Source organism: Erigeron canadensis, chromosome 1 (genome assembly GCF_010389155.1).
Source record: "Erigeron canadensis isolate Cc75 chromosome 1, C_canadensis_v1, whole genome shotgun sequence".
NCBI lineage: Eukaryota > Viridiplantae > Streptophyta > Magnoliopsida > Asterales > Asteraceae > Erigeron > Erigeron canadensis.
The window spans coordinates 32,286,667-32,358,031 of record NC_057761.1 but is presented as its reverse complement, the minus strand read 5'-3'; the positions used below and the strand labels follow the sequence as shown (position 1 = coordinate 32,358,031).

Genomic DNA, 71,365 nt, shown 5'->3' with positions numbered 1-71,365 from the left:
TATGTTCATGATTCTACACTGCTTTGACATCTGCACTACAATGGATATATAGCTGATACTATTTCTCACACTTCCAATAAATCGTGGGAAAACCTTTGTCAAGTCCTCATTTTTATATTAACTTGAACAAGATATATGTTTACATTTAGAAAGGGGTAAATAAAAAAAAATTATAAAAAAAAAAAAATAGAAGAAGAAGAAATCCAACAACTTTTCTCTACTGTTGTTGCAGAAATGTAATGTTGTAATCCAAACAAGCTAGCATTAAATTTTTTACATGACTATAAGAGTAGGGTAGATTTCCCGTTAAAAAAAAGTATTACCTCATATAATCGGTTCAAGTTGAATACTCATTTCACATATAGAGTCGGTTCAAATGTATCCACATTGAAATTGTTTCTCTTCATCTGGTCTTCAAGACAATTATCTTGCTTGTCTTAGATAGAGGATGATCTTTCACTTTGTAGTTACAATTTGAATATGGTGTAATTAGTTATAGTTGGCTTGAATTGATGATTCCGCATGATCAAAACAGATTATCATATAGTATGTAACGATCTAAACAAGATGGAGGCTATTGAAAGATAAACCACCTAATATTAGTTTATTGGTTATTAAGAAATATTAAAACGTACAAATATTGAAGCTGGGGAGTGGTTAAAAATAGTTGGTTATTGAAGCCATTTATACTAAAACTAGGAAGCTCAATAAAACTGATTACTTGTAACTTAGTAGCAATCTAAATCATTCGATATAGTTTAATGGTTCGGCTTCTGTTTCCATGTAGTGTGATTCTACAGAAAAAGATGCTTGTGATAGTGGATGCCGTGGTGGCCTTATGACAAATGCGTACAATTATCTTATCAAATCCGGAGGCATACAATCAGAAGAATCATATCCATACACCGGAAAATCTGGCAAATGCAAGTTTGATCCTAAAAAGATAGCCGCGACGGTTGTGAACTTCACCAATATCCCTGCTGATGAAGATCAAATGGCTGCCCATTTGGTCAAGCATGGCCCTCTTGCTGGTAAGCATTACTAATGTATACATTTTTATATTATCTCATCAATCAGACAACAACATTAAGGGGGCGTTTGGTTCCCAGAAGTTATGGAGATATGGTGGAATGAAATTTGCATTTTCTTTCCTTGTTATATTAGTTTAACATAGAAAGTTTTGAATTTGGTTTGTTTCAGTTGGGTTAAATGCGGCGTTCATGCAAACTTACATTGGTGGGGTGTCATGTCCGTTGATTTGTTCCAAGAAACATGTGAACCATGGGGTGCTCATCGTGGGGTATGCTTCAAAAGGGTTTTCGATACTGAGGCTGGGTTATAAGCCTTATTGGATCATCAAGAACTCGTGGGGAAAACGTTGGGGAGATAAGGGATACTATAAGCTTTGCAAAGGGTCCGGCATGTGCGGCATGAATACAATGGTTTCAGGTGTTAGGACTCGATAATGATAGAACCTTTCAGCTTGATTTTTGGCATACCTGTTATGCTGCTTTAATTAGTTCTAAAAAATCATAGCACTAATTAATAAATGTGTGAACATTTGAAGTTAAACTTGATAGGTTGTGGTTATAGCAATATGTGGTTTAAGAACTTTTTAGTATGTTTGTTTTCATTGATCTAAGAAATGTAGTTTAGTACTTTATGATTTATTTTTTTCAAGTATGATCCATATATAGCAGCCCTGATGAAATTTGTACCATGAACACGATGAGCATGTCATCGTACCATGAAGTCTACCATCAACGCCTTGAGCCGTCATGAGATTTCTTCACATTGATCGATGTAGTTATAAATGAGGAAGAGTTGGCTGTATTAAGAGACCTTGGTTCTTTCTTATTCTATAAATGATGATGATCTGAATCACATTAATGGAAAATAACAAATCAAATCATCTCATTTACTCGATATTATCTTCACAAGTCAAATGTAGCTGTCATTAAGTTTTAATTACTAAAACACTTTTCTTTGTATCATAATATCTCTGAATGATTTAGTTGGAGAGAAATTATTCTCGAATTTCATTTTCATCTTTCTCTGTCTATGATCATCTTTCTCAGTCTATGATTGAGTGGAGAAAAATTATCCCTTCTAACTTTTTAAGTTAAATATTAGTTATGAAAATGTATAAATTGATGATGAAAAATAAAATGTGCGAATTAATAATGAAAAACAAAAGAAAAAAAATTTTAAATTAATGAGATTTTTCTTTATAAATATTAATCATGTAATTCACATTTTAGAATATTAGTCAAAATATGTCCTTTTGTATTAAATATTAGTTATGAAAGAAAAAAAATGTAAATGGAAACAAAAGTTATAAATTAATAAGAATTTTTTTTATATAAATATTATATAATTAATAATTATAATTCTTTGATTGTATTTATTTTTAAATAACATAATTTATTCACGTGTTTAATAACTTAACTTTGAGAAATCAAGAACTGTGAGTGGTCAATTGAGTTTATGTCAGTTGTGTTTTAGTATATACTAGATTTACGTCTGTATTAAATACACAAGTTGTTTATTATAAAATGAATTATTAAATTAAATGTAAAAAGGTATTGTATTATATCTTTTGTAATATTTTTTCTAGACAATAGTTGTTTATATTATTTTAATCTAACATTTGTTGTTTATCATCAACATATGATATTATTCGATTTAACTCAAAATATCACAATGTAAATTATCCATACTTAAAACTCGATGTTGTAATTACAAACCATCTTTTGATAAAAAAAAAATATTAAAAAGTTTATAACAATTACATGAGCACTATACCCTATATTATTTTTATTCAAACAATGTATTAATTTGCTGGAAAGAAAAGAATAAACTCAAAATTTGAGAAATTAATATATCGATTAAAAAATAATATTTATGATTTATGAACAACTCAAAGACAGAGTTTGAAATACAAATAAATAAAAATCGATATTAATTAATGAATTATCAATTAAAATAATTTAAAAAATAAAATTATTAACTTAAAAAATATAGAATTATGTATAAATCGTCACGGGTAGACAAAAAACGTTATAAATATTAATATTTTGTAATAATTGGATGAACTAGATGAATTTTATTACATGTTAAATGATTATGCATTAAAATATCATATATTTAAATGGTTGTAACCTTTGTAATTTTATTATTTATTTAACTCATTTAGTTAACTTTTAATGTTGTGTGTATATGTGGTAGATGAAAGATAATGTATTAAAATGTTTAAAAATAATTGTAAACTTTTTGAGTTAATATATAGTTTTAATACTAGATTTTAGACCCATGTCCAACACTGAACACGGGGTTTACGATATTATCAATATTAATTCATGAAATCTTATAAATTCATGAAATCTTATAAATTTGAAGATATACGGTCCTAAGTGTTATACTTTGCAAGTTGTAGTTAGTACTACAATAATCACAGGTTTTCTAAGTGTTATAATTTGCCAGTTGTAGTACAATAATAACAGGTTCATTACTATTATTATTAACTGAGATATATTGATGGAATCATTTGTCGTAGTCATTACACAAGGCACACGCTACAATAATTTTCATATTATATAAATTTTCGAAACCAATTGTACTCATAATGTAATATTTTAATGAAAGATAATTAAGAATTAAAATATAAACATAATTGTGATCATGTACTTGATATTCAATTATATGTATTTGGTCATGATACGGACCCATTAACGAATAGGTTTATTTTCAATCACCTATCATATGATAATTATATAACAATTAGGACTGTTTTCATTTTATGGCTAAGTTTTTACGGTCAATTGTAACTAAGCCGTAACTTTACGGCCAGAACAAAATAAAAATCCCAATTTTTTGGTCGAGTCGAGTCGAGCCCTTTTAAGACTTGAAAGGACCGGGATCGACTCGACCATTTTTTTTTGTTGATTTTGTTTGACCACTTTCATACTTGTAAAAATTTTAGACTAAAATAATGTGAAAAACTCAAAACGCTCTAATTCATAATCTAACGAATTAGAACACCTTAATATGTTATATTAGACATATCCTATAAGTTTCCGACCTTGAAAAAGTTAGATTGAAGCTCGGAAAAATTCTGTTTCAGAAAAGAAGAACTGCACCCGCGAGCACGGTCGGCTGTGATCTGCAGCCTTACTCCCAGAAAGCTGAACACCAAGACGTAAATACCGCAGATGCTGAGCACGGTCATTATTTGATAACAATTAGGACTCTTGACTTGTGTGACAGTTCTATCTTTAAAAAATTAAATATAAATACTTTTTGTAACTTCTTTAAAAAATTTAAAAAAGAAAACTACTCAAGTTGATGGTTAAAAATAAATATAAATTAAGTATTCAAGGTCAAAAAGCGTAAATTATTGATGGAAAATAAAAAAGTATAAATTAATGAGACTTTTCCTAAAGATTAATATAGATACTAATATAATAATATTTTGGATAATGATTATTAGGATTTTTAATTTGTTGTAAATTTAAATGATGACATAAGCGAGAACCAATTTAATAAAACTGAGTAATTTGATTGGTTAATAATTTATTAGTTCAACTATTTTATAGTATATATAAGATTTTATGAAAGAAAAATATTATCAATAATATATCAAAAGTTTTGTAATTAACTAGATGACAGAAATCAAAAACTTTTCTCAAGTTGGTACAAATTGTAATAACTATAAAGTAAGTATTTACTGAGATTATAAAAATATAAATTATAGATGTCAAACAAAAAATCTATACTAGTGAACTTCTTCTACAAATACTACGTACGATAATCATATATATTTTGATAATCATTATTAAAATTTCATGATCATTCATTAGAGATGTCATTCAATATACTTTCGACGAATTTTTAAATCCGAGGTCGGAGCTAGCCGGCTAAGACATTTGGCTATGAAACTCTATGATATTTCACCTCCTATGACCTATCATACTCTATGACCTATCACCCTCACTATCTCACCGTAGAAACGTGCGGGTACTTGTTGTTCTTCCTGAACTTTTACCGCCAGGATCATGTTCATCAACTCATCATAATACTAATAATCAGAGTTACAAGTATGACGTATTTTTAAGTTTTAGAGGTGCCGACAATCGTAATACTTTCACCGGTCACCTCTACAACGCCCTTTTGGATGCCCGGATCACCACATTTTATGATGATGACGAAATTGAAACCGGACAACACCTGAAACCAGAACTGGAGAGTGCCATTAAGACGTCCAGGGCTGCTATTATCGTTCTGTCTAAAAATTATGCTACTTTCACCTGGTGTCTAAATGAACTTGCATTAATTCTTGAGCAGCAGGAGAAGTTTAACCAGATTGTTATCCCTATATTCTATCATGTGGAGCCCGGCCACCGATGTGTGGTACCAAAAAAACAGCTTCGGGGAGGCAATGGCAAAACATAAATGGAAGATGGATGATGAAACAGATGCACAGAAAAAAAGTCAATGGGGTCAGAAAATAGAGTTATATATGGAAGATGGCTCTCACACAAGTGGCTAATTTGAAAGGGGGAGATGCTAAGGACAGGTAACGTACAATTTTTTTTTTTTTAAAGTTTAGTACAAATCTAGCATAAACTAAGGGGGTGTTTGTTATTTGCGATTACTAAACAAATTTCGCATACAAAATAGATTACGTGTTTTCAAAACGAGGAGATGTTGGCTTAAAAATTAATCAGGGATCGAATCTCAATTCCCCATGGTTTCGGGCATTTACCTCTTCAGACTTGTGCGGGCCGTGTTATCGCACTCTTGGTCTCTAGAGGTGCCTTTGGGTTCCAACCTCTAGCATACTGCCCGCTTGGATGTCACTGTTAGGTTTCAAACCACTAACCAACTAACACGCTGTTCTAAAAAAATGCGTTTTGAAATAGCATGTATGTACATGATTCTTCAAAACTGCGTTTTCATAGCAGATAATCACTTTTTTTAGATTATTTGTGTTTTACGAACGTAATAATGAAATAATCACTTCAAAAGTAATCCAAAACACCCTCTAATATGGTTGGAATTGTAGGTTGTTCTAGCTAACTGATTGAAATCAATTTCCAGGAACGAGCCGGAGTTTATTGAACAAGTTGTTGCAAACATCCACCGTAGATTAGGTGTACCGTTGATTAGTAATACCCTGCCAAGTCTGATTGGGGTGGAATGTGAAATTGAATTCATTAGTTCATGGTTAACAGATGGATTATGTTGTCATACTGCCGACATTCTCACTGTTGCAGACATCAGTGGGATTGGGAAGACCTCTTTGGTTAGATTTGTTTTCGGCTTACACTCTAGTAAGTTCCAAAAAAGTTGCTTTATTGAAGGTATTGATGCAAGATGCAATGAACGATTAAACGGACTCCTTAAATTACAAAAGCAACTTCACGGAGGCATTTCAAAAAAAATGAAGATACGAGTTCATGATGTCAACGAGTACAGCTCTAAGATTCAGGATGTGCTAGCCTGTAAAAAGGTGTTTATAGTGCTTGATGATATTGGTAGTATCAACCAGTTGGATGCTTTACTTGGAAACAAAGGTTTGCATCCAGGAAGCAAAGTCATAGTTACAACCAAGGATGCATCTTTAACAGAACGATGTGCATTATTCAACCCCCAATTTCAACCCAAGCATACCAAGGTCTCACATAACAGCTTGTGCAACACTGATTCGCTAGAGCTTCTATGCGTTCAGGCATTCAAGTGTCGTCGTCCTGAACAAGGATATGAAGAGGTTTCAAAAACTCTTGTCAAGTATTGTCACGGACATCCATTGGCTATTGAAGTTTTGGGCAAGTTTCTGCATAAGCAAGATTTAGCATATTGGCAAGAGTTCATAGAAGTGCTACAGAAAGAACATCATCCTGATATCAAAAAGGCATTGAAGACAAGCTTTGATGCATTGCTATTCCAAAATGATAAGGAGTTGTTTAAGCATATTGCTTGTTTTTTTGTGGGAGTAGATAGAGATTTGATAGAAACAATATTGGTTGCATGTGGTATTAAAACAAAAATCGGGATCAAGAATCTCGTTGAGAAAGGCCTCCTCAGTATTGAATCGGATTACAAACTGGTGATGCATACATTGATTCAAGAGATCGGAAGAGACTTGGTATTTCAAGAATCGCCAATGAAGCCATGGAAGCGTAGTCGGCTATGGTGTTCGGAGGAGTCGTTCAAAGTGCTGAAACAAAAAAAAGTAAGCGGTCACTATGTAATTTCAGTAGTTATGCATGTTCTTAATTAGTATTTTTTGTTATCTGCATTGTAATTTTTTTGGCATTTACATATTCTTAACAGGGTAAGGAATGTATTCTAGGCCTTGCCCTTGACACCAGAATGCTTGATAAAAAGAAGTCATGTGATGAGTTGAAAACAAAGTCATTCAGTCAGATGGATAATCTAATGCTGCTCCAACTCAATTATGTGCAACTAAATGGGTGTTTCAAGAAATTTCCAGAAGAATTAAGATGGTTGTGTATGCATGGATCCCCTTTGAAGTCTATACCTTTAGACTTCCCAATGGATAATTTGGTTGCCCTAGACATGTCCTATAGCCACATTGAATCTTTTGACATGTCTTTTAGTAACCCACAACCACCTGCGAAGAGGCAAAAGGTAAGATTTGAACTCACTTTCGTATTTCATCCGCAGTTAGACTTAGGGAACTAACCAAAGGCACAAAACCAAACTTACAAATTTGTTTTTTCTTTGAATCCTATAAGACCCAAAAGTCCACTTTATAGAAAGTAAATCAAGTTAGATGGATAAATCGTTGATTTAGGCAGTTGATTCAGTTGGTGAAAAAAGTGTGTCTAGTTTTGAATTGGTATTGAGCAATAAAAAACAGGTACAATGATTTTGCTAAACACCTAAATTATTAACAAGAATACTAACACAAAAACTTGATTACAATCCCTAATCCTTGACTCGATTATTTTATCTAACCTAGACATGCTAGACTACAATCAGGATCGCTAAATAACTAATTTTAATTATTAATATATGAATGCATGATAATGACCTCTTAACAGTTTAAACTTAATCACATTTAAATAGCTCATAAGTATCCAGTCATTATTATCACCAACCTCAAATAGCTAATAACGAAATTCTCCAACAAAGTGTTGGCAACGTTCATATATCGTGTACAAAATTAGATTAATTAACTTTTATGAGCTATTAGTGACACTAAAATCACCAACACAAACAAAAAATAGTCTAAATCTACTTGAATTCACTTTTTGTTGAGCTTATATATATATCGAGTTAATAAAATTCAGTTTCACTAAACACACATATGAGCTTATCTCCACTTCAGGGGTTAATTGCATCAAGCTCAAAAGACAAGTGTTTGTTAGGATCATTGAAGATTCTGGATCTGAGCTTCTGTGAACGGCTTCATATTATTGGTGGTTTTTTTGAACTCCCTGCATTGGAGAGGTTAATTGTCAAAAACTGCATAAGTTTGATTGAGGTGTGTGAATTAGTTGAGCAATGTGATGAACTTGTCCATATTGATCTGACTAACTGCTACAAACTTAGAAAGCTTCCAAATTTCATGGGAAAGTTAAAGAAGGTCAAAACACTATTGTTAGATGGTTGTAATTCCCGTGATGTTCAAATCGAGATGGGGAATGTGAAAGCTATACCAAGTGATTTGAAGTTCATTATGATATCTTTACTGAGCTCGATAAGAACTTTATCACTTGCAAATAACAATTTGTCTAATGAATCGTTTCCCCCGGACTTTAGTTGCCTGTCAATGTTAGAGGCCTTATGTTTAGATTTTAATCCGATTGTTTCAATGCCTGATTGTGTAAGAACCCTTCCTAGGCTTAAGGAACTTTTTATGGATGACTGTGAAATGCTGATATCAATCGAGAATCCTCCATGCACGCTAAGAATATTAACAGTCGATTATACTCATTTGGATAACGAATGTGTACTCAAGAAACTTAAATTTGATCATGAAATGTCTCCAATCAGCATAAGGGGAGTTCTTAATAATCTATCACCGTCAGATTTTGAAATTGATCGGATGGTGAAAATCCAAAGTATGGCAAGTGTTGAGGAAGAGATCTTACGTAGTTTGGGCTGGAGAAATTTAGACTTTATAAAAGAAAGGCGCATTCAAATTAATGACATGTTGAGAACTAGTTATCAAACACAGGTATATATCCTTTAGTGAATTGTGTCAAGTTGTATATGTGAATATATATTATGAATCTGCATTAATTTGTTTGGCAGATGTATTATGAATTTGGAATATTCAGCACGTTTTATGAGGGGAAAGAAATGCCAGACTGGATTAGTTTTAGAAGCAAGGAGTCACCAATATCATTTGTCATCCCATCATCTCCTAAGAAGCTTTGGGGATTGAATTTCTGCTGCGTGGAGGCGTATGCAAATATGACCCCTTATGAAATGTCATTGATCAAAATTTGTAATGCTACGAAAAAACACACCTGGATTTACAGGCATTGTGTTAAAGTGGTGGAGTTTGGTGTAAATGAAGATGGTGGAGAGAACTACATATGTTTGTTAAGCCATTTGATGTTTGGGCCGAATGAGATGGAAGCCGGTGACCAATTTACTATAACTCTAGGACATAAAGCATTCTCACAAAAAAAAAAGAAATCTAATGAGGTAGATTTCAACACCTCTAACCACATGATTACAAAATATGTGTTCATCAAATTTGTTTGTGGCAGGATGTACAGGTTCCATATGATGGTGGAAGACTGGCACTTACTAATGCTTCTTCAACAGAGCCAAGGATTGTAAGCCCTTTTCATCCCTAAATGAAACAGTTTTGATATTCTCGTTATGTGAATTTTAGTTATATATTGTAGATGCTGGAAGCTGAGTCAGAAGCTGGAACGGTACTGGAGATGGACACAACAGAGGTTATTCCCTTACTTGAATCACCAGAAGTACTAAAGGCAAAGGTTGCAGAGGCGACGAGTGTCTCTCAGCAGCAGGGTAGACCAGATCATCCACTTGCGTCACTGTTATGTTTGTAAGTGGGATGTGTAAAAACATAGAAAGAACATCAAATTACAAGTCACCATTAGGTGGTTCAAGTCTCAATTTAATCGGATATTCAAGAATCGAGTATGGAATATCTGATGGATTTTTGAACCAAAGTGTTATGACTAAGATCAATTCGCATTTGCAGAGGAAAGCCATGAAAAAACTGCATTTGGCGGTTATTTGTGAATTCAAAATTATCCCTCAATTTTGATTAAATTCTGCCAATTGACCTGGATTTTCACATGTAAAATTCTAGAAAAACTAAATACTAATGAATTTTTGATACAACAATATTAGTCAAAATTAGCAAGGGACTTTGCTCCTTAGACCCTGCTTCGAAGGGTGCTGCCCCGGACCACTACCAAAGCGGCGTTCCTCCCTTGAAACTCCCAATGAGGGTATTAATTGTAATAAACATGAACAAGCGTGTATGATCCGCACCTCCTTACTTGTTTGATGTGTATTACAGTTTACTTTGGTCATCCAAGTTTATCAAATTACACTAAATATCTGATGGTCATCAAGTGATCTTGAAATAATCGGTAGTTGCAATAAATACTAATCCAGTTTTGAAAACACATAGACGGTACAAAGTTATAAGTTAGGTGTTGTTTTTTCTTCATATAATGGATGCAATACTAATTAATTACTTTATTTATTGATGTCTAATTTTTTTTTTTTAACCTTCTTTTTTTCTCTTCAACAGGAAAGAGAGTAAAGTGAGCTTCAGAGCATTTCAACACCCAAACCCTTCTTCAACCACATGATTAAAACCCACACATTACACAATATGTGTTCAACGAAATCAATTACTACCTTGGCCGGCCACCACCATGACCACTTGTGTTGATGGTTGCAGCTCCCAACAGCTTCACAAAATACATGTTTCATTACATCGTGAAGAATCACCTTTTGATAAAGGTGTCAATGTTAAGTTACGGTGTTTTATTTCGAACGGGTTTAAATGACTCAAGATTAAATTGCCATAAACAAAACCTGTCCCAAATCAATTCCTAAACACCTATAACGACAGATTTTCGAAACATAGTCGGACCCTAAAATCGATTCGGTTTGATAAGCTACATGTCAAACCAACACTTAAAAGTTAAAAGATATAAATGATTTATACATGAAATTTGTTTGAAATAAATAATTAGTTTATGATGTTTGTACTCAATCTAACCACCACTAAGATGATCTAGGATAAATGATATCACAAAAATGCTTGATAATATGTTTATATTAAAGTCAACAAGATTTGCCATTGTCAATTATCTCGAATAAAAATATATTTCATAGCTTGTTTAGCATCTATCATTAATATTTTAAAACCTCTTTCAATTTAAAGCCATTTTTAAAAATTGACACATAAGCTTTTATCAATTGTGTCATTTTTATAAATTTTTATAATAATTATCTTATTTAAACATATTTAATGAATTCCAAAAATTTTATATATGGCAAAAATATTTTAATAAATTCTCATCAAATATAAATAATAATAAACTATTTTGGGGTTTATGGAATTTGTTATGGTCATCGTTTGATTTTGACAAAAAAAAAAATTATTTAGATCTTTTCATGTATAGTCAACTTAACCAGGTTCAATAAAATTATTAACATGTAAGTTTGTTTGTTACTCACGCATATAAATTATACTCGGTAATTTATAAATAAATTTTTTATCATTAAACCAATTCTTTTTATTATCCGTGTCAAAATTATTTTCAAAAAATAAATTTAATAACCGCACATCGTGCGGGTAAAACTCCTACTATATATATATAACTAAAAGAAAAGGTTGGAGGTACATAAGCTCTTTTTAGGCATAAAACTCTCTCCTAATTATTATAAAACTCTTTTCTTTTTTCTAGATTTTTATTTTGCTTATTAAATAGATAATTATATTTAAAACTTTATTATAAATTTTTTTCTATCAAAACAAGTTTTTAAAAATTTTAAAGATATATAATATTATTAAACTCTTTCAATAAATTATTATATATATAATTACCATTCAATTACCTTTTTTTAAATTATTACATATACAAGCTAAGTTTTATAAATCATTCTTATTTATATTATTCACTCTTACCTATTTTTAATAAACAAAATCAAGTTTAGTAAATTTTAAAAAAAAAAAAAAACATAAGGTTTTTTATATCACTTTAATTTTATTTTAAGTATTGTTAGTGTTTATATATTATTTGATATTTAATTGATATGTTGTTGTTATTGTTCATCTCTTTTAATTTAGTTTGTTGTCAATTATAGTTTGATAGTTTATTCTTTTAAATTTGTCTTTTTTTCATTTTTTGTATTTTCACATGTTTTGTTATTTATTATTTTGATATATATATTTTAACTAGTGTTCAGGCCCGTCCTAGTCTAAAATTATATTAATCAAAGTTAAAAAATTGGAATTCAAATATATTAAATAGATATACCGGAATCAACTTGGAAATTTGCTAGCTGAATAGTCACTCAATCGGTCAAAATACACCTAACATTTCTAAATAACAAATTTAAAAATGGTACAAACTACATAAGTGAAAGACACAACTGAAATGATATATGCCCCCATGCTAAATAAAATAATGACAAAAACATACTAGCTCAAATTCATAATATATTCAGTTCACTCCATACCGAAACTCAAATAATTCTCCAAACTTAAAACACTAAAACTTCCTATAATTAAGAGTGTATATATATATATATATGATGTATGAGTTGGTCCCCCCCACCCATATCATTTTTACCCATTTTTACCCCATACTTCAACATTAAATCATCTTAAACACCACCATCTTTAAGATACTCTCGGTTTATAATAAAACTTATCAAATATCCATCTTCACTTTTGTGCAATATACTTGGAATCCTTTGAGTAAACACTTGATAAATTGGTAAAAACAAGAACACCAAGTTTTTATATATTTATTAATGAGTATTTTATCTTGAAACTTTATTTTATCACCCAAAAATAAGAATGACTGTAAAAGAAAAAGTCTTTGTTTATTATTATTGTTGTAGTGAAAACGTCTAAAATTTGTGTCATTGATTTCATATCTATATGGTTATTGAAAAGCTTTTCAAAAGTTCTTTTTATAGATGGTTGGTATGATAGTGCATATGGATATTTTAATGAAACTAGTATCATATCGTGACAAAAGTTTTACAAGATGTAGTAATCAACTTTATTGTTTTTGATCATGTGCATGTACTTGTGAGATCACACTACATATTTTAATTGGGACTACTATAAAGGGGGATTGGGTGGAACAGTGGGTCATATCTTAACTAGCACACTTCAACCCAATTTTATAAAGAAAAGTCTCGACATGCATGTACGAATAAGAGAAAGGTCGGCAGGTTTGGGATGTGTATATACAAAAAGCAACTCAGAGTACATAAGGATAACCCAACACCTGCTATCAAAAATCCCTAACTAATAGGGGTCGATATGCAACCGTCAGGGCCTAAGTACACGAGTGTATTTTATACATGACATACCTACACAGTGGTGTCGAGGTATCGATACCCATGTATGGTCTCGTGGATATAAATACTAGTATATGCATATAAATGATTTTTTTTCAAAATATATATTGTATTGTTTAAAAACTTATACAAACACAAATTTATATAATCTAGTTTCATACAAAAGTTGACAGGATAAATTTTAACAAAAAGAAAATATACATTTACAAAGAATTGGGAAGCGTTTTGGAACCGTTGAGATTTCCAACTTGTACAAATGCAAAACTCATTTTTACTACACCAAATATAATATATGTTTCCTTTTATATAAATATGTTATTATATATTGTAATATAAATTTAACAAAAGTCTTTATCATATATTTAAAACATAATAAAATACATATATTTTTTTATATCAACATTTCGGTTAGTTACAACAAATGGAGGTGTCGAATTGTATTTTTATTTTTATTAGGGCGATAATAATTTTTCAAACTAATAACTTTTACTAATACACATTATTAAAACAAAGTATATATTTATTTGTGCATTAGGTTAACGTCACGCTTCAGGTATTTTTGCATTCTATCACATTCACTACTCTCCACGGTGAATTTTCATAGCCCCATTTTATTTCATTTATTTTTTGGGTGAAATGCATGCTCTTTACTTTTACGATGAACGCAAATACTTTAAAAACCGTATACATAGATTGTACTAAGTTGCATTGTTCACTTAAAGGCCTCACCATCATGAAACGATTAGTTATGGACTTAAACGTAAATATATTGAATAGTACTATTTGGGATTGACACTCCCCATCCGGGTTGGTAGCTCCAACTTGACCTGCACGGTCGAACGGATGTATATATTTGGAAAACTTGAGTACTCTGAACAAGTACTTACTTGAGGCACACTACTGTCGAGTTTCGTTTTGTGAGCTTAGTCCAATGTATACGTACTTTTCTTTAGCATTGTAATTAGACAATTCTTGTGGTTCATGATACTTACTTTTATGGGATTATGGCACCGGAGTGTAACCAACTATGACTCAATGGTTATGTAGTGTAGTGACCTTTTAAACTGGCTATTTGATATAAGTACCTTCAATTTTTGTTCTTTTAATGTATCCTACCAGGTAACACTCTCTTTGTAACCGGTAATGCCACGTTGGAGGTAAAAAAAGAATGGGGATTTTTGCACCGGAGTGTAACCAACTATGAGCAAATGGTTATGTAATATAGTGAACTACAAAAGTGTTAAATTGATGTAAGAACCTCCCTGTTTTGTTCACTTGATGTATACGAAAGTGTTAAAGATAATAACAACCATTTTTCCATCTTTGACTTTTTGATTGTAACAAACCCTAATCCCCAAATCGGATTTTGTTATGATTACCCCATCATCGTTAACCATAAAGATCCGACCATCTATCTCATTCCCACCACCACCACCATCTATCAACGTTGGTTTACAATAGGGGTAAAAGGGGGTGATTTTGAAAGGGGGTGATTTTGACAGAGGATGACGATGGTGGTTGTCTGGGTGGAGGCTGACATTTGTTTATCTTATTTGTGGCAGTCAGCGGTGGTACGTGTCCGGATGTGGAGATGATGGAGAGATGGTCGCACCTCTTGAAGGGAAAAAAAATTGAGACCGAGACCACCCACTACAACCTCGTCGGAGTTCACAACCCACAAGCGTAACCATGACCATACAACAGGTCAACCAATACATGAAAAGAACAAAAATGAGAGGTTCTTACATCAGATAGCTAGTTTTAAAGATCACTACATAACATAACCATTCAGTCATAGTTGGTTACACTCCAGTGCCATAATCTCAAAGTAAAATTAACATTGTTACCGGCTACCGGTAAAACAGGTCAACCAGTACATTAAAAGAACAAAAATGAAAGGTACTTACATCAGATAGCCAATTGAAAGATTACTACATTACATAACCATTGAGTCATAGTTGGTTACATTCTCCTGCCATAATCCCTACTTTTATATAAAAACCTATGGAACTCACCAACTTTATGTTGACACTCTTTAGCATGTATTTCAGGTAATTAGACGAATTGCTATGACTTGGAAAGCTTTCTATTGCATGCACTATGGGAAGCTTGCCCCATATTTCAGACCTTAGGAATTGACTTATCAATTTGCTAAAGTCTCTATCTTATTATATTGTTTAATAATAATCTGATGTTTTCAATAACGAATTTCGTTTCAAGTATTGTATTATCAACTTTGTTAAAACAATGTTATTTCTAAATGTATTTCAAAAACGACACGTTTTGTGGTCGTTCACTATATCTTGTGTTTTGATCTCATGAACGTCACGCCCCCGGATTTAGGGGTGTGACATCTCTTGTTGTGTTAAATCCTAAACATAACGTGGTTCAAAGGGTTTTATCTAAGGGGGTAACAAGTATGCTGCTAGAAGCACCATACTTCCATGATTTTGTGAGAAGGGGGGGGGGGAGGGGGGAGATTTTGTATTTATATATGTGATTTTCATTTGGGGTGGGGGGGGGGGGGGGGGTTGAGGGGGAAACATGTTTCTTCCATACTGCTAGAAGCATATTGGTTTTTCCCTTTATCTAAAGGTATTATTTAAAATTGATATCATGTTTTTCATAAAATCCAAAGTATATCTGTCACACACAAACTAAAATGATGAATTATTCTACCATGCTAAATAATCATACTAAAACATTTAACAACATTTCAATATGTAGCATTTTTCCCTGATAGAATAACAATGGCTAAAAAATTATACCATTAATGAGATAGTTTCAAAACATATTCAAAATAATCATAGTCGATATTTTAAAGTAATCATAATCTTACTCATAGAAAAATTCGACTTTTTATCTAAAAGCTTATAGAAATATATAATCGTAAATCTTAAGTATACACCGTTAATGAGCTACTTTCAAAATGATATCAAAATAATCAAAGTCAATATATTAAAGTAATCAGAACCCTACTCATAGCAAATTTAGACTTTAATGTACCTTTGATATATATATATATATATATACTTTAATAGAGGATTGCTATAATGACAAATACTTTTACAAACTTATTTTCACTAACTAACGTGGAGGATTATTTGGCATATCCACATAAGTTTTCCTAAGCCGTGGTTAATTATTTTCTCTCGGTCAACTTTCTTTGTACTGATTATACTAACTCAACCTTAATTTCTTATTATTTTATCTCCTAAAATATAACTTATATCCATTCCCAAATTCACAGCCCTCATGTTCTCCCCAAATACACAAAGAAGATGAAAGCTACAAATAGAGATGTTGGATCGTTGTAGGTTTTGGGTATTAATTTTTCTAGATTGGCTCATTATGTTTTCTTGATTTTTTCTCATTGGGACTCTTCATATGAGTAGCGGGTTTTATCGATCGATTTTGGTGTCTCTTTCTTCATTCTTCGGGCAAATTATTATCCTTATCCTAAGAGGATTCAATTCTTATATTCACTCTTTTTTTTTTGAAGTTTTGTTGATGGATTGAAGAATTGTATATAAGTTATAGATTATACATCAATTGTTTGAGGAAATTCCACAATGATTCACTTGAATGATTATGATTTGTTTATGTATTTATATGATTTATCTGTTGAAGATATCAAGAAAAGCTCGTAATGTGATAATAGATTTGTTGGATTAGACTAAGCATGGATCCTACATGAAGTTGTAATAATAGCTCTTGATCAAAATGTCGTAATAAGTCATCATGTATTTGTAGAGAAGAAAATGGTGTTACAGGAAGAAGTTAGAATTAAAAAGACGTTATTTTACGTAATATTCTAGACTGGAAGAGGGGGTATTAATTACTAGAGTTTTTAACTAAGGTTAATAAGTGATCTCAGTTAATTAACCTCATTTGGTGATTTGAAATGACGTGGATGAGCCAGATAATCTTACACGTAAGTTTGTAAAGAAAAGTAGGTAAAAATGTTTGTCATTATAGCAATCCTCATTTTAATAATATCCGTATAAGGAGGCTGAAAACTAGTTTTCTACGAGTAATAGATATTCAATCTAGATTTGTTACCAAAACTCAAATTTATTTTCTTTCAGGAAAAAAACGTGCCAACAAAAAAATGAAAACAAAACAAAAGGCCGAGTCATTTTCCAAAGGAAGGTGCAAGGCTGTTGTCATGTCTTAAATTGTCCAAAGTAACCTCATCTACCAAATTCTCAAACCTTAATCCCGAGGGCATATTCGTTATTTAGGTCAATAAAATACAATTAAGCTTGCTATATCCAGACAGGATCCACGTAAGGGGCCCCGAATATGACCATTAGTCGAAAAAGACGTACACAGCAAGAAAATTGACAGAAGGCAATAAATATTAATTTATTAAATTAAATCAAAAATGACAAAAAAAATAAAGTCTATATAAAGCCCCTTGTGTCTATTGGAAACTTTTTCTCTCTTTTTGCAATCTTTGCATTTCCTGAACAAGGTACACACACCTACTCTCTTTCTTTCTCTCTCTCTTTTATTTATTTTTTAGTTTTTATTTATTATTTATTTTAGTTTTTATTTATTATATTTATATTTATTTTACTATTATTTTATGGTTTTATTTGTTAGTTATGCTTAGCTTGTTATGAAACATAGACATAATATTTATGCAATGTATATATATTTTTTTATAAGACAAATTGGTATTAATTTTGTGTAGCTCTGCATATAATTAGTTAGATTAGAAGCATGAAATAGCCTATATAATACTATATATGTATATATATATAGATATATATATATATATATACACACACACTTACATGAAAAGTAGATAATACTATAGTTTGAGATTTATGATAATGGAGTTCAAGGTTATAAAAATTGTAAAAATTTGGATCTTGATAGGTTTAGGTATTTTAGATATACATAGTCAACAGTGTACAAATGTGTAAGGCATGAAGCCGTCGTCTTCGCGTATGGCTAATTTTTATGTGTACATATCAATTTCTTATAGCTAATATCAAACGTGTATGGTCTAACTCCGTGTGTACTTAAAACGGTGATAGATTTTGTGGAATAGATGTTTAGGGATGAATGTTTGCCCTTCGCGAGTAGGGAAGTAAATTATGTCGCGTTTTTGCCTTATATTGAAGCATTAGTAGGTCTCCTATGTATGTTGTAATTAGAAGTAAAGATTTGATTACAGTTCTCTTTTGGTTGATGTAAGAAGAAGTAAAGATTTGATTTTGTTTTTTTTATTTGGATGGTTACTTGCTGATAATGGAAATAGGCGGCCCTGTTTCTTGGATTTCGGGTTATGTGATGTTGCTTACATTGTACATGTTCCTTGTGCAGATTTATGGGTGTGTGTGAAGAAAGCCTTGCATAGCTATATAATGCAGTATTGACTAGTAATTGAATTACACAAATTGTTTCAGAAAACGTGCCTGTCTGGGTGAATAATATAATCTTTAACTGTAAACATGATGCAAGTTGAAACTTCAAGTTCACGGACCAACAATATAATGAGGATGGAAGTTGACGCTACTAGTTCACGGGCCAACAATCTTTTGATGATGGACGTCAATCCTGGAAGTTCCCGATTACATGAGAAGAGGCCCTTAGAAATTTCAGAGCCTGAAAATGAAGCAAGGAAGCATCCAGAAAACAATGGCAGTAACACGACGACTTTTATAAACCATGGTAAGAGTTCTACTATATGCTTGATAACATCAATGCACTGATGTGGGCCAGTTATAGTATTACTCGAGGTGGCAAGGTGGACGGCTTGGGTAAGGTCAAAATGGGTTTGGGTCATGAAGTATTAACAGATTTGTGAAATTTGGTCATCACTATAGCTTGGTGGTTATTGTTGTTATTGCGGGTGATGTGTACAAATATGTTGATCTATATACATTGATGTCATGGTTTTGTAGGAATGATTGCTTGGAATGAGGGCAGAAGAAAATGGGTCGGAGATAAATCTCCGAGATCACGAAGAGCAAGAACTCCCGAAGATCCAGTCATAAGGTTTTGTTGTAATTATAACAAAATGAATTGAGATTATATTATGAAGCTGAATGTTACTATGCAATTTATGTTGTCGTTCTAAAGAAACTATCTCATTTCTAGAGTTGAATGCTTGTTCACTTGATCTCAGAAGTTAAAATGTTTGCTCTAGATATTCAAACACTGATTTGCTCACTAAACGTTATTGTTGAATTTGTATTGTAGCTGGTCAACAACTTACGAGGATCTGCTTTCAAACAATGACCGTTTTCCTGAGCCAATCCCTTTACCGGTAAATATTATTTGACCCTTGGTGTTTGCTATCTTTTGACCTGATTGACTCCTTCAAGCCCATTTTCATCTGAATCAACTTTTTAACCAATTAAATCGAAGTATCAATGGATCGAAATTGACTTTCAAAGGTCAACGTTTTTGTTAACCAGGCGATCTAATTAAACATTTAATGATTGTTGCAGGAAATGGTAGACTTCTTGGTGGATATATGGCTTGATGAGGGCCTGTATGATTAGATCATCAGTCAGAACGCATTGTTCCAGTAGAAGAATTGTACTCATCAGAATGTGTATAGCATTGCAGCTCACAAATTTAGTCGATGTTCAGTTTTATAACCCAATGAGCTGATTATTGATTGAATAAACTTAAATGAGTGTCAGTTTCTTTGATCTTTTGATGATTTTTATATCTTGGTAAATTGTAAGTTTTTAGCTAGCATAAATATGGGTTTTCTAGTTTCTAGAGCTTACAAAGAACCAACAAGTAGGTTTGTAACACGGTTACACGTCTTTATAGTAAACTTTTGCTGATCTTTTGTTTACTTATGTGCTTTCTGGTGTGTTCTCTGTGTTATATTGTACGCTTTGCTTATCTGTGACAACTATCTTATTACTCTGTATATTAACAAATCGGTAAATCACAAAAAGATATGATTCACTTAGTTGGATTGTTCAAGTTACCGACTATTCTAACCACTAGGAATTAACCTTAATTCAGTAAGAATGTCACGTTTCTATGGACTCCAATGAATTTATGCAAGGTAACACATTAGTATTCTGATCTATTTAAGATCCGTACATGTGAATCTTAATACAGGTAGAAATGGATACACAAACCCTTAAGCAAAAAGAAAAGGACAGAATCATTACGTGGGATCAAGTGCAAACGGGGTACATAATCAATCCATTAAGCAAAAAAGACATAAAAGCAAAAAAGCAAAAAGTATGGAATCAAAAGATAAACAGAAGCTTAATCAAGATCCCAATGTTCCTTGACCATAATCTGATCGAGACCTAAAGCAGGGGCTTGCAAACAAATTCTAGGTGTGCCTTTTTGAGCTGAAGCTCGGAAAGCGATGCAGCTTGGTTGTGTTCAACCCACTTGGTTGTTTTAGCAATGGTGTTCTCGATTAGCTTCAGGGTGTCGGTGTTGATCACCTTCTTCTTCTTGATCTTAGTATTACTATTATTTTTTATCTTATTCTTCATATTGTACAAGCAGTCCTCCAAATCATTATATGCATCCACTTTCTTCTTGAATTGTTGGTCCTCAAACTTGTACCTCTGAGCATCATTTACCATCTTCTCGATTTGATCCTTAGAGAGACGTCCATTCTGGTCCGTTATGGTGAGTTTCTCCATCTTACCGGTAGATATTATACCGGCAGTAACTGTAAGTATACCATTAGCATCTATTTCAAAGCATACCAAAACTTTCTCGACACCTTTGGGGGCAGGTGGTATTCCAGAAAATGTGATACCTCCTAAGAAATAGTTATCGGTACATCTGGCTCTTTCACCTTGATATACCATGACAGATATAACAGATTGGTTATCCTCAGATGTATGGTAAGTTCTGGAATTACTTGTAGGTATTGAAGTGTTACGTGGAATCACAACATTCATTATGCCTCCCTTTACATCGACACCCAGTGACAAAGGAGTAACATCTGAGAGTACCAAGTTTTGAACGGCATTACCACTTAAGTTTGCAGCCATAAGGGCTGCACCATATGCAACAGCTTCATCAGGGTTCACGCTCTTGCATAACTCTTTGCCATCAAAATACTCCTGCAACATATGTTGGACCTTCGGTATCCTTGTTGAGCCACCAACAAGAATCACCTTGTTTACACGTGATTTCTCCATCTTAGCGTCACTTAAACATGTCTCCACAGTCTCAATGCACTTAGTGAAAGAATCAATGTTGAGCTCTTCAAATTTAGCTCGACTGAATTTCATACAAAAATCAATCCCATCATGCAAGCAATCTACTTCGATTGAGGTCTGAGTATTGGATGAAAGGATCCTTTTGGCTTTCTCACAAGCACGTCTCAACCTCCCCAATGCTTTTTGGTTCTTAGTCAAGTCCTTATTCCATTTCCTATTAAATTCCGAAACACAATGTTCCACCATACGGTTGTCAAAATCTTGACCTCCCAAATGAGTGTCACCCGCAACAGCTTTCACCTCAAAAGCACCCTTTTCAGCAACATTCATTATAGAGACATCAAAGGTTCCACCACCCAGATCAAAGATGAGCAAATTCATGTTGCCGATTATATCAGACTTATTGTCTAGACCATACGCAATTGCAGCTGCTGTAGGCTCGCTTATTATGCGAATGACATTTAATCCTGCAATTGCACCAGCATCCTTTGTTGCTTGAAGTTGTAACTCATTAAAGTAAGCTGGGGCTGTTACCACGGCATTTTTCACGGCTTTCCCAAGATATGCCTCAGCAGATTCTTTCATCTTGCCAAGAATCATAGATGAAATTTCTTCTGCCAAAAATTCCTTCTCTTGACCTCTGTAGGTGACAACAATCTTTGGTTTGTCCGCAGAGCCGCCTTTTATGACCCTAAAAGGCCACAGCTTCATGTCTTCTTGAACTTGAGGATCACTGAATTTTCTTCCAATCAGCCTTTTAGTATCTGTAAATCCAATTTTAGTTAAAGCAACAGCTAGACAGGAAAATAAACAATACGTCCATATGAAAACAAAATTACTGCATTAAACTACCCTCAAAGAAATTGTTAACCACCAAACGGAAACTAGCTAATTGAGTCCTTGAAATGAGTTTTTCTAAACACATATACACCAACTTACTATTTTTGGTGAGTCAACTTGGGATAATAGGTTAACCCGGTAACCCAAACTATTCTATTCTACCTGAAACATCCTAACCCGATTTTCCAGGTTGGATTGTGGGTCGAAACATAATAATAAAGAATATTCAACTAGAAGAATACCCACACGATGTGGCGGTGTGATGGCGGCGGCGATGGTGGAGGAATGAAGGTGACAGGTAGCGGTAATGGTAGCGTGCGGTGGTGGCGAAGCCAGTGTTTTGAGTTAGGGAGGGCCAATTTTATTTTATTTTTACTTTACCAAACTACTTAAAACAACAATATAAGAAAAACAACAACATAAAAAACTACCGATAAATCATAATAAGAAAGGCATACAACAAAACATGAAAATTGTTGCTAAATAACAACAAAAAACATACATAAAACAACTTTTTATTCAATTAATAGAAAATAGTAGCAAGTATTTATTGAATAACCAATCTTTAGATATAAACTTTTTTTTTCCAAACATTTAATTCTTGATTATAAATTACAAAAGTCTTTTATAATTGCCCTTAAAAATTAAAGAATTAATTAATGTAAGTCCATAATAATTTAAATAAGAACAACAGGAAAAAAATAAATGCATGTAAAAAAAGGGAAAAACATTCGAACATGGAGTATGTATAACTATCAGTGTCAAACACTCTAAGACTCAAACTTAACTAAAATAAATATGGCATTATTGGTCTTTTACTCTTTTTATAACTTTTTTCAATATTCAAGACTACTGAACGCAATTGCCCGTTAAAGTTATGAAATTTCAAAAGTAGGATGGGCCATATGAGGTTTGTAGGGTGAGCCTTGGCCTTCCTGCAGGTATAGTGTGGCTAAGCCACCGTGGTGGCAGTGACAAGTGGGTGCTGGTGGGGGTGGTTGTGGCGGCGATTGGTGATGGTGACAACAGTAGTGTAAATTATTGATGTAATATGGTTTGATGAACTGTTAAAAGTTAAAAACTTACTGCTCGAGAATACACCCCTTGTTTTCCATTTCATTTTCTATTAAAACATGAAAAAACAGAAAACGCATTCAAATCTTAGTTTTCCAAAAATGTTTTCCAAGAAAACAACAAACATTGTTTTCCAAAAAAAAAGCAAACATTGTTTTCCACTATAGAAAACTTGAAAACACTTTTTTATTGTTTTCGCTTTTCATTTTATAAATTTAAAAAACCTCATATTATATTAATAATCCCCCTACATCCCCTGCCCGACACCCCCACCCCCTCTCCATCTTCAACCTCCCACTTAACCAAGTATATTATAATATGTATTTTTATATGGAAAATGAAGATAACATTTTCTAGTTTTGAACACGTTTTTAAAATCTTCATTTATTTTTTATTTGTTTTTTAGAAAAAGATAACTCATTCCATTTTCTAGGAAATTAGAAATCGAAAACTAAAAACATTTTCCACATTTAAACGCGCTGTAAAAAAATAAATTTGTTTTATAATATATCCATCCATCTTCAACTGATTACGATAAATACAAATACCAACATTCACAATAAACTATAAAATGTATATATTATAAAAATTGTAAGAGGAGAAACATCTAACTACATAAGCAAATTTAGTTATCCGTTATTATAATCGTACTAACCAAAAATAGTGTTACAAGGGTTGGTCGCAAGTTTATTCTTGGCGCCATCACCAATGAGACGTTCCGAGTCATGAAAAGCAACACAAGACGGTGTGGTTCGGTTGCCTTGATCGTTGGGTACGATTTCAACACGACCATTCTTCCAAACAGCAACACACGAATATGTTGTTCCTAGGTCAATGCCGATCGCTACCTCCCCCTCCTTTTGTTTTCCGTCCTCCATTACTTTCAAGATGGAGTAATTAGTTGTGAGTTTTATTATTAGATTTTTTATATATAATGCAAACTTTGATTAACCTTGACATTAAAAGATTGATAAATACAGATATAACTTAACTCTAAGAGATATATATGTAATATTTGACGTACATTAATAAAACTCTAGATTTTATATATGAATATAGATATAGATATATCTTTATTGTTGTAATTAATATACTTATACTTATGTCAACTAATAAACCATATAATATTTGATCTTCCTAAATATTTACTATATATGATTTTCTTCCTAAATTGTAGCTATATTAAAAGTTAGATCAATTTTAATCACAATGAATCGGATTACGATTGGTACGCAAATCTTAATCTTCTATAATAAAGTAATAGGGATCGATCGGTTAAAGGTTTCCAAGTACGAAAGTATGAATCTTAACATTTAGTTAGGATTACTATTGATACCTACATTCTTATCAGTACGTATATAGCAATTAAATTTTGTTTTTTTTATATCTATAATACTTTTTCATTATATTAATTTTTCAGTTTTACATTATTGCATGTATATACTTGAATTTAGTTCTTTCATAATTTTAATTACATTCTTTATATTTGAATTCACTGGTTTCTTTATTTACATTTTTCTTAGAAGTACATATATTTAGTTTTATCTTTAGTTGTCGACCATAAATAATTCGTGTATTTGACACGGGTCTAAATCTAGTACCTTTCAAATCATAACTATGAATTAGTGTTCAAACATTAAAAAATCATATATAATAGTTAGATAATTAGATTAAATAATAATTATCATAATCATTACTAATTATTATGATTATAAAATAAGAATTATTTTAGAACTTGAAGACAATAAAGGATTTCATGAACATGTATACTAATCATGAATTACAAAGGATGCAAATTTTAGACTTGATCTGGTACAACAAAATTTATATACATACATAAATAAAAATTGATAATAAGATATATAAAAATAATCCGTAGATAATAATACTAGTATAAAAACAAGTATACTCCTCTTATTAATGTAGAATGAATGACGAATAACAACTCACCTGCATGGCACGAAGTTAAAACCCTGCAACGCACAATATCAAAGCTAATGTGTTTCCGTCCTTAAATATAAATGAAACGAACCTATTAATGATATATTGATTTTTACTTAGACATTTAAAGGTTCAAATTCAAATACACTAAATAACGCAAGTATTTCAATATGACAATTGAAACCCCGTAACACGACACCTGCATTTTACTAGTAAGTATGATAAACATTCATTAATTATAGCTAACCGAGAGCTCGTAAGTTTCCACACAAGTCAAACTTCAAACTTGAACTATATATCTGAAGTTTTTTAAGCAATAGAAACATTCGTGGTCAATATGCAATTTCAAGAAACATTCGTGGTCAATATGCAATTTCAAGAAACTTCCGTGGCAAATTTTTAATCCTGGGTTTCACTTTAGGGTTAAGTTTTTCTGCAAATTCAGCCTCAAATTTTCAGCAATCTTCTACGCCTATATTCAATTCAATTCAATTCAATTCAAGTAAGAAGATATAACACATTTCAATTCTTTTATTATTCAATATATATATATATATATAATACAAAAATATATATAGAGTTTATGTAACATATATAAAAATAAAATAAATGGGTAGATATAGTGATGATGATGAAGATGAAACATTTTATTATCGTTATTCATCTGTAACAACTCCCCAACAACAACAACAACCTTCTTCATCGTCTGACAAAACCTTAAATTTAAGGAAACCCAGTTCGAGTGGGGGTGGGAGTGGGGGACTAGCCCCGTCGAAATCGACGGTTTACGTAAGCAACTTAGATTACGGGTTAACGAATTCGGATGTGTTTACGATATTTTCAACATTTGGTAAAGTAGCTAAGGTGACTATATTGAGAGATAAGGTAAGTAGAGAGAGTAAAGGTGTAGCCTTTGTGTTGTTTGTGGGACGAGAGGATGCCGTGAAGGCGGTGAAAGGGATTGATGGGAAGGTGTTGAATGGACGGACGTTGAGGGCGAGTATAGCTGCGGATAACGGGAGGGCGACGGAGTTTATTAAGAAGAGGGTTTATAAGGATAAGAGTAGGTGTTATGAGTGTGGTGAAGGTGGGCATTTGTCATATGAGTGTCCGAGAAATAAGTTTGGGAAGAGGGAACGGCCGCAGCCTAAAAAAGGACGGAGAGACGGTGACGATGGTGGTGGTGGTGGTGGCGGCCGGGGTGGTGGATTTGGAAGGTTTAAGAACAAGGAGGAGTGGGGTGGAGAGGATGATGGTGATGATGATGGTGGTGGTGATGAGGTGTTTGAAGATGATAATTGGGCGTCGGTTGTGGATAATGAAGCTGATGAGAGGTTGTTAGGTGGTGGAGATGGTAGTCGTGGAGATGGAAGTCGGAAGAAAGGGAAGAGAGAAAAGATGAAGAAAACGAGTTATTTTAGTGACGAGAGTGACAAAGAGGATTGATTTAAAGACCAAGGCAGAGATATAAAGGTACGGTTTTTTTCGTTCTGTTTCATGATTAATGTAATAGGGCTTGCGATTTTTGTAGAATGTACCGTTAGGCACTCATTTCATGATATATCTACTAGTAACTCTGTGTACTGCATTTTGATTCACAGTGTTGTGTTAAAAGTAAATCAAATTTCTCTTAATTTTAGGTGTAAATATAGATGTCCCTCGAGGGAATCTGGACAAAGTGGAGACTGTGGAGTCTTGACTGCACAGACGTTGCTGCTGACTAGTTAGTCTTTCAACTTTCAAGTGCTTCATGTAATCTTTTTTCAGTTATGCATGATGGTCTTAAATGAATTTAGTATGTCAAGACTGTTTGTTTTAAGTGTTACTTCAGGATCTTCCATTATATCAAGAGTACATACTTCTGTTGAATCTGTTTCAATATGTAAAAGCTCATAGCATAAGATTTTCACGTTGCCACTATAATCTGTGGGTAGGCGGTCTGCTGCAAACACAAAAACACATTTACTTATATACGAAGTAGATGTTATGTTTTATTTCTAACATGTTACATCATACGAATATTTAGCCTAAGTAGATGTTATGTTTTATTTCTAACATGTTACATCATACGAATATTCATGTTGCCACTATAATCTGTGGGTAGGCGGTCTGCTGCAAACACACAAAGTAGATGTTATGTTTTATTTCTAACATGTTACATCATACAAATATTTAGCCTAAGTAGAACCAGCAAATTAAACACTTTGAAAGTTGCTCAAAGTCTACTTTTAAAGCATACATGCTCCACAATTTTTCTATCTGGAAATTTCTCTAATAATTTAAGTAATATAATATGGAAACTTTAAATGCCAAGAGTGTTTGAGAGACAACCCAAACCCTGCATACCCTGTTTTAACATGAACTCATTTTCAATTGCAGAAACTGTCCACCAACCCATATTGCCACCTTGACCTTTAAATTTATTTCCAAATCATCAGGTTGAATATATCTATAGATAAAAGAATTCTCCTCGTGGTAAAGGTGTTCAACAAGTATCTATTTGCACTTGCAACTTTTGTAAATTTGACAGATCCATTACTCAGATATTATTATGTTGAAAACCACTATTGGTTATGGAACTCGCCTGACCCGCCCATTTTGCCACTTCTAACACATCGCAGTTCTTAATCACCAAGTGATTTCACCTTTAGATAAGAAGATTCTGCCTCATCATAAAGTCAAAGAGTATATGCTTGCTCGTACAATTGTTTTGAATTTGTCATCATTTCAAGTTTTCAACAGATATTGTAATATTGAAAACCACAACTAGTTAATGTTGGATGACTCTGACCCAACTCTTATTAGGTTCTTTTAATTACATGGTACACAATACGTAATTAAACGCCAATATATCTCTATATAGTATATCTTTAGCTTGTTTCTCGTGATTTCTGCATAATACAACAAATGTATTAGAACATCCAAACACAACAATAAAACACAAACTTTTTTCCGTTAGAACGTAAATTATGAGTCTGGTAATTAGGGATCGAAGAATGTAGAAAAATAATAATATATCAATTTAAGTGCAGATATAAGTATTTACCATCATCTCATGATCTCCCATTATCTCTTCTATAACCTCTAGTAATGGTTTATCGGCACTGTTGGGTACAACAGCTGCAAACACTGCTCCTGATAATCCTGTGTACATTCAGAACAACATAAGCAATGCAAATTTTTTTCGATGTTGTTTGAAGTGTTTTTATTTACAACTACCATTTGCGAACCAAATAAAATTGATGATTTTAAGTCGAAGATATCCAGATTAATACCAACAGATTTGACCCGAAAATTCAAATGCGAACTTTTTAGAAAGGAAAGTATTTACACAAATACTGCACATTTATAATTTATCCCAAATGGGCTGAATTTTACCAGATTCTGGAAAAGCATCAATGAACATCATCATCTCCTCTCCTGTAAGACCAGATAAAAAGCAGATCCGTGGTAACGATTTTGCAATCTGAAAAGTACAATTTGTATCGATTGTCAAGTACAATAAACTTCAACAGTAACAGAAGCAGCATCACAAGGTTGTTAATATGATGCAAGGATGCAACACAACTTATTTGTATCATGTCATTTTGCTGACAATGTTTTAAATGACACATTGTTTCTTTATCTCTATCACTTGATATATGTTTTTTTCTTTCTTTTTTCTGAGAAGCGTCACAGCAGTTATCAACGATAGTGCATTCATATGATGGGTAGTAGACAAACCTTGGAAGCTTCAAGATTTGGCTGTTTGGTATTTATAGCTTCCCAGAGAGAGCCCGTCAACATGTCTTCAGTGCAAAAGATAACCTAGTTAAACACGCAAGTTTCTAGTGTTGATCAAACATAGATGAATCGTATAACAAACAGATTATCCAGATTCTCTGTGTCCCAAAAGAAGTTTGACATTTGACTTCTCGGTGCCAAATTAGCTTAACTATGGACTATAAGTCTGATAAAGGTAATTTTAGGCTGTATATTCAGAAAATGAAGAACTTTGATATGACATAGTACCTCTAGGAATTCACCTTCCAGCTCTTTCAAAAACTTCTGTACCTGCAACAACAAAATGTGTTATCAGGTTACATACGATTTTAGACTTTTAGGTTGTCTTTTATTATTTTCTCAGTTCCATACTTCCATCTCCAGTTATCCCCAGAACATGGAGATTGAACCTATAAGATGAAAGCCTACAAAGACAAACCTTCAAGTCTCAGGGCACTGTAAGAAAAGTGAAAAACAAAGGCGTGTATGTTTTATCAGTAACTTTTTAGATATGAGAATGTATTCCTTCAAATCGACACAAGAGAACAGACTCTGTTGTTATTGATGAGATAAACATGTTAAATGAGTTTATAAGTAGTTGCTCAAATTCTGACCAAAATGTTAATCTGCTTTCGTACTAAAGATATGATCAACGACCGATTTAATTTCTATCTCCGCATAAAAAGAACAATTGAAAGAAGATTGATCCATTCAAGTTACCTGCACAACTTCATCGACTTGAAAACCAATCAATAACAAAGCCTGCAAATACAAGATTACACATTCCTTAATCCTTATACTACTCACTAAACGTCCATATTGACTACTTGTCACTGGAAGCAAATTCAAACGTTCTTTAAATTTTAAATGACTGGTATGGAACTAACCACAACTTACTGGTGGACCAAAAGTAGGATCATCAGGATTTAATGGAACAAACTTAGAATCTTCCATCAACTCAGACACTGGTTCTATACAAAATATCAAAATTTAAGCAAAATGACTGATACTGCACGGAAAAGTTTAGAACCAAAGCATATATATACATACATATATCAAATTTTCTTAAGAATCCAGAATAGCACTGCAGCAATAAGTAGTATATGTCAAACCTTCAGGAGCTGCTTTGAGGAGGTGTCTGAGCTTCAGTCCATTGTGAGTAGGTGTGGTTTGAGGTTGAAATGATGATGAAAACTTGAAAACAGTCAATGGGGTTGAAAGATTTGTATGTTTAGATTGGGTCAAGTAGACCTTGCTACTGGTCATGAAAGCAGAAGAAGCCATTTGAGATGAAGGAAGGTGATCATCATATCTTCTTTCTATCCTTTGGCTATGGCTTTATCATGTGTGATGGGTTCTTTTGTCAGATTTTTCACTTTTGATCCTCCTATTTTGTTTTAGGTGTCAAATGAGGGATCTTGTATTAGACTACCTGATATTTACTCGTTTCAACATTAAAAGTTAAAACTTACCATCTTAGTCCTTACATTGTGTTCTTGAGTTTTTGTAAGGAAGGAAGAGAAAAGAATCCAAGTGATTTTAAAATAAGTTGGGTTCTTGAGGTTTTTTTTTAAGGTTGGAAAGGAAATGATTTGATATGAATTGAAAGGAAACTTTAGTTGTTTTTGTTTAAAAACTTTTCCTTTCATTATTGGGATGATTTGGACGGATATTATCTCATCTCATCTCTTCTTATCGTATCATATCATTTCTTTTCTTATCAAGTTGAACTCAAGAATATAACGTTAGAGAACGTGGCTATTTTTCTCCGCGCTTCATTGCATTCATGTCTTTTTGTGTGTTTAGAAAAGGGTAAAAAAACTAAATATAAGTCTTAAAAAAAACATCATATAGAAATGGATTAAAAGTGAAAATAAAATTAATTTTGGATATAAAATAGTTGATCTGAAACTGAAAGTTATATAGTATATGCCTATACAGTAAAACCTCTATAAATTAATAATGTTGGGACCGAGGTTTTTTATAAACTTATCGAGATATTATTATATCGATAAATTAATAAATTATTAATTTAAAGATGTCCATATATGACTTTCAAATTTTCCCTTTTTATTTTCCATTTTCAATTTATGTTCACACATTAAATTGAATGAACTTGTCAAGTTCATTGTTTTTAAATTAAAGATAGTTTAATGTACATCATTCTAGATTTGTCACTATAAAATGCCCAAGGGTAAATTTTAAAGTCACATCAACTATGCCTTCTAAACTAAAAGGTGTAAAGAAATCAATCATGACAAATCAACAAAGAAAAATGTTATGCAAGTATAAGAGAGATCATCAAGGGCGTACTTAACAAGATTTGGTGTTGTGGGTTGACAAAACGTTCGATCAGAAAGTTAGCCAAACTACAATATCAAAAGCTCTCAAGAGATCATCGGCAACAACATTCCACAACTTTTTGTTACCATACGAGAAGACAATGCTTAACTCTTAAATGCAATGAGAAAATTTAAAGATGAACTCAATATAGATTCCAAGTTAAAAAAAACAAGTGACTATAGATTCATTGTTTAGACAATGTTAGAATTTTGAAATATTTAAGAATTTATTAATTTATATTTTTATTGGGACTAATATATTTATATTGGGGTTCCAAAAAAGTTGTTATCTTATTATTTTATTGATTGGGGTCCAATATTATACTGGTCCCAAGTTGGGACCGGACAAATTATTAATTTTATCGAGGTTATTAATTTATCGAGTATTAAATTATAGAGGTTCTACTGTACAAGGAATTGATATTTGATAATTTTCCAATTAATAAGTGAATCTTAAGAGTTTAATACATATATTTATAGTCCATTTACACGCGTTATATGTTAGTTTAATAGTTACGAAAGTTTTGCGGTGATGGGTGATGGTGGCGTGCGACGGTAGCAATGTAATGACGACAGTGATTGGTGATGGTGGTGACGGTGGAGGCTATTGGTGGTTGGCGGCAGTGATTGACGGCAATGGCAGTGGTTGTGGCAATTGGCAACGGCGGTGGTAGTGACGTCAATTGATAATTTCAGTAAATTAGTACAATTAATTTTAACAACTTCACATAAAAATTAGAAGTAAACCAAGAGGGTATTTTGGGATTAAAAAAAGGGAAATGATAATCGTACGACACTTATTTATCCATCTACCACTACTACGCATCATATGTTTGTACTGTCTGCTATATCAGTTGGACAGTGTGGTACATTATCAAAGATACGTGGTACAAATATGGGTTCTTTTAAAAAAAAGTGTTTAAAAAATAAGTGTCTGAGGATTGTTTTTTTTTTATTTATATAAAGTAGTATAGAAATTCTATTTTAAATTTTAATTTATTTGATAATTTGATGTTTGTAAATTCATTTTTTTAATTTAATTTTTTTTGATAATTTTTAAACTATTCCTAAACATAGTTAAAAAAATAAAAATAAAAAAAAAAAAGGAAGAAGAAATATTGATGCGTGCAATTCTATCTAACCTTTGGATTAATTCTTTCCCCAACATTGCCCCACCCAGTACCACCCTACCCACCAAACCCACCAAAATTGATTGCAGAAAGCCAAAATGAATGATCTTCGATTTTCCAAACTCAATTAACTCCGCGCACTGCAAACTCCCATTTCACTCTCTATTTTGACTTTTGTTTTTGTCAACGATCTATGTTCAAGTAAGATTTTTTATGTTATTATTATTTTTTTAGTTTATTAATCTTATCAACATTTTTCAAATAAAGTTTATATTTTTCTTTCTGGGTTTATTTTGAATGATATAGTTGTAGAAAGATATTGTGTAATTCATGAGATACATATAAAATATGAATATATTTTATATATGTATATGCTACTAGTCCAAGATTCATTAGGAGTTATTTGGTAGTATTTAGCTTAGGCTTAACTTAGCTTATTTTGGCTAATTTGAGTTTGGCTTATACTCGATGAGCGCGTATATCGAGACTTATGATACTTGTGTTTTTCTAAGCTTATAAGTCAGATAGTAGGCCACAAAAGATGCGCTTAAGCCGAATGAAAACAAGCCACTTTTATGATTGCGTTTTGCGGTATATTGTCTTGTTATGTGTTTTTGGCAATGTATGCAGCCTGTCGAAATGGTTGATTTTCTGGTAAACCATTTGATAAAGAAATGATTATCTGCATTGAAACCACCAATTTGCAAACAGGGTCCTCAAAACCTGGAAGCCTTGTTTCCTATTTAGGGTTTTGTGGTGATATCTATGTAGAGATATATGTAATTTAGGTGGTTTTATGGTTCAATAGTAGAACTTTAAGAAATGTGTTGCATTGGTTGAGCAAATAGACATTTGTACATTCATTTATCATATTGGTTTGGGGCCCTAAATGTCCTAGGCAATTCAGCTATAAGAGCATGTCGTTGCGAAATAATAGTATTATAATTTCCAGCTATGGCGTCACTTTGTACCAGTTTCCATCATCAAGTTTTTATCTTTTTTTTTTTTTTTTATTGAGATGGGTTTCATCGTAAGCCCAAACATAGTTAGTTAAAACATTGTCCAACATCCCTAGATATGCTTGACTCTTCGTTGAAAGATGACAACTTTTGAGATTTTAACTTTGTAATTCGTGATTAAGAAGATTTCAGTTTATTGTAGTAATTAGGCCACTGATTTAGATATACATACATCTCGTTTGATAAACTTTCTTCATGTCACTTACTATGCAATTCTATCAATATCAGAATACATGATTGTTTATACGTATACACATTTGTCTTCCTTTTTTGGAGCAGTGATGATGAGGTACGATCGTCTCTCTCCAAGATGTATGAATGTTCTCCAGTAGATGGCTTTGTAGAGATCTCAGAAGGGTTGGGAAAGATGATAAAATCCTTGGCAAATGAACCCTCAGTGGGTCTTTTCTACGTTCAACAACACACTCACAAGGCAGTCCCAAACCTTGTCAGTCTCAGAAACAATGTTGTAGCTAAATCTCGTGACATCAGTTTACACACAGAAGATACAGAGGATTCAATTACAATGGTGAGATCCATGAAAGAATGTGGCTTTCCAATTGTCGACGATATGTTGAAAGACATCACAAAATCTTTGGCTATCATGTCATCAAAACAACCAAAAAAGGGTTTGATTAGCAGCAGATCGGTGTCAGGATCTTGGGGTCCTGCTTGGGGGAGTACTTATGATGTTGAAAGGTCGAGTAATTATTTATCGTCCGTTTTGAAGTCAGCAAAAGAAAAGGCGACTACTCTTAAGTGGACTCAAGTTGATACCTCTGATTCCGTGGAAGATGGCAAGCATACAGATTATCTAGAAAGTGCAGGGGGAGACCTGTCTGTATCGAGTCACAGTTCAGTTGGGCAACATGAAAAAGATGTGTCAGTTGATGATTTGTTATCAAATCTGTCACGTTCTGAAAATTTTGATGAATTTAAAGCTGATAAAGAGGCAAGATTTGAAGAATGGTTGAGAAGCAACGATACTCATGATGATCAACATAGAGAAGGGACGACTGAATAATTAGTGCTTTTGACTGATTTTGGAAAAGCCTCTAATGTGTAAGTAAAATTGTTGTAATAATTCGAAGAGGTCAAGAAAAGTTTAAGCCAGAAAAACCAGATTAGTTGTGATTGAGGTTATCGTTACCTTGAGTGCTACTTGTATGATGGTGTTTGTGATAATCCCACCAGAATCTTTACACAACTCCGATGTGGTGTTGTATGTACTTAGGAATGTGTTTCCCGTTAGGGGGTTTCCATGTCATATGATATGATGGAATTGAGGATTGAAATGAGTTAAATAAATCAAAATTTTGAGGTGAGCCCCTTTGGCAAAAGTTGATAATTTCTGCAATTCGTTTTTAAAATGTTTGTTGTTCACAAGAAAGATAATACAAAAACAAATTAAAGAAGTAATTTTAGGCATTCACAACTTAGCATACGACCCATATCTATTTCATTCATTGTGAACCTATTCGGCCAACTGCTTTGCTAGTTCTATACTGCCTGAAGTTCCATGCTCTTATCATGAGATGTAATGCCCGTCAACTTTTGATGATTAGTTTGTCACCAGATAATCAAGATTTTGTCTTTTGAAGAAATATTTAGTCTTTTAGGTCTTGCCTACATCCTAGACAAAGAGGGGGCATGCTGCTAATTTTTCCCGCATAAGTCTGGATGGAGCACCACACACATGGAAGTGGAAACAGCAGAATGAAAATGAAGTCGGGTTAAGAAAATACATGATTGACATTTTATCTTGTCTGCAGTCATAAGATTTTAGTAAACTTGTATAATGAGCATTCTGCGTTCCTAATCTTGTTTTACTTCAAGAATTACAAATTTTTTAATTCTGGTTGTGTGCTACCAGTTGATAAAGTTTCTACTATATCCTAGACAAAGAGGGGCATGAATATCTAAAAGTAGAGTGCAACTTGTTTTGCACTTCTTCCCCTTGAAAGAACAGATGCTGCTAGTTCTACTCTATATCCACAAGAAGAAGGTCAATAATATATCTATCCATCTAATACTTGTCACCTTGATTTTAAGTTTATACAGCACTATATACTGTTACAGACATGCATCTAAGTACTTCAATAATTCCATCCACATAACAGAAACCTTTCTTTTCTTGAGAAACCCCCAAAGTCTTGTTTCGAAAGGGTATTAACTAATAACAAACTCATAATACAACGCAAATGTAGATTCACGAGGTACAAAACTAAATGAACTGATATGTTGATCTAAACTCAATGGGTCACATGTATACAATGTTTTACAAATACCTACAATTCCTAAACAGCAAATGCAAAATGTGTCATTCTATGGCTATGGTACCTCTATATGCAAGAAAACTCATCATCTGCTACAACATGTTGCCATCTAACTCAGCATTTGGAGGATTAGAACAAGAAATGTTCTGGGTTACTCCAGAATCCACATTTAAGCTTGGAGCAAGATCAGTTATTGATCCAGAACCGGTATTTACAATAGAGGCATTAGTGCCATTAACGACTGATTTGGCCACTGAACCCACATCAGGAGAGCCATTGGAGGCAACGCTACTGGTAGCTACTTTATTAACTTCTACATCTTGATTAATATGAGAGGCACTGGACCCATTGTTACTGCCAACAGCTTTAACTACCACCCCTTCTCTATTGATAGGAGGGAGTGGACCATTGTTGTTGCGCAATATCTTCGCCTTTCTGTAACATGATTGGTTAGCAAGATATTAAGCCACGTGAAGAGTTTGATATACGTAAATACTTGCAGGTAGATCGAGCATACCTAACCAATCTTTTCTTCAAGGCCGATTTAGGCTTTAAGGTTCCTAAAGAATGTAAAAATAAATGTTAGTTTATTAGTTGTGTTAAATGTAAAATGGGTGAAACAGGTCACGTCCAGTTCAAAGCATACGAGTGTTCAAATTGACAAATCATTATAATGTAACAATTTTATTTTAATAAACTTAACACACCATTCATCGATAAAATGGGAAAAACACCATGTTAGAAACACGTTTAGGAGTCAACCAAAATGTGTTACAAGTATAATAATATGTACTTTCCATGCTAGGAAGATAAACAAGTTCTGAAACTTTTCACTTAAGTTTAAAAACCTACCAGATTTAAGAGTCGATGTAGCCAAAGAAGGCTTGCGTTTGCTTCTCTCGGCCTTAATTGAAGAAATGACCTCATCAGCAGCAGGTCCCAAACCTTTTCTTCCAACCAACTTCACTCCAAGCTTTTCACAAAGATAATTTAACCTCATCTCATCTCCTCCTTTCACCTCTCTTAGCTCAAGCACTTGTTCTCTTGATAACAACGCGTAAACATGAAGTTCTTGTTGTTGATTAAAATGGGACTGGAGTTGTTGAAATAACAGATTATTAGAATGCTGTTGATCCGGTCTAGAACCCTCTTGAGCCTTCTTTATGGACCCACTAAACACCACTCGTAAAATCGCCATTGATTTATCATTTGTGTTTTTCTTCTTATAAATAACAGAAAAACTTCCGAACTCCAAATCAGGATCCCTGAATAAATCAGCGAGAAGGGACGCACAAGCATGTGCATTTTTTGATGGATTTTTTTCAATTTTGGCCCTTAGGGCTCGATTAGTAGCATAATGAACAATATTTGCTGCTTCACGTAAGCCGCTAAGAAAAGCCCCATGCATCGTGGCAGGATACCGCCTTGTTGTGGCTTCCCCTGCAAAGAAAAGTCGTCCATCTCCTACACTTTCGGCGATGATATCATAATCATCCCCTGATGCACCCACTGCAACGTTCGAGTATGAGCCTAAACTGAAGGGATCACTTCCCCATCTTGTGCATATGGTTTGTATTGGCTCGGGGACAGTGATTCCTTGTGGTTCGTATATACCTGCATCAATTTACGAATAAAACACTTTATCTGTGAAAAGCTATTCTTTTTAATAGATACATTTGTTAGAGGCGGCTGAATAGACTCATTAATTTCTGAACAGGTCATCTGACGAGTCAATAAGTCAAGAAGGTGACTCAAGAAAAGTCAGATAATGTACCGTTAACTTTTAATGCGTACAACGTTTATATATTTTATTCAAGAAATTAGATTACTATTGTAATAAACATATTTCACATACTATCATTGTTATAATTATATTTAACCCACAAACTATTTAAATTGTTTTTTTTTAAGTTCAACATGACAATGTTTCAGATGAACCAGGGCAAGCCGTTTTGACTGGGCTAAATCTCCCTCTCTGATTCAAAAATCCAGCTTTTAGAGTGTTCATAATGAAGTTTGCAACTAGAAGGTCAAGAAGTTACAAGCAGAAGCACTACGGAAATGCTTATACATTTAAAATACCTTTATAGACAGAAAAGCCACAATTTTTATCAAAAAAATCAAACTAAACTTACACATTGACCATCTTAGGAGTTAGGACAAAATAAATTACCAAAAGAGTATATATATACCTCGAAGAATTTGAAGAACTCGTGTGACAGCATCAGTGGGTGGCATGCTTTCAAACGAATGAGCAGCCTCTCCTGCTACCAAGGCCATCAAAACTGGACCACCAGCTACAGTTGCATAGCTATAGAACAAAAAGAACTCACCACGGCGGCTAGGATCTTCAGAGAGATGCCCAAACATGTCAAGATCACTCCCCCAAAATAGCTGAGGAAAAAGCATAGCAACCTTATTCAGCAAACCGAACCCTAGCCTATTTATCCCATCAAGCTTTCTTTGAGGCAGCTCAGGGTTAAACTTAATCGAACCGCTTTTTAACACCCCAAGAGGTACAGTACACAAAGCAACATCCCCTTCATAAACCTGGCCACCAGCAACCACCACCTGCACCCCGTCACTACCATACCGAATAGCATTAACCGTTTTCTCATACTGAATAGGCACGTTCTCAGCTAACGCCTGAACTAACCGAACATTCCCACCAGGCAGAAAACAATGGTCTCCTCCCATATCATACGGGTCATCTTGATCCCAAAACGCTAACGAAAGCCTCGAAACCAAACCTGCATTAGCATACTCCAGATTCGCAAGATGCCAGTTAAACAAACCCATCTCCTCCAAATTCGAAGGTTCACCATCAATCTGCCAAAACGTCTCCAACGCAGCACCAAGCGAAACATCTTGCGAAACCTCACCCATCAACTGCCTAAGCTTACTCGCCTTATCCAAAAGCTGATTAAACGCAACCTCAACTTTCCCATCAACCTCCGAATCAACCGGTTGACCATCCACTCTATAAATCGGACATTTATCCCTAATCTTATGTAAGCTATACGACAACTGCCTAGCCAAAATCCCTAACGGATTCCCATGCGTACCCGTCAAAACACTCCCTCCCAAATCAGCAAACGCAACCCTATTCCCGCCTTCCATTTTCTTACTATAAACCCTCCCGCCCGCCCTTTTCCTACCTTCCAAAACCGTAACCTTATACCCAAAACTCATTAACTGTCTAGCAGCAGCCAAACCCGATAGCCCCGCCCCAATCACAATCACACTCCCTGCCCCACTCCCTGAACTAAAAATCCTATCTTTAATAACGGGTGCCACTCCGAAATTAATATAACCGTGCGAAACTAAATAATTATAAGCAGAATCCAACAATTTAACACAATGTGAAGGCACAACATCAAGAAACATATCTTTAGTAACCCAATTAAACACATTTTCTCTCCACTTTGTAATAATATGATTCCTAATCAATATATAATTAACCTGTTCGATACCGCCGATAACCGAGACAACGCCGGCATCGATTTCTTGTTCAGTTAAAATATCAGCAGGGAAACCAGCAGTTAAAGCAAGTAAAGCTTCAGAAGTAGCTTCTTTATTTATAACAATTATTTCATCAGATACATCTATTTTATTACTATTTAAATTATTAGGGTTTGAATTTGAATTAGAATTAAAATTATTAGTATTATTGGGGGGTGGGGCATTGGGATTGAATACCTGATTAGAAGAAGGTCTGCCACGACGTCGTTTTCGGGGGATGCCGAGTGAGAGTAATCGGTTAACATTACTGTTAGGGTTAGGGTTATGGTCGGATTGGGGAAGATGGAGTGTAAATTGTAATGGGTTTTGAGTGGTGTTTTGTGGTAGTTGGTTTTCAGTTGCCGGATTCATTATGTGTGTGTTTGTTTGTGTTATGAGTTTAAAGAATAATGTTTATATATCATGTAGATAAAAATTTGTCTCATATGTGCACTGCATTATTTTATACGGGTACGAGCATGGTAACCGCATAATGTGGCGGCGGTAATGGGTACGATAGTCTAGTATTGTCAGTGATAGTATTATTTCTAGTGGTGGCGGTGTCAAGTCTCAAATGTTGTAGGTTGATGTAAAGATAATAGTGAAATCTTTAAAAAGATAAAGGATTAAAATGTTAATTATTAAAATAAATGTCAAAGGCAATTCTGGTAATTCAAATATAGAAATTACTAAAAATAAAAAAGGTCATATTACTTTGTAAGAGAGTAGAGATAACAATTAAAGTTAGTTTAGCTATAATAATTTTTGTTTTCTTTTAAATTTTAGCTACTAAACTTTTGTTTTTTCAACATTTGCCACTAATATTGCCACCAACTTATATTAAATTTTTTGATTTTTTGGTTTTTGTCACCAACCGTTGTATTTGTATTCGCTTTTTACCCTTTAAATTTTTGACTTGAGTGGTTAATATCTATGACTTTAAAGACAGAGGTCAATTTTTTTTATTCTTATGTCTTACAAGACTCGATGGTTTTTTTTTTAATCTTAGATAGAACCACTCTTTAATTAGGTTGGGATAATAGTATCTACATTTCAACATCTTCATATACCATAATAGTATTGAAACTCAAAATCATTGAAAAAAGACATTGAGTGGTACTTACTTTTTTTAGATATATAAAATCTAGAAAAGAAGATTTAATTTTTTACTGATAGAAAAACCAAAGAAAATGAACTGTAAAATCTATGCTCAGATAATAGTTTTCTTCTTTACCAATTATTTTTGTCACACTAGTTTTCTAATCACCATCTATATAAGTTGTTACATCACATCTAAGTTGTCACTTCGTGACATATATATAACTTTATATTGTAGTCACTTCAACAAAACCACCAATTATGTGTGAAAATTGAAGACACGCAATAAAACATTTAGGTTGAATAAACTTAGGATTTGTTTACAAAGTTGGTCATAACCATAATTTCGTAAGAATCATTTCGAGACACCTATTTGAGATTGTCCAACCTTCATATTTGAGGCACAAGAATGAAAACAAATACAACATTTTTCATAGCATCACAAATGTCCAACACTCCAACAGAAAGAGTGAATGAATTGGTGATCAGATCTTTTTTAACAAACTTGTGAAGAATAGTATTTTAAAAGAAAGAACAATGCAAATGTCTAATCACAGAGCACTTCAGTTACCTTGATATCTTTAAGGTTTGGTTCGGTCATGTCTGATAATCAAGGTTTTGGGTCAAACTATTTCATCTGTAACTGAAATGAAGTATACCTTGAAGATTTTGTCTTGGAACATTAGTAGTACAACACGTAACATTAATATAGATATGAATAGGTTCTATACATTGGCCAGTACAGATTTTACACGATGGAATTGTAACATCATTCCAACTCATTGTTAATATAACCAAGTAAATCACAGATCACTAGTGATCTAGGAAAAAGGCCAATTCATTAGAGCAACTGAGCACATGAATTAGTGTTGTTAGATTTGAACAGATACACATTGTGTTATTCTTGTTGCACCTCAGCTTTAAATGATCGATTTAATCTCAGTATCTTCTTAGCCAGGTCGCGAATATCTTCCCTGCTGGATTCAACCGAGATTCTTGAAAGTTGTTTAACACCTCTGCTGGTTACAAAATCCCTGGTATTGTCCTCTGAATAGTAGTAGCAACATTAGAACACATTGTAATACAATAAGTAAATAACCTCAATATAAATAAGTCCAGTTTTCAGTTCCCATTTACAGTTTTTGTTTTATTGGGTCTCAGTTTTCATTCAGACCCAATATATATGCATAATCTTTATATATAAAAAATGAGTGTACCATTTTGTGCTAAATGACATAGAGCAAGCTCAATGTGACGCCTAGTTGATATCGAAGCTATATTGGCGTTTGCAAGCAACCACGAAAGGACACCATCATCCATTAGAAGAGAACGACCTTTCTTGTGTCCTGCAGAAATTAAAACATCCAAAGGTTGGGTTTAAAACAGAAAAATCATTAAAGTCATATAAAAAGAATTTCTCAAGGTGCATTTTGAAACCTTGAGTTATTGCCCGAGATTCACATTTAGCGAAATTTGCGATTCCCCTTGCAACTTGGGCGATGACATCATTATTTCCGGACCTAACCATGCCTAAAAGTGCTCTAATGCCTCCTTGTTCGGTAAGCACCAAATGTAACTTTTCTGTTATTGTAAATAGTAAGAAAATTAAAAGCTGCATTAATATTCAAAATAAGAGTGTTCTCACAGGTTAGACACTTTCCATTATGACTACTAGGAAACCAACTTACACATTGGCTGGCCAAACTGAAGAATAATAAGTTAGTATACAATAATGATCGTAAATTTTAAATAAGATGACATAGAATGTGGTATGCTTTCAAAATAGTCTATGGGTGACTTTCAACTTTTTTTTACCTGTTTTTCATTATTTTGACTTGAAGTTTGGGCTAAAACACAACCTCCCCAATTATAAGTAAATGGGTGGAAGATGTCGCCTCTACCACTGTTTAGTTCATTATGGATGTGTCCCTTTATGTGATTAATATAAAGCAATGATTTCAGCTACAATCGTATAATTTAAATATAGCAAACAAAACTAGTATTTACCATGTCTCAAAACTTACCGTTTCCGCATAAATTTGCAATAGCTCCTGCTACCATCCTGAGAGTTTGGGGATCTTCTGTCTTAGATGCTGTATGTGCCAGTAAAGCGGCACCTCCTTTACCCATTATTAAGGCTTGATTCAGTTCTACGCAAAAACATTTTGTTCATTCAGAAAACTGTGAGGATGTAACATGCTAACATGGATGATAACACTATACAGAAAAGTCTATCTGTAGTAATAATCTTTTAGAAAATGCATAAAAACTAATAAAATATTTTATTTGCAAATTAGATAAAAAATAAATAAATAAATAAAACTAACTAATTTACAAGGCAGGCACACATATAAAGAGGTTACAAATTTAGGAATGCAGGAATACCATTCATAGCTAGATTTGCAATGGCTCCAGAAGCAACCCTAAGTAGAGTTGTATTCTGGGAAGTTCGCAATAGGATGAGTAGTGCATCTAGACCCCCTTCTTGTACAATTTTCTCCTGATTGGTATCTGCCAAACATTATATTTCAAAAAGGCTTACATTAATAAACATCAACCTGTACTGCACATTACACAATGTGTGATTATGAAACCCTCCTAAACAGAAAGTGGTCACAACACCTACCTTCAGCAGCAAGGTTTGCCACCACTTTCACAGCGTGTGTTTGAACGTCTAAATCAGCAGATTGCATTAGCGTCAAAATCTTTTGAAGACCAACTGTAGAAAGCAGAAAAGTTCTAGTTAATTGATCCTAATAATAAATCTGGGGCCTCAACCTTTCGGGGTTACATGGATGTGGTTTCAAAAGTTATGTGATATCGGGCTGTAAGAGAGTGTCTGGATGTGCATCTGCCGATTAAAGGTCTTTCGTTGATACGCAAAATTATAGTTTTATATAGTTTTGTATAATAAATGTCAAAATAATAAGTCTAGGGGTGCTAAGTGTAAATGTTCAAGTAGTTGTGGTTGTTATAGCTGTTGGAGAAGTCAAAATCAGTCAAAGAGGAGGTTACCAACAATCTCTGTGTAAATTCTGAAATTGCTAATGAAATCATTTAGTTTTGAGATAAATAATTCTTCTTCTTACAAATTCTCTCTACCATTCGTTTAGGGTTAAATGAGGTTTGGTAAGGTAATTGTCTTTTTCCGTTGGAAAATTGGTTTTGTTCAACAACCTTTAGAATGATTATTCAGGCCCAGAATAATCATATAATCAGTATCAGAGCATGGGTAAGGCCCGAAGTACTGCTCAACTAACATATTCGAGGGGTGTGTCTGTAACTCAAGTTTTCGTTGCAATTTGGCACTTCTGACATTTCAGGTAGGACCGACCCTATCAGATTCACTTTACCCAAACACTAGAAAACTGATTATTTGCGACTTCAAAGTGCAAAAACTTAATTTAACTTGGTAAAAAGCATATCCAAACACCTCCTTTAAACTATAAAAGGATATGGTTTACACTTTACAGAATCTTTCTATGCTTTTAACTAAGCAGAAAACCATTATTGCTGACTAACCAACTTTAACTAGTATTCTCTCTCTCTCTCTCTTGAAAGATATCAGAATTAGTTACTACAGATTCAGAATATACAGTCGATTAGTAGAAAAATACTTGCCTTCTTCGCATATCTTAGCTATAGTAGTTCTCTGAAAGGAATTTGACTCCCTTGATCTGTTTGAATTATGTAGTCCCAAAGGGGAGCCATTTTTTGATCCTCGTCCGATATTTTCTTTCATGGATGGTCTCTTATCCTACGAAAACTTTAAAAATGAAATCTTCGGCATATTTGACATGATAAATATCAGTTATTTAGTTGATTTCCTTTTTGTATAATACCTCAAAGTCGTCCTCGCTTTCAGGTACAGCATAATTTATGTTACTTAGCTCTTTCTCAACAGCCTTTCTTCGTTTTTCCTCAAGTGAAAGCACTTCTCTTACTGCTTGAAGTTCATCACTTAATCTAGCCTGCATTGCATATTCATCATTTAAATTTTGAAATGCATTAAGTGAAAAGGTGTCATGAGTAAACTATTCAAGTTACCTTATCTGCTGATAATTTCCTATGTTCAGTTTTCACTGATTGAAGGTCACCTAGAGTTACTTCATGCAGCCGAGAAACTTTTTGTAGTTCCATTTTAAGAGCAGCAATCTCATTTTGTCCTTCAATCTGAAGCAGATTAAATTAAGATGAAAAATAGAAATTACTTCAACAATTTAAGATATACATTATGCCAAATTTCTTAGAAAGATACAAAGAGATAGTTTATCATTCCTTATGTTTAATAAGTAGATCACTATCATAAGGTCACTTCATAATGAATCTCAAGATAGATAATATATGTTAGAGGCTTTAAATGTTCGGAAAAAAATGATACCAAATAACAGAACAAACAAAATGCCATTTTATTCATCGTTAGAGTGCAAGAGTCATCCTTGTAAACCCCCCTTTTCGATCTGAGACATGCAGAGCAAAGAGGGGTCCAGGCTCGAATTCAACCCCGTGTCCCTTGTTTGCAGTTTACACACATGACCTCCTTCACCATGGCCGTTGGACCATATGGCAGTGGCCCCACAGGGTGGGTTATCCTTTTTGTCTTCTTTTATAAACAATTTGTTATATTACTTATAATAACTTTAAAAGTGTATTTTTAACAAATGGAAATGTGAAGAATTTGTAACATAATCAGTTATGCAAAAGTGATCATCCCCTGGATAATCAGATAATCCTAATAAATAATCAGTTTTTCCAATGCACTAAAACTTACTTGCAGAGAAGTCTGGCGACTAGTTGAAGCCTCCTTTAATGACTTAACGTGTTCTTCTAAACCAACACAACGGGAATGCCCGTTCTCCACTTGTCTTACCAACTCCGTAACCTTTTGCTCATACATCTGAGTAGTTTCTGCAAGTGCCTTCTGGTACTTGGCACGTTCAAGTTGGTGTTGCTATTAAAAAAAAAGGGTATAGTTAACTTTTCATCTTCTGAGAACATACACAGGAAAAAAAAAATCCCATACTAAATAAATTCAGTTGTTAACCTCCATTGACTTTTGATGATCAGTTAGTAGATTTTTCATTAAATGCAACTGTTCTTCAACACTGCTCGCCCGTTCTCGCTCCACTTCTAAATGTGACATTAACTCGCTGATTTTCTTCTCATACATTTGGGTTGTATCTGCGAGTACCTTTTGGTATGTCGATGTTTCAACCTGGTTTTGCTACAAGAGAATAGTGTAACTATTTGCGTTCATATTGTTGCCTTAACTAATGTAGAAATTACAAATCTGTATCAATGTATATATCAACTGGTTTATAGTATCTAAGTTTGAAAAACTAAAAAACACCTTGTTTTGTTCTAGACAGAGTTCCAGACGTGCAATCTTATCATGCATCAAATTGTTCTCATTCTTCTGAAAATCTAATTCCTTTATAAAATCTTTATTTTCTGATTCCAGATTGTCCTTCTCCTTCTCCAGCAACTGCAAGTCAATGTCAAATTTTTAGAATTCTGATAGATAGAAAGTCAGAATTGCAACTCAACGTATATTGAACATAGCCAACATTTTGATTACCTCACAATTCTTTAAGCTTCTTTCTAGACGCTCAATCTCTTTAGAAACAGTATCATTATGATCTTTCTGGGAATTCAACTCCTTAAGAAGATCTTTTAGTTTTGATTCCAATTGAGATTTATCCTTCTCCAGAAGCTGAGTCAAAGTGTGAAACAAGCAGAAGAGTCTAAGGATATCAAAGGCTGACTTGTAGAGGGAGATTTAATTTGAGGAAGACTGGTTAAAAGGATAAAAAATAAAGAAAGTAATGTACCTCACACCTTGCGATTAAAGACTTTTCTGTTTCCTTGAAGCTACTTTGACACTTTTTAAGATCATTCTCTAATTTTAAAGTGTTGTCTGCTCTAGATTTTTGTTGCCTATCTACCTCCTCCGTAAGTATATCAATTTGATTCTCGAGTTTGTGGCACAAGCTCTCATAATCAAACTCTTCTTTCAGCTTTACCAAATTTACTACTTTCATGGCCTGATCAAGCAGAATAATAAAATTTAAAAGGAGAATATTAATAATTAAAGTATAGAGGAGCAGAAATATGAACTAAAATACTTCAATTTGTATACATACACGTGTGTGTGCATTTGGAAGACATGAAATAACATAATAGTAGAGGTGAGTGAAGGCAACATGACGTCTAGGCTGGGCGGCTTGGGAATCGTGTCCAAATAGGTTAGGTTGAATTGGATAATTTTTAGGATGGATTGAAACAGGTCAGGTCGGCGATAGACACTTCCTTTGTTATTTTAATAAAGCATATGATAACAAAACCAATATCATTACCATAATAATATAAATTTTGAGTAAAAAAACTTAGAAGGTCGTATACTTGCATGATTATATTTAAAGTTTAGTTAAATTTCAACCCGTTTGGCCTATTTGGCTTGTTCACCATTAACTGAATTTATGTACTTGAACCAAATCACAGCCCAAACTGACCAAATGTGTCAGAAATGTACAGCTTTCACAAAGCAATTTGATAAGCAGAAATGTAATCCGTTTCCAAAAAAAAGGAAGCAGAAATGTAATACCACTTGGAAATCCAACTAACCCGTTGTCCAAACATTACGGTGCTTGCGGTTTCTGTATGATGCCGAGAGGATGGGCCGATTGTTACTATTAGAGAGGTCCTAGCAGAGCCTGCTCAGTTACATGAATTCAGTAGCAAGAATTAATTACACAAGAAAAATGAAAACACACTTATACTAAGTATAAGGCAAACCACCATTGGGCAAAGTTTGGATCTCAATTCTCATCATTAAAGATTAAATGGTACATTAGATACTAACACAACTGATATTCACAATATAATCTATCTTAGCAAGTGAAATAGAATCTGGGCAGATTACCTCCAAATGAGTCACGAAGCAGTCTCGTTAGCTTAGAATCTCTAGTGGGTATATGAGGGCTATTTTCAGCCAATGCATTTATACATTTCCCAAGCGAGCTTAAAGAGAGATTGATAAATTTTGTCTCTTCAACCAAGTGACCTTCACTTCCTGCAGTATGGATAACCATAGTATAAGTTTCAAAGCAGCTAATATGAAAAGGCATGCTTAAAAAATGTGATTGTTGTATTGATAGAATCTAACTGACCTACATGTATCTCAACTTAAAATCAATCAGAATAATATAGTTCTTTGATTGCAGGTTTTTAAATGTAGCTAGCCTACATTGATATGGTGCTAACTATCATAGAGGGAAGGAGGAAATAGAACAAAATATACATGTGGGATTAGAGCAATTAACTCTTCTGATCGTCATATGGTAAAATCTACATTATACTGAAAAGTAACCAAGTTTAAAAAAACATACAAGACCAAAGACCTAAAATATTGACCAAGCAGACAATTTATGACCTTTCCATCATCATACTCGGTAATTTGTTGCAAAATAATCATTGATTTTGCATAAAAATTAGTTTTGCAAGAGAATGAGCTATACAAATGGTGGGAAAGTGAAAACAAATTGTCCAACAAGCTTGCGATTGTTACTCATAAAAAAAAGCCACACATTTTTGTGAAGTGTAGTATTCATTTTGCTTCTTTTCTCAGAACCATGGTTCTACAAGCTAATCACTCTTTTGGATTCTGAATATGCTTCTAGTATATGAGCTCTTATGCAACATACCAGATTTGTCTAGACGCTCAGATCCTGCAAGATCAACAATAAGTAACTTGCTCTTTCGAATAGTCGGTATCACATGACCACCAACTAACACACTTCTATCATCAGAAGATATGTTGTTTTCTTTATCATTAGCACTTCTTCTAAAAGATACCTGCAGAATAACCATTTGTGGGTTAATAAGTAGATACCAAAAGTTCTAGTTTCTCACTAAAATGTACCATCAGAATTGCATGGCTGCGAGAAGATTCAGTGTTCATCTTTGTGTTTGCTGCATGACGATTTGCTTCTCCAATTTGCAGTAAACCCAAGAAGTGGTCCATGTTTTGCACTTTAACAACCGCTGCGCCAGGTACTGCCACTTCCCCATTTTTGGGATCCTCAACAATTGGAATGTTTACTTTTTCTGGTGCAAGTAAATCTTGAACAGATTCCATATAGATCTGTTACAACAACCGGAGCATGTATCAACTTTTCGAAACAGCATATGCAATATAACGACTCTAGGGTAGCGGTTCATAAATTTGTATATTGTATACTTGGTTTAACAATTTACCTCTTAACAGAATGTTCTTGTAAAAAGTTACTACTTGCTGTATGGTCTTGATTATATAATAAATGCAAGTCTTACTCTAACAACCTATAGAAAGTTACTCTTCCATAGTCTCGCATTCAAACCGTGAAGACTCAATGATTTTGAAACCAAAAGTATCCATACAGCCCTTGAGCTTTAGCTCATGTGGTACCTGAGGTGACTTCCCAACCATAAGGTTGTGGGTTCAAGTCCCATGGTGGAAAAACTTGTAAATATTGTGTAGATTAATTATGTGTGGATGTAGTATTAACTTATCTTTTAAAAAAAAAACAGTATGCATACAGGACCATCTCATCATCAGTGAATAAATAATCGCATTAAATGGTCATTCTTAGGGACAAACATTGAGCTTCTTAAAATAAGCAATAACATAGAAGATTAAATTTTAATAATACCTGCAGATAGGAGATTTCCACACTATCACTTGCTAGAGATGCACTAGAAATAATGTCCTCCAAAGCCCTAACCATAATTCCTCGCTGAGATGCATCATTCTTCCCCAAATTCCCAAGTGTATAAGTTTTGCCAGTTCCTGTTTGACCATAAGCCATAATTGTTCCATTATACCCATTCAACACACCCTGCATATCAAATCAAGAACTTGAATGATTACATAAAAATTATTTCACCTGTGCAATTGTCAAACTGTGAAATATGATTCAGTTTAAGAAAAGTAAGCAAATCTCACTTACCTCAACTACAGGTTTTGCTACAGCCTCATAGACACGCATTTGGGAAGCAGATTCTGTAAATACTTCATCAAACCTGTAAGCCTCAGAACTCCAATTATTTTTCTTCAACTTCAGCCTCCTAAGCTGCACGAGGGAAGGTAATCATATATAATTTCAACTTATAAACAGAATGCTCTTTGCACAAACCATGGACCATACATAGTGAAATGAGATGTTACACAATACATACAATTCAGATCAGAATGTGGGATATGGTATACAATATAGAAAATTAGTTGAAATTCTTGAGAATTTAATATAATGGTTACCTCAGGTTGTAGTTCAACACAGTCAAAATAATCAGCATCTGAACTTAGGTCCTCTGTGTTTTTAGGTCGCAGTCTAACCGCAACTCTCACTCTTCCAGATTCTGTGGCAAAAACAAAATTTAAAACATCCAAAAGTGTTATTACACATCACAAGTCCTAGGAAATACTCATAATTCATTTAGCAAACAACTTTAAGCCACACACGAAATGTTTTTCAGTATTGTTAAAAACTGGAAAAAAAAATGGGTAAAGAAGGGCACCATTTCCCCAAAACCACATTGGATCCCCATCATCCCACCCCTTAAGAAATGTGATGACGGTAAAATATCTTCACTTAATACTCACATGATTTGAGCATCCTTAAAGATCGAACCCGCATCTCTCAACTTCACATGTGGGCCCAAGTTGCATTGGTAGTGGGCACCACTCCATCTATTGATGGATTGGTCAATATTGTCAAAACTTGCTAGCAGATTATTTATCTTTCTTTCCATTGAACAGAAATGCAATGATGTAAAAGTACACCCGAAAAGCAATTCGCAAAAAGAATATAGATAACTTTTCAACGAGACATTGTTCATTATGAGACATAATAAACCCCAAAAGGTAACTACTCGTAACTTTGTTATAAAATCCTGTTAGTGCATAATACTTTGTTCTTCACTCATTAAAGGAAACTAACTCATGGTTGACCTGAAAAGTCAAACTGCAACTCTCTTTGTCAAATTAGTTACCTATTTCCCTAGAGCATAAAAGTTTCCAAAAAATCATTCTACATTTACATACACATTACTTGATTAAATTTTTTAGATATTATGTTTCTTTTTTAGTAACTTTTGTCATGATGTTACCCTTTTTATAACTAAAAAAAAATCCAATCACTAACTTTTATTTTTGTCAAAAACATAAAAAGTTCCTCTAATTAGGAAAATGTTATATATAGATACAAATTGTAGTAAAACAAATTAAACAAGTCCTCAAAATAAAATTTCTATCAGTGAAATAAATACATTATGAGTATCTTACAGTTACACATTATCCACAAAATGCACACACAACTAAGCACGAAAACGACATCGTTTCGGATAAATATACAGATCGATAATAAAAATAAAATAAAAATCAACCTGCATCATCATCACTCTGACGAGTGAATGAACGAGAATTCGGCGTAACGGAGCGTCTAGAGCCGGAAGACGACGGCGTTTTAGACCGTACGGAAACACCGCCACCGCCGGAAACATTTCTACCGGCAGGCGGTGGCGTAACGTGCCTATTGTTCAACATTTTGGTACCGGAAGCCATTAATTGTTGTTCTTCACAATCTGTAACCTAGAGAGAGAAACTATAAATCAATATATATATATATATATATATTTATATATAGATATAGATATAGAAATGAATGTGTACATGCATAGCTGTTGAGATATAGAGAGAGAAAGTAGAGGCCGGCACGATAGGAACAGTGTGCATAAGCATTAAACAAATGAATTATATTATAGTTGTGACTGTGAAAGGTAGAGAGAGAAAGTAAGGTACGTTGAAACTCCGGCCGGCGAGAGGGACGGCGGTGCGTGTGTGTGAGAGAGAGTGTGTGTTCCCGCCTTCCATTGTTTTGTGGTCAATTTTTTTTGTTTGTTTTCTGTATAAATTGTTTGGAAGATGACATTACATACTTTTGACATTTTTGCAAGGTAAATGTTTTTTACTAACAAAATTGTGCAGTTATTTTTCCTGTTATTTGTTTTAAAATTTATTAAAAATGCACAAATTTTTTTTTTTTAAATATATATAGTTAAACTTATTGTTAACTTTCATTTATCATATATTTCTAATCATTTTAACTTTATGTTTTTTTCAATAGCTAGTAACAACGTTAAAGAACATGGTGAGACTCTTTCAATTCCACCTTTTCTTAAAAGGTTTAACGGATTTTTTAGCAAATGATAATGTCACCAACAACATGCATAGTTACCTTTTTAATAGTTTGTAAATATTTTAGAGAGAAAAAAGAAACACAAATCTGTCACTCCAATATGTGATTTAATAGTTTGTAAATATTTTAGAGAAAAAAAAGAAACACAAATCTGTCACTCCAATATGTGATTTATGAGTAAAAGCAAGAATGCGTCAACTAATTGTACTGATATCATTTACATTGTAACAATATGCTTTTGAGTCGACTAGTAATTTTTTTAGAAAGTTACTTCTAAGTACATTATATATGCTTTTGTCGATAAAGATTTTGCATGTCTATGATTTTATAATAGTAATTAAAACAAGTTTTGTAAAGTATTTACCTAAACCAGTTGTAAATAAATACGAGTATGAAAGTTTGACTTCGAGAGGTTTAGACTATGGTTATTCAACTGATTTTCACGGATAGTTGTTACCAAAATCTCTTGGAAAAGTACAACGAAAAATAAAGAGACTCTATGCTTACATCCTTTTTGTATAATGTTTATGCCCATATGTATATTAGTATTTTCTTCCTCGTTAAACAAGCGTTATCTAGTTTTCTTTTATCCATACAAACATGCTAACACTTGCATATCACTTGTATTTTTGCTACAACGCCTACACACTTTGCCGGATGATTCATCCCACCTTTCACGTATTCCGACTCTAGTAGAATTGACTGTTGTCATCATTCTAGTTTAGAAAAAAATTTTAAAAAATCATTTTAGTTTATGTTTTTCGTTCTTTTACTTTCTTTTATTCCTATTCCTATTTTCTTATGAAAAACTAAGCAAATACGAACATAAAAAATGTTAGATGTTAAAGGTCATGTGATTCATTGTACGTGGAAATTATATAAGACAATAATGTGATTGTGAGGACATGTGATGGTGAGAGTCTACCTTCTACCCACATGGCTGGGTTGTGAGCCACCCTCTTTAATTTGTAGCCTTTGGCCATTTCCAACTATAGTCTATGTCTCTAGTATAAAGAGAAAAAGTGTGTCCATTTTTTTTTTCTTAGAAAATTTTCATCAAAGTGTTAAGTTTGACTCTTGGGTTCTTATCTCAAAAATATTTTCCATTAAAAAAGGGTTGGAGGTCCAGAAAATCTCTAGTTAAAATTGCCTCTAACAAGTCTGAATCGAAACTCACTTTAAAAATTAAAAAAAAAAAAAAAACCATCCTGAACCATTATTCTTAAAACCATATTCTATATCTAGTTTATGTCTTGTCACTTCACATCTATATATATATATATATAAGGCTATCAGAAAGCGCTCACGTGGCGCTCTCTAAGCCCGCCACCTCAGCTTTTTCTTACGTGACATCACGAGAACGATTCAAGTGACAAATCATCAGCCACGTAGGCAACTTATCCGATGATGTGGAGCGTCTACTTAAACATGTATATAAGCTAGTAAATCATCTTTTAATAAAAAAACTAAAGGCATGGATTGAATCCATGACCTTTAGGTTACCATGGCATCACATTTGCCAATTGAACCACAATGACTTTTGTTTCAAATTTAGAAAACCACATTACTTAAATGTGCATGATATTAATTACCCATCAATTGCTATTCTAGAAAGAAAATAAATAGATTTATGTTTTCTTTGCCATCTATTATTATTATTTATTATTCTTATTATTAGTGTTATTTTATAATTATTATTATTATTAGAATACTATTATTATTATTATTTGAACAGCGATATTATGATTATTTAACAAGCGATATTATGATTATTGTTGTTAAATATATAATGAAAGATTAAAAGATTATTGCTATTATTAAGAATATTATCAATGGATAATTGTGTTATCAATGGGTTTAAAGATTAAAATTTATTAGCTTCTTAACTCATGTATTTTTATTTAAGTATTTATTTATCGTGGGCTACATGAGTCATGGTCACTCAATAATGCTTATATATTGTTATTAACATTGATGTGATCAATACAATTGTTATATGTGAAATTAACTTTTTGTTGTGATAATGATCGATATTTGATGTGTGAAAATCTAGTTAAATTAAAATCCTTAAAAATACTCCGAATCAAATACCACACACAATCGGGCAGTGGACCCGTCCGTATGTAATATAGATTAAAGCAAGTAAAGGTTCGTTCCACGGAGACTACAAAGAGCTAGCGAGTTTTAAGTAGTTAAAAAGATTTTGGTTTTTTTTAAAGACACCACGTCATCTTGATTTTTATATTAAAAAGTTAGTTGATTGAAAGAGTTAAAAATTCCTAAGAATTTATCGAAAAGAAAATTGTCTTATATCAAATAGGATGAGAGAATCATCCACTTTCGAGTCCGTGATACACTAACTCCGGTTGCATTTAAATTAAGACACGATCCAAATATGTTGACAAGATAACCTAAACTCGAACAAAGAAACTCACTTGGTGGCCGACAAGCTTATAACTCTATTCAAACCCATTAACTAACTAGTTCAATCCTAGAAAATTGGCACCACCAACGTTTAATAAGATTTACCCCAATTAATTAATTTGTTTTGGTTAAGTATTAACAATTATGTCTACTTGAAATTAATGTGACACCATCAACTATTAACTCCAATTAACAAATCGTTTCCTATAATTACTATGTCGTTTACTATCACTCCATGAACTAGCACCAATTACTCATAGACAAATAATTGAAATCAAACTTATATACTTCCGACACAATCGACAAAGCATGTAAAAATCACCAACAAGCACAATAGTATAGATCAAGAAAACGATTCATTAAGATCACAACATAACGGTAATAAAATCGACTTGGATTAAAAATATGCAACCATAGTCAATGTATCACTTCATCTCAGTGGATGACGAATTATTTAACTACTCATAATCATAAACATAGCACAAAGAGTAAAAGTATAAGAGAACATATTGTATCAATGTGTAGAAAACAAGTAGAAGCTAAGAAAATCGATAACCGAATGCCTTGAAGCTCACGAACAACCCTTAGACCTTGATGGACGAAAAAGCTGCTGAGTATTGCCCCAAAGAACCCTAAAATCGACTGGAGGTGATTGTATATCGAATGGGAGGGTTTTGGTCTTGTATTTACAGTGAAAAATCAAAAACCCTTCTGCCGACCTCGTTTATGCGCCGCATATAGTGGTTGTGCGCCGCACAAACTCCTTCTTTCCAAATTTCAAACTTTCCTTGCCCCAATATGCGCCGCACAGGTATTTTTGCCAAATTCCCTGACCAAAATTATGTCTTTCTGTGCGCCGCACACCACTTCCATGCGCCGCACAAGCTCGAAACTTGTATTTTTCAACTCGTCTTCACTCGTACTTGTCCAAGAATCATCCTAATGCATCTTTTAACCTTCCAAATGCCATTTCTAACCAATGTACCTGTTCTAAGCCTGCAATCACTAACAATACCATCAAAGCTTCGAATATACATACAATTTGCACATTATTAAGCTTAAAACGACTTATAAACGATATGGGAATATACATATATATATGGACATATCAATATTCCACCAAATTTTTACAATAATATGACTATACTCTAAGTAATATATAAATATTGTTAAACTATAAAGATTGAAAATCATTGGGTTTAAAGTTGCATATACCCCACCTAAATTTATTTATTTTTCATACAATTAATCACCGACTTAAGGTAATAGTTCTATTTACAATTAATTTCTGTCATTTAAGGATGTCATCCTTTATCTCTGTTATTTGAATTGTCATGGGATTGAGATTACTTGAACATCACTACTGTTCTCCTGTTGTTGATGTGTTATCATATCCTTAAGATTATGGTTCTATGAGTTGTACATATAGAAAATGGAAGATGATGATGATGAAATGCGTATGGGTAATTGGGTATGGATTTGAAAAAAGAAAACAATGAAGACCGAATGATCACAACTAAACACCAATCTTTTTATTACTTTCCTTATTTCACCCCTATTTAAATCTATATTCTATTTGTTTGATCTTTCTTAATACTTTAGCACCATATGTCATCAAATATTTCCTGTATTTGATTTATAAAGAAACTATTGTTTACAAAATTTGATCAATATATAATACTCCAAAGTAGAGATATAGGTAGATGACGATCGTCCGATTTCAGGCTAATTTAATGGCTTTTTGTGATGATTGTAGGTAATCAGCTTTATTTACGATTCGTCGTCATCTTAGGGTAATATTGTTGTTATTATTATTTTTATTAGTAATCATATTAATGTATCTCGGTTTTATTGTTATCGTATTAATATATTATTATCAAGGATTTCCAAATCAATGGGTTTAGAGATCAATGCTATTATTATATTATAATTCTTTTAATTATGAATTTAATATTTGTTATTAGAATTATCGCCAAGAATATTAAAATCATTAGATTTGCAAACTTGAAATTCGTTGATTTAGTTTTATAATAAATTTATCTGCTTGATCACTCAAAGTTTGCACATATATTATTACAAACTGTGATACTAGAAACATTGAAAATCTCCACTAGGTCTTAGAAGTATTATCACTCACAATTTATACTAATGTGTGTCTACATTATTTCTTTTATAATCGGCTGAGACTGTGTTTTCAAGACAACAAGATGTGCTAGTAATTGTCAAGAGGTATAACAATGTCCATTGAAAGCCAATGAAAATATAGATGGTGGGATTATATATAGTAGCTTGTGCCGGTGGCCACTTTTGTGAACAATGTTGGCAATACGAATGGTTTTTTAGTAAGATTATTCTTATTGCATTTCATTTACGATGAACTATATAAGAAAACAGAATAGCCCGGTGCAACGCACGGGTATCACCTAGTTTCTTTAATAAAACAAATAAATTATAATAAAAAACAGTTTCAAATAAATGTTTTTTTTTCCATCTATCTATATATTTATAGTTTTAAACATAAAGATGTGTTATAAAGTACCCACTAGAGATGGGCTTATTGGCAACCCAAAACGTAGTAATTGAAAACATGCGTACTTTTGTACTACTTGTATTACTGTTAAAACTATGATTAGTTTTACTAAGGATTGACGGATTTATTATTATATATATGAACAACTAGGTTATACCCGTTTGTTGGACGGAGTTTAAAAATTATTATATGCAAAAAGATAAATTTTCATTATGAGAAGTTGTGCTTGGTGCACAAACTCAACCTGTCTACTTACTGGTTTCATCAAAAGTGGAATTAGTTAAATAGTTCAAATTCTTAAATGATCGGAGTATATTAAACCAAGGAATAGATTTGATCTTCTTTTTAAATACTATAGAATTTTTATTTTTCTATTTTTGCAAAGCAAAGTTAAATACTATGATAAACGAAATACCTAAGAGTAGCTAATGTTAACACATCCAAGAAATAGACTCCTAACAGGACTACAAAAGGGGTTGCGGGCTGCTCTTTATATGGATTAAAACCCCAATGTGTCTACCAACAGCCCATTAGTCATAGTCGGTTGGGCCAAACTTTTAGATTTGATTTCGTCCGCTTAAGCTTTCAATTTGGAATTTCTCCCAAATTTGAGTTTTTGCCTATATTTTATGGGAAAATAATCACCCTTTACCTGTCTTTAAGTACTACCATGTTAAAAAAAATTATAAATTAAATCTTTGAAGTTGATAAACATACATCTTATTGATTTTCAAGGTTTTCTAACTAGACAAGCAAATCAACATGCTACCTCTAAGATTTTACATTGTTAGATATTCATCCTTTGAAATGGAGCATACGTAGAGCATGATACTCCAATTTTAATAGTTAATTAAAGCCAAAACCCAATAAAACCAAATACCCATTAAATATTAAGGAACTATTAACTAATACGAGAAACAGATTAGTCGCTATAATGTATAGTACAAACCATATAACATACGTTTCCACAAGGAGTTTGGCTAGCATGTGGTCCATATATAGTGATGTTGGGTCATTTCAAATAGTTTACTGATAGTATTTGGTTCCATAGTCATGTTGTAGTCTCATGTATATTAAGATGGTGATGTTTTGAAGGTTGTATGGCTAATCCTTTTTACCAAGAGATTACCAAATGACTACCGTAACATGTAATTAATTTAGGGCTAATTAATTAAAAAGTATTTCAATTTAGACATTTTTGTTTTTATGGGGCTGCAACAAAAAAAAGTTCTATTTAAAGATATGAAAACGGTTAAAATCACTATTGTAAGGCTATGAACATTATTTACTAACGTGTCCAAATTAGTTTATACTCGTATATAACATCAAACCCAACAAATAGAATCTCGAAATACCATCCCCTTTTTCAAACAAAATTCCTTCAAATATGTCTTGTTACAAAAGTCAAATACTTTTCTCAGTTTCTGTTAAAATTAAAATAGTTAGATATATGATCGATTCAAATTTGCCACTTCTTTATATTTGCTTCTACCATATGAGCATCTAGCCACAGCCAACAACCATTCCAACACCACCGTTGCTGACGTCAAAAATTTCACCAGATATGAAATGAAGTTACCAAAATTTAACCAATGGTTTCATTCCAAATCACTAGATCTACAAAACCCATCAACCAATTTCACAAACACACACACAAGTACACAACTATCAGGAATCACCACCACGCACCTTAGATTTCTCCGCCTCTCCGACAGGGTGGTGGGCCTGGTGGCTGCGCTACCCCGTGATACCAGATCTAATATTGGCTTCCTCATAGCTGATTAGGTTTCCATTAAGAACTTCTTTGGGTGAGAAACAAATAAGATTAATTGATTAATTAAAAGTGTGAGATTCGGGGATTATGGTTTGTGGTCGGAAATAGTAGCGGTGTTTATGGTGGTTGGAAATTGTCTCATGAGATTTTATCCTTGATTTGTCTTTGGGTTTTGTTTGATGTAAACAAGGGAAAAAAGATGGTAGCTTTCGTTTGAACTTTGAAATCATGAACGGAAATTTAAAGATAAATGAGATGTAATATCCATGTGATAATAACTGAGTTTAAAAAAAAAAGAGCTTCAAAAATATTTTCAACCGGCCCCACAAAAGTGATTTTAACCGTTTTCAAACCCTTAAATCAAAGGTTTTTTTATTGGAACCCTACTTTCCAAACAATTAACCCATTAATTTAATACATGTTTCTATTTTTTTTTTTTGCATAAGTCAGTACAATATCCGTAGGTTCAAGTTGGTTCAAATTGGCTATGTAAATCATGAGACAAGTATGAGTAATGGTAATGCTAATAACAAGACAACTGGTAATTTGTAACTTTTATCATTTGCAATTTGAACATCGATGTTTATGGTTGGATGATACTATGTTTTCTTTATTCATAAATTATTATTACCTAAGTTGCAATTTGTTATCACCATCTGGTGCTGTTATTACCATCCGTCACCAACACCATCATCGCCGACACATCACGTGGGCATCTATAATTCCATATAGTATCATACGGTATATAAGTATTAACAATAGCTTGGCTGCTATATAGGCCAAAGCGGGCGACCTCGACTTATAAGATCTATTTCTTTAGGGCCCGAATTTCTAAACTTCTATATATAAATATATAATCAAGTAAGCCAATTAGACACGTGAAAAACTCACTAATCTTTTAAAAATCTATATACCTTGGCCCATAAAAGAAAAACTTATCAACACATCTTTTGTCAATTAAAAAAAATAGTAATATATTATCACTGTTTCTTGGCATTTGAAAAAGAATACTTTCCCACTCTTTCTCTCTTGAAAGCAAGCAACAATACAACAAAAATCTATCAATGATGAAGTCAATTAATTAACACTATGAGTATCTCAACCATACTTTTTGGTATCCAAACTAAAAAGTGTGGGCCCCCATGTCTATAATGGTATATATGATAGAGTAAAAAACGGGTTCCCTGTCATTAATAATCTGGTCGGGTTACCAATATCATAGTTGGGATACCAGACGCCTTAATTAAAAGTTACATAGGATTGAAAGTTTATTATTGTTATGGTATTTAAATTATAATTTATGTTTGTATCAGTTAAACTTTAGATTTTAAATAACATTAACTATATCTATTGATATAATATTTATCGTTATTTTTAAACCGTCAAAATAATTTAATTTGTTGTGGCCATTTTACGAGCCTTTTTTTCTCGGCTCATCCAATAATTTAATTTGTTGTGGCTATTTTACGAGCCCTTTTTTCTCGGCTCATGCTAGGTCCATAAAGCGTTGGAGACGACTTTAATATATACACATATATTACATACACTTGATTATATACGCAAATATCTAAGTTTATGTACATAGGGCGTTGCTAAAGGTGAAGACATATTAAGAGTACGAGAGATTTTGCATCATTTACAAATGTCTTCCGCCCCATGCAATAGCTAGGTCCCAATATACAGGAGGATGATGGAAGCAAATCTTGAAACAAAAAATATAAACTTAGTAACTCAGTGAAGTTAATCAGATAGAGTATTCGACTAATCAAAAAGTATGTACTAATGTACTTGCATGAATACCATGTTGGGGAAATTCGAGATAACAAACAAAATAACCAGATATAATCAATCTTTGAAGGCACGTGATCGTTTTCAGATTGAATCAATTTGGCGGTTCACCCAAACTATTCAATCGGGTACAATCAAAGATTAAGAATTTTTTGTGTGGATGTGTTTGAGAGAAAAAGAACCAGAAAAAGAAAAAGAGAAGAAAAGAATCAAATGATCAGATAATCCTGTTACGGGATGTTTAATTAGGCCCAATAACTGCCTTTTAGGCAGTTAATTATCATGTTTCGAATTTGGCAAATTTAGTCCCTCGAATTCCGTAAATAAAATTTTCGGAAAGAGTTTTACCATAACAATTCAATGGAAATACCCCAGCCAGGGGCTCTGCCCCTTGGACCCCGCCAGAGGCTGCCCCCCTTGGACCCCGCTCCCAGGGGGCTGCCCCCGGACCCCCGTACCTTAGGGGCTTCTCCCCTAAGGTCATAATAAATTCAAATAGGCGTGCACTCCGTACCTTCAATCCTATATGATGTATTATTATGACGTTATCGATCAAACAAGTTAACCCCAATTACATAAAAATATCCTAACATACCATGATCTCATTATATGATCGATGACATCCCGCCAATAACGGACATTTGGGAGATAGTTATGGGCATTTAAACTTGCAAAATACCCAAATGCCAAGAATAATTAGACATAATTTGGATCTCCTATCTCTGGATGAGAATGCGTATGAAACTATGGAAGATCAGAGTTAAAACAACTATCAACCTCAAACAAAAACTAGCACCCGATGAAAAAAAGAAAGAAAGTAGCTTTTGTACAAGCCATGCATTAATATATCCTACTTAATACCCCAGACAAATATTATTCCCTTAACCATAGTTGCTTTCACCAAATACAGTTTTTATGTTTCTATAAGAAAGAACTTTTTATTTGAAAAAGACAGTGCTAAAGTTGATATTTCCCCCCTACGATCGGGGTGTTGTAACTCTACTTAGAGTAGGAAAATGAAATAGTCATCAAGCAAAGGAAGTTGAGGAGCATTTAATATTTACAGCTTGTTATTTTTAGTATTTTTCTCTCATTCATAATATGGCTTTTATCATTTCATTTAACTATATATGTTTGTTAAATTGATGTTTTTTATTTTTATTTTTCAATTTGAATCATAGTCTTCAACATGAGAATTGTTTAACCAGATGAAGACTTTAGTTTAAAAATTAAGACTTTAAATATTTAAGTTAGAGTTTAGCTTTTGTTTTCATGGCTTTTTTCCATTACTCGATGGACTTCCACATCTAGAAAAAATTAACTAGTTAAATGATTTGAAATAAAAAATTAAAGGAAAATGTTAAAGGAAGTCCTTAGGGCTTCACTTAACGTGCATAAAATGTTGTACATTTTCATATTAAATGTTGGCCCCTGAATTTTATGGTAAGTGTACAACTAATTAATGAACCTGAACGAAAGCCCTTAATGATTTGTTTAACAAAACCCAAAATTAAAAAAAAAAAATGTCGCTTTAATAGATAAAAGCCAAATTATGAAAAAGATAAGTATTGAAATAACAGTCTGTAAATATTAAATGCTTACAAAACTTCATTTGTTGATGACCACATTCTTTTCCCTCCTCCAAGTAAAGTTACAACACCTTTATCCTAAGAAAAAATATCAGCTTTATCACCCTCCATTTCAAAGAAAGAATTCTTTTTTATAGAAACATAAAAACTGCATTTATAATGAAAGCGAGATGGATAAGGCAATAATCTGTGACTGAGGTAGATCTACCTAACTAATTAGCTGGAATCTATTAATACACAACCTGTACAAAAGCTAAACTCTTAACTTTTTGCATTAGGTGCCGGTGTGTTTCAGACGTTGCTGGTTGTTACAGCTCTGTATGTCCAAATCTTCATACACGTCCTGCCTCAACAAGAGTTAGGAAAGACATATTACATCTCGTTATCATTGGCTTTTGGGTATTTTGCAAGCTGTTTTGCAGCCCACGACTATTTCTTTGGGCTCCGTGATTCATTTAAGTATATTATTTTGGATTAGTTGAGTACTCGATCTCTATCCAAAGTTACTAAGCTTTGGATTAGTCCTATAGCTTGCGACTTACTTCATGGGGTGGAAGACGTTTGGAAATATTATCACAATCTCTCTTCTTCATGAATATGCCTCCACATGTAGCCACCTTATATGTCATGGTGTGCCCCCACGTGATGACAGAGTATTGGTGATTTTTTTTACACATTCGAGTCCCAAGTCGAACCGACTCGGAACAAGTCCGCCAATAAAACACGAGTCAGGTCCGAGTCAAATGCATTTGCGAGTCTCTGACCTAGTCGATACTTTTTAGGGTTAAAATGACTCGACTCACGAATCAATTAACAATGTTGTCGTAGCTTTGTACGTGGTTTGATATCATATATAATAACCTGATATCTTTTTTAAAATAAAAAATGTTAATCAGATGATTAAAAAGATATTAATAAAATGAATTCGTTAATAAAAATTTTAAGTTTTTTTTTCTAATAAATGAATTCGTTAACTTTTTGATAAGCTATATTAATTTTATGTATAGTAATTCTAACATATCACACACATATAACCTAAGCATAAACATGGTGTCAAGTATATTTACAAAAGTGAATAGGATGGCAGTGATCTGCAACAAGAATATAAGGAAAAAGATCAAAAGTCAACGAACAACAAATTAATGTTAAAAACTAACACTATAGGCTTTCAAACTTACCAAAACAATATAACGTTGAGGCTCACCACAATGTTTTTACAGTGTTACATAAAATAGTGATATATCTTTGTATATCTGATATCTCTATCTAAAATAGTGTTACATAAACTGATTAGATATTTTTTAGAAACTAAAGTAGAGACGAAAATTGTGAAATTCTTACCGAACTTTATGTCCATCGATGTAAAGTTCGTTTGGCTTAAATGTATTAAAGTAAATGAGGTATGTAATTTGTTTAAATATGTCACACAAGCATACAAACAATTACAAAAAGAAAGTAAACAGTATATAGTTTTTGTGAACTTGATCATATAACATCTTAGTAATATAAAAGTGATTACAAAGTTAGCAATTGCGAAACAAATTATATATAAACGTGATTGTACTTCAATTTCTTCATAACTATGCACAAAATACTCATTTCTATTGATGGTAGGTTAAGTTTCATAATGCATTTTACGTGAAACATTTTTATAGTGTTTAATTATCAAACCTGGTTGTACTTGTGAAGAAAGATTTTGGCCTTTTGAGATTAGTGAAGGAAAAAATTTGACGCCTAATTGTTTTGGAAAAAGAATGGTTAAAGTTTGATATCTAAATTAAGAGCAATGAAATAGAAATGAGTCATGACTCAAAAATTACAAAGATAATCCATGTTGTACATATTATTGATACTGTACCAATTATTAATTCCAATAAACCTATGTGTTGTTTTTATAGAAAAAATATTTACTTTAGTTGTTGTATAGGTTTTTTTATTTTTGTAACAAGTCTGACAATAAAAGAAAAAAAAAAAAACGATTATTAAAATAGGTGACTACGTTAATAAGTTAAATCAATTTTTTTATAGAGGAAAAAATAATGTATAAGCTATTATATTTTACTCCCGGCCTGTTCTATGAAAGCAACTCGTAAAAAAAGAAGCTTCAATTATATAAAACAAAAATATTGACAAGACCAAAAACATGGCTGTAGAGTTTGATTGTTTTTTTAACCATAAAATGACTAAATGGATTAATTGACTGAATGATTAATTAATGTATATACATATTAAGTCAATATAGTTATTTTCTTTATTAAGTAAAAAACAAACAATTTTTTTGGTTAAGTTTTTTGTCAATACGTACAAACATTAAGTTATAAACAAACGAACCTATGTCTCTAAACTCCGTATAAAGAGAAAAAGTGTGTGCGCATATACTTTTTCTTTGAAATATTATATTTCATCTTTCAGTGACTTTCAGTAGCGATGTCGCTGCTGAAAGTCTGGTCAAAAAGTCAAACGTGCGTATGGTATACAAGAGCGTGTTAGACGTGACAGTCACTTTCAGCAGCGATGCCGTTGCTGATCATTGTTAAAAGTGTCTGATCAAAAGCTAACTAGTCCCTGGTCGGGGTACATGAGCCATTCTTAAGTTTATGTCTTGCCACTTCACATTTCTTTAACAAACAAATAAATTATAATTAAAACAGATAGTTTCAAAAGGGATTTTTTATTCCATTTATTTCTATATTAAAGTTTTAAACATAGAGATGTGTTACGTACCCGCTAGGAATGAGCTTATTGGCAAACCCAAAACGTAATAATTGAAAACATGCGTATTTTTGTACTACTCGTATATATTACTTTAAAAATTAAAACTATGATGATTAGTTTTACTAATGATTGACGGATTAATTGTTATTATACACATTCCTTGGACGAAATTTGGACGGAGTTTAGAAGTTTTTATACACAAAAACGTCCCTTGGACGGAGTTTAGAAGTTATTATACACAAAAAAGTAAGGTTTAATTGTAAAATCCGCCTCTGTGATTTGTCAGTTTTGCAGTTTTTCATTCGTCTGGTAACTTTTTAGCCAAAATCATACCTTTGGTTTGCACTTCATCCGTATTTCTCTTAGGTCCCCTCACATGCAAGTCACATAAAAGACATTTTTGTTAGTTCACTCCACTTTTTTCCCGATTTTTTAAAATCACCGATGTGATTTGTTATTTCTGCAATATTACTTTGTGGGAAGTTACGATTGGTGGACAAACTCAACCTGTCTACGTTTCATCAAAAGTTAAATTAGTTAAGATAGTTCAAATTCTTAAATAATGGGAGTATATTAGACCAAGGAATAATTTTGATCTTCTTTTTAAATACTATAGAATTTTTATTTTGATTTATTTTCAAAGCAAAGTAAACTTTAATACACGAAATACCTAAAAGTAGTTAATTTTATCACCATCCAATACCAAATGGATTGAAATAAGCTTAACTTTACACGTTTATAACTTTCTTATTTGAATTAAAACCCCAATATATCTAGTTATCTACCAATAGCCCATTAGCGATAGTCGGTTGGGCCAAACTTTAAGATTTGATTTCGTCCGCTTAAGCTTTCAATTTGGAATTCCTCCCAAATTTGAGTTTTTGCCCATCTTTTATATGCATTTGAATGTAAAATGGGCGAAATGTGGCCTCCCAGTAATTGTGTGCGTTATATATTAGCCGTCAAATTTAATTTTTTTAAAAGATGAATTTGGCTGGAAAATTCGTGTCGTTATCTTAACCGGGTCCGCGTTTTCAAAATTTTTAGCCATTGATAAAGTGCTCTATAAATAAAGAGTCTTGAAAAGACATCAAATAAACAAATAATTCCCTCGTACTCTCCATCCAAAAGAACACGTTTTTAATGTATTATCATTACTTCCATTCTGCGTCATTTTGTGGATTTGATTTTTTCCACATGAGGAAGTCAATGAGGGAAGTTTTTTGATTATGAAAGTTGAAAATTTACAATGCCATATTTAAAAATTACTCTAATAAAATAAACCTTTCGCTCCACAATAATGTAAGTTGTTTAGGCAAAGAAATGTTTTTCAAACAACACATGTGTTACTTAGATCATTAGAGCTGAAACTAGGGTGTAAACAATACTAAATACTTCGCAAGCTATCAGAAAAAAACTCGCAAATTATTTGAAATCGACTCGTTCTTAGTCGAGCCGAGTTTAATCGAGTCGAGCTTGAAATTGCCGAGTTTATTGGAGTTAATTGATTTAAAAACTTAGTTAAATACTTAATCGAGTCGAGCTTGAAAATGTCGATCGATAAGGCGAGCTCGAGCTTGAAAATAAAGGCTCAGCTCGGGCGAGCTCGAGTAGAGCTTCGAGTTTTATAATCGAGTCGAGCTCGAGCTTGACACTGTATCGGCTTGACTCAGCTTGATTACACCCCTAGCTAGCTGAAACCTGTACACTTAGATGTATAAAAACGTAAAAATTAAATGACAAAGTCAAAAATATTTAATTATTTGCATAAGCCAGTCCTTGCAGCTTCTTCCAACTCCGCCATGGAAGGTTGGTGTTAGACCTAAATGAGTGTAGTGTTATGCGTATATAGAGCAAATCAAGATGTCTTACTAATTCTCAAGTTTTGTGTAACTAATCAAGAAAATCAACATGCTACCTCTAAGTTTTACATTGTTGATATTCATTCTTTGTGATGAGCATTCGTAGAGCATGATACTCCAATTTTGATAGTTGAAGCCAAACATCCGTTGGGTAGTTTATATAATCTCGAAGTTGACTTAAAAACACATCAAAGTTCGCCATTCTACTGTTTTACATAGTGCAAGCTAGACATTATAAAGCCAGAAGTTAAGCAAGCCACAACTATACAACAGGGACACAAGGAGTACTACTAGAGTCTAAAACTATATATATCAGTGGCATGACTTCAAAGAAAGTTTCAAGCAAACCAATTAAATCCAGTACAAATCCCGGCCCGAACTCTAATGTTAACATCATTCATAAGCCGCCTAATGACTCTATCCTCTCATTAATCCATTCCTCTCATCATTTGGAGGATGCTCTCTACCGTCCCAGAAATTCCAGCTAGAGTTGCCACAACTATCAATATCAAACTTGCATATTTCTGGCATCAAATTTAACATGTAAAATAAAAATGCTTCAATTAGTTGTAAAAAAAATGATACAACCTATCAATTAAGACAAAGACATACTAAATATTTTTTTGAATGTAAATGAAGTGTGCATGTGGTGCTGTAAAGAGACTAGGCTAGCTTGCTCGCAAAGTTTCTAAGCCATAATCAAGGGAAATGAGTATCTTGGTTTTTATAAAGTGGGTTTAATTAAGGTCTTAATTACAATCCGTAAAACAGATGCATGTAGACAGTGACGATAATAGGGCAGGAAAGATCGATCGAGGGAATGTTGAAGATACCTTTCTGGGAGTAACCAGGTTACCTCCGATCTTCAAAAAGCAGACGGATGGAATTATGTATGCCTGGAAACCAAAGTATGTATTATTAGTTTAGCGTAGTGCAAAAGGAAATTAGGAATTAGTTTGCTAAGTTTTGGCCCGGCCTCAAGGGTGTTTTTAACTGGGCCTAGTTTTTAACTGGCTCCCAAAACTTTATTTCATTGTTTTTGTTTGAGGCCCAAAAGTTTTGCTCTGTTTGTATACTAAGATTACTTGTATAGTTGTACAAGACTATAAAGGTTGAATAATACGAGCAAATAGGAAGTAATTTTGTTTTCATCCGCATTATATGGTAAACTACTTAAATATCAATAACAATTCTAAATGCTTATTAGCTTATGTGATTACTTTTTATGATCACCCTTGGCATCTCCATTATTTATTAAGAAAATATATTGTAAATAGCAATAGTTAAGCTGATGGTTGATTCAGTTAATCAAAATTTATATGGGATAATGACCTGTGAGTGGAGCTAACTAAGCTAAAATGTCTATGTAATGTAAACCATCTTTAAAGTCGTCTATACAATGCAACAAAAAACGTATTTGTGTCTATGTGTTGTATGTAACCGGCTAATCTATAGATTACCGGTCATCAAAAAGATTAAAACAAGGTTTATTTCATATAAAATGAGAAAAAAAAACTCAACTACTTGCTGCAAATTGTTCTACATCATATCTATATCTCTGGTAAAGTGTCATCATCGATTCATCCATTCACACAAAATATATATCTTCCGTTAAAAAAATATAATACTCTAGTATTCCATTCATCATTCCATTCTCATTAAATCAGAGATATATATATATATATATGTACACACACATATATCAGAATGACAATAAAGGTGAGAGATGAGAGTGAGGTGGTGGTGCAAGCGATTATCGATAGTAGTGGTGGTGCCTCGTGAAGAGACAAAACAATTTGCTGTTGTTGCTTCTTGTTTTATAAACCTCGCAGCCGCCAACAAAAATTGTCGCTGGAGTTACGGTGGGGGAGATCTATAGGTGTGTATGTATAGATCTATATGTATATAAATCTGAATATGTATATAGATCTATATATATATTAATAGGAATATGTATAGGCCTATGGCCAGAACTTTTAGTTTAGCATTTGGCGTGAGAGAGTGAATGGCATCTATTGCAGATGACCGCAGGCTCAGATTGTTCTGAAGGGACGCAAAAACAGGTGGGACAAAAGTACAATTTCTTGGAAAACAGCACACATGATGTGCAGATCTTTTGGCTTTTATGTCCATCCCAGACATGATGCAGGAGCTTCTGATTGCCACAAAAACAGCTGCTGCAAATGGTATTTTTGATTTTCGTAGTAACTTTCCGATTCATCTTCAAGATCAGAATTCACGAAATGACCAAAATTAAATGAGGCGCAGCAAGTAGTTGAGTTTTTTTTTTCATTTTATATGAAATAAATCATGTTTTAACCTTTTGATGACCGGTAACTTATAGATTAGTCGATTACATACATCACATATACACAAATACGATTTTTGTTGCATTGCATAGACGGTTTTAAAGATGGTTACATTACATAGACATTTTGGCTTAGTTAGCTACACTCAGAGGTCATTATCCCAATTTATATATAATGGAACATGATATATATATATATATATATACGGTATATAAATATTTTTGTCACTACACAAATAGTTTGATATTTTAATGTATATTCCTGAATTAAGTGATTAGCCACAAAACTATTTTGTATTGAAAGGTAATATTATATACAAATCACTCTGTGAGTTTGAATATTATAAAACAAACTAATAAAGTAAAATAAGGAGTACAAGATCTTAACCCTTAGATCATGGTTAAATCGATGCACGAAGATTCACAAAATAATTGATGCACGATGATTTTCATGATGCACGGTGATTTTTAGAGAAGAAAAACTTATTTTTTTTTTATTTTAATACTTGTTTTATTTTACCTAAAACCTATTTAATGTAGCTTTGAAACACTAGAAAAGGTAATAGAGGGAACCATAGCCCGGGTACCACAATTGGATACCTATCGACTCACCCTTTATGAGCCATATGATGTCGGTACAATACCTCAATCCTAATCCCCATATGATTTGGACACCATGAAGGATCAAACCCGCGTATTTAAACTTCACATGTAGATCTAGACTTCATTGGTAACACCTTAAAAGAATTATTTATTCTGCCAAACGGGGATCGAACCTTAGACCTTAAGGTCACCAAGTAATTTTCTAACTAGTAACCACTAGGCTAACTCCTTGTTGGTTAGCTTGAAACACTACCATAAGAGGGTGTTTGATATTGCATGTACAAAACAAATTTTACGTTTTTATAGTAAATTATACGTTTTTAAAACTGCGTTACAAAACAAATTTTGCGTTTTTTTAGTAAGGAAGTTGGATCTCTCAAAAGGTGCGAACAATTTCAAATCATCTCTTTTTATACAAACGTTTTTTAAAATTATTTGTATTTTACAAACGTAATAATAAAATAATCACTTCAAAACATAATCTCAAACACCCTCTAAATCTTAATGGAAAAGTCAAGAAAGGGTCTATATCGTACTTATAACACAAGGCCTTAAAAATTCATGGAACGGTTAAAGTTTGAAGGTTAATAGAAACTTACCACCATGATACCCAACAATGATCCAAGAAGGGACCTAAAAGGACCTGTATGATTAAGGATATGTCAATGAACCAAGTTAACTAGCACTTACAATATGCATTGGATGGTATGAAATATACTAAAAAGAATAGAAAATATATGATATGAGTTTATTAACTTTCTTTTTTTCAAGCTCAACTAAATATGTCAAGAACTTCAAATTCAACAGATACTCTTATTTGGACTGTAGTTATTTTTTTGTGAAAACTTACCGTAAAGAGGCTCCGTTATGGATACAACTAGTGTCGTCAGCACCAACACAATTCTTGTGATTTTTGATATGAAATTGTTCGCACCTTTTGAGAGACCCAACTTCCTTACTAAACCATCAATGACCCTCCCTACTCGACACATGGCTAGAATGTATCGAATGACCATGTGAACTCCCTGCAATGTATCATATGGTATTGCATAAGTATTAACAGTGGCTACATATACATACTCGATAATTATAAATAAGGGATCTATAAATTTAGTAAACTATGACAAAATGTCTATGTTATGTATTCATCTAATCAAGGATCTATGTTATGTAACGAACTTACCAAAACTGTCTAAGTGATGCATGTTACCGGGTAATCTACAGGTAGCCGGTTACCATCCATTTTTTTAAGGGATAATGACCTGTGGATGTAATGAACTATGAAAAAATATCTATGTTATGTATTGATCTAATCGGGGGTCTATGTTATGTAACGAATTTACCAAAACTGTCTAAGGGATGCATGTTACAGGCTAAAGCCGACCATCAATTTTTTTCCCTTTTTATTTTTTAATCTTATAAATAAATATAAGTTATGGAAACATATATTTATATAAGTTCTGTAATTATATAAAAACTGTAAACACCTTCATATCTTCTGGCCGCCACCTACCTCCACATTTTTCCGATCAATCCTAACACAATCATATACCAAAAAATTACGATCCCATATAAGGTCAAGAACCTGAAACCAATCATTACATATATTCTCAAACATATACACATTGACACACATAAATCTAAGGGTACATAACTTAGAATTGAAATGAAAAAGAAATAACTAATTGCTAGATTTTAGTTAAAGCAACAAAACAACAAACTTAGAAGAACGCATTACAAAGCTAAAGCTGAAAAGATTAAATCCCATTGACCTCATAATTCATCATTTCTCTTTTCGGGATATTA

General features: G+C 33.0%; 9 protein-coding genes across 10 annotated transcripts in view; 5 read left to right on the top strand and 4 right to left on the bottom strand.

Annotated features, from left to right (window-relative positions):
• LOC122590066 (probable cysteine protease RD19D) overlaps window positions 1-1,466 on the top strand; it is a 6,470-nt gene extending 5,004 nt beyond the window's left edge. Inside the window, exons 3-4 of the mRNA XM_043762403.1 lie at window positions 788-1,031; window positions 1,201-1,466. Of these exons, the coding sequence (XP_043618338.1) occupies window positions 788-1,031; window positions 1,201-1,466 (510 nt within the window). The remainder of the gene's footprint in view (window positions 1-787; window positions 1,032-1,200) is intronic.
• A 4,059-nt stretch (window positions 1,467-5,525) lies between these two features.
• LOC122590056 (disease resistance protein RUN1-like) lies at window positions 5,526-7,894 on the top strand. The gene is made up of 4 exons (XM_043762392.1): window positions 5,526-5,575; window positions 6,100-7,234; window positions 7,336-7,653; window positions 7,886-7,894. The coding sequence occupies exons 1-4, from the start codon at window positions 5,526-5,528 to the stop codon at window positions 7,892-7,894; spliced, it is 1,512 nt and encodes a 503-aa protein (XP_043618327.1).
• A 10,118-nt stretch (window positions 7,895-18,012) lies between these two features.
• Window positions 18,013-20,401, top strand: LOC122583026. The gene is made up of 5 exons (XM_043755466.1): window positions 18,013-18,052; window positions 18,913-19,260; window positions 19,494-19,587; window positions 19,792-19,858; window positions 20,043-20,401. Exons 2-5 carry the CDS (start codon window positions 19,041-19,043, stop codon window positions 20,094-20,096), a joined length of 435 nt encoding a protein of 144 aa, XP_043611401.1. The 5' UTR covers window positions 18,013-18,052; window positions 18,913-19,040; the 3' UTR covers window positions 20,097-20,401.
• Window positions 20,402-20,861: 460 nt separating this feature from the next.
• On the bottom strand, window positions 20,862-24,541 carry LOC122578141 (heat shock cognate 70 kDa protein-like). The gene is made up of 2 exons (XM_043750039.1): window positions 24,319-24,541; window positions 20,862-22,513 (listed from the first exon to the last, which is right to left on the bottom strand). The coding sequence occupies exons 1-2, from the start codon at window positions 24,539-24,541 to the stop codon at window positions 20,874-20,876; spliced, it is 1,863 nt and encodes a 620-aa protein (XP_043605974.1). The 3' UTR covers window positions 20,862-20,873.
• A 1,648-nt stretch (window positions 24,542-26,189) lies between these two features.
• LOC122585480 (U11/U12 small nuclear ribonucleoprotein 31 kDa protein) lies at window positions 26,190-27,334 on the top strand. Its single transcript, XM_043757608.1, has 3 exons — window positions 26,190-26,805; window positions 26,851-27,077; window positions 27,245-27,334. Exons 1-2 carry the CDS (start codon window positions 26,214-26,216, stop codon window positions 27,048-27,050), a joined length of 792 nt encoding a protein of 263 aa, XP_043613543.1. The 5' UTR covers window positions 26,190-26,213; the 3' UTR covers window positions 27,051-27,077; window positions 27,245-27,334.
• A 975-nt stretch (window positions 27,335-28,309) lies between these two features.
• Window positions 28,310-30,685, bottom strand: LOC122581059. Its single transcript, XM_043753202.1, has 8 exons — window positions 30,479-30,685; window positions 30,264-30,337; window positions 30,087-30,128; window positions 29,616-29,657; window positions 29,328-29,411; window positions 28,983-29,070; window positions 28,651-28,748; window positions 28,310-28,495 (listed from the first exon to the last, which is right to left on the bottom strand). Exons 1-8 carry the CDS (start codon window positions 30,648-30,650, stop codon window positions 28,475-28,477), a joined length of 621 nt encoding a protein of 206 aa, XP_043609137.1. The 5' UTR covers window positions 30,651-30,685; the 3' UTR covers window positions 28,310-28,474.
• Window positions 30,686-33,008: 2,323 nt separating this feature from the next.
• Window positions 33,009-35,197, top strand: LOC122579655. The gene is made up of 2 exons (XM_043751872.1): window positions 33,009-33,039; window positions 34,137-35,197. Exons 1-2 carry the CDS (start codon window positions 33,032-33,034, stop codon window positions 34,879-34,881), a joined length of 753 nt encoding a protein of 250 aa, XP_043607807.1. The 5' UTR covers window positions 33,009-33,031; the 3' UTR covers window positions 34,882-35,197.
• Window positions 35,198-36,082: 885 nt separating this feature from the next.
• Window positions 36,083-40,016, bottom strand: LOC122585338 (protein FLOWERING LOCUS D). The gene is made up of 4 exons (XM_043757468.1): window positions 38,326-40,016; window positions 36,986-37,747; window positions 36,651-36,693; window positions 36,083-36,568 (listed from the first exon to the last, which is right to left on the bottom strand). Exons 1-4 carry the CDS (start codon window positions 40,004-40,006, stop codon window positions 36,226-36,228), a joined length of 2,829 nt encoding a protein of 942 aa, XP_043613403.1. The 5' UTR covers window positions 40,007-40,016; the 3' UTR covers window positions 36,083-36,225.
• Window positions 40,017-41,418: 1,402 nt separating this feature from the next.
• Window positions 41,419-51,655, bottom strand: LOC122602713 (kinesin-like protein KIN-UC). Of its 2 annotated transcripts, none has more exons than XM_043775305.1 (23): window positions 51,570-51,655; window positions 51,155-51,359; window positions 50,028-50,128; window positions 49,720-49,842; window positions 49,423-49,608; window positions 48,654-48,875; window positions 48,436-48,586; window positions 47,655-47,804; window positions 47,357-47,445; window positions 46,564-46,776; window positions 46,311-46,445; window positions 46,083-46,217; window positions 45,777-45,956; window positions 45,504-45,683; window positions 44,780-44,905; window positions 44,575-44,703; window positions 44,354-44,489; window positions 43,359-43,451; window positions 43,118-43,243; window positions 42,757-42,882; window positions 42,170-42,313; window positions 41,950-42,078; window positions 41,419-41,779 (listed from the first exon to the last, which is right to left on the bottom strand). In XM_043775305.1, exons 1-23 carry the CDS (start codon window positions 51,639-51,641, stop codon window positions 41,631-41,633), a joined length of 3,300 nt encoding a protein of 1,099 aa, XP_043631240.1. In that variant the 5' UTR covers window positions 51,642-51,655; the 3' UTR covers window positions 41,419-41,630. The 2 variants fall into 2 exon arrangements, with proteins under 2 accessions (XP_043631240.1, XP_043631245.1); XM_043775310.1 differs by having other exon boundaries at window positions 51,441-51,628.
• Between the last annotated feature and the right edge of the window lie 19,710 nt (window positions 51,656-71,365).

Coding starts and splice junctions, on each gene's coding strand:
- LOC122583026 (XM_043755466.1), top strand. CDS start 19,041: ATGATGCAAGTTGAAACTTCAAGTTCACGGACCAACAATATAATGAGG. Junction 19,261..19,493: donor GACGACTTTTATAAACCATG/GTAAGAGTTCTA, acceptor ATGGTTTTGTAG/GAATGATTGCTTGGAATGAG. Junction 19,859..20,042: donor CTGAGCCAATCCCTTTACCG/GTAAATATTATT, acceptor TGATTGTTGCAG/GAAATGGTAGACTTCTTGGT.
- LOC122590056 (XM_043762392.1), top strand. CDS start 5,526: ATGGCTCTCACACAAGTGGCTAATTTGAAAGGGGGAGATGCTAAGGAC. Junction 5,576..6,099: donor GGGGGAGATGCTAAGGACAG/GTAACGTACAAT, acceptor ATCAATTTCCAG/GAACGAGCCGGAGTTTATTG. Junction 7,235..7,335: donor AAGTGCTGAAACAAAAAAAA/GTAAGCGGTCAC, acceptor TATTCTTAACAG/GGTAAGGAATGTATTCTAGG.
- LOC122585338 (XM_043757468.1), bottom strand. CDS start 40,006: ATGAATCCGGCAACTGAAAACCAACTACCACAAAACACCACTCAAAAC. Junction 37,748..38,325: donor AGTTCTTCAAATTCTTCGAG/GTATATATATAC, acceptor AAATTGATGCAG/GTATATACGAACCACAAGGA. Junction 36,694..36,985: donor TACATCGACTCTTAAATCTG/GTAGGTTTTTAA, acceptor TACATTCTTTAG/GAACCTTAAAGCCTAAATCG.
- LOC122585480 (XM_043757608.1), top strand. CDS start 26,214: ATGGGTAGATATAGTGATGATGATGAAGATGAAACATTTTATTATCGT. Junction 26,806..26,850: donor TGGTGGTGGTGGCGGCCGGG/GTGGTGGATTTG, acceptor AGTGGGGTGGAG/AGGATGATGGTGATGATGAT.
- LOC122581059 (XM_043753202.1), bottom strand. CDS start 30,650: ATGGCTTCTTCTGCTTTCATGACCAGTAGCAAGGTCTACTTGACCCAA. Junction 29,412..29,615: donor TGGAAGGTGAATTCCTAGAG/GTACTATGTCAT, acceptor GTGTTTAACTAG/GTTATCTTTTGCACTGAAGA. Junction 28,749..28,982: donor TGATGCTTTTCCAGAATCTG/GTAAAATTCAGC, acceptor GAATGTACACAG/GATTATCAGGAGCAGTGTTT.
- LOC122602713 (XM_043775305.1), bottom strand. CDS start 51,641: ATGGAAGGCGGGAACACACACTCTCTCTCACACACACGCACCGCCGTC. Junction 46,777..47,356: donor CCGTAATGTTTGGACAACGG/GTTAGTTGGATT, acceptor CTGCTTGATCAG/GCCATGAAAGTAGTAAATTT. Junction 41,780..41,949: donor ATGTCATTTAGCACAAAATG/GTACACTCATTT, acceptor ACTACTATTCAG/AGGACAATACCAGGGATTTT.
- LOC122578141 (XM_043750039.1), bottom strand. CDS start 24,541: ATGGAGGACGGAAAACAAAAGGAGGGGGAGGTAGCGATCGGCATTGAC. Junction 22,514..24,318: donor CCCTTGTAACACTATTTTTG/GTTAGTACGATT, acceptor TTGGATTTACAG/ATACTAAAAGGCTGATTGGA.